The sequence below is a fragment of the Varanus komodoensis genome, unplaced genomic scaffold (assembly GCF_004798865.1).
Source record: "Varanus komodoensis strain SLA01 unplaced genomic scaffold, ASM479886v1 scaffold20_1, whole genome shotgun sequence".
Taxonomy (NCBI): domain Eukaryota; kingdom Metazoa; phylum Chordata; class Lepidosauria; order Squamata; family Varanidae; genus Varanus; species Varanus komodoensis.
Window position 1 is genome coordinate 4,809,706 of NW_025335587.1, and position 71,928 is coordinate 4,881,633.

The window sequence follows — 71,928 nt, forward strand, 5'->3', positions numbered from 1 at the left end:
GGCCACCTAATGAGAAGGAAGGACTCCCTGAAGAAGAGCCTAATGCTGGGAACGATGGACTACAAAAGAAGACGGGGACGGCAGAGGATGAGGTGCCTAGATGGAGTCACTGAAGCAGTTGGCATGAGCATAAGTGGACTCCGGGGGATGGTGGAGGACAGGAAGGCCTGGAAGAATGTTGTCCATGGGGTCGCGATGGGTCAGACATGACTTCGCGACTAACAACAACAACAACTGGAGTTCACCAAAAGAATTTTAGAAAAACAATCTATGCTTTATGGACTACAGCAGAGCCTTTGACTGTGTGGATCCAGAGATGTTATGGATGGTTCTGAACAAAATGGGGGTGCCTCAGCCTCTGATTGTCTTGATGTGTACCCTGTATCATGGACAGTTAAGCTAATGTCAGGACAATATGGAGAAACAGAATGGTTTCCCATAAGCAAAGCTGTCAGACAAAGGTGTATTTTATCCCCCTATCTATTCTATCTGTACACAGAACATTATCTTAAGGAAAGCTGGATTAGAATCCGAGGAAGGAGTGAAAATTGGTGGAAGACATACCAGTAATTTAAGATATGTAGATGACAGCATACTATGGGCAGAAAGCAGCAATGATTTGAAATGACTCTAGATGAAAATGAAAGAAGAAAGTGCAAAAGTAGAATGGCAGCTGAGAAAACAAAGTGAGCAAAAACGTTAAAAAAACATACATCCTGACTACCAAAAACAAACAAACAAACCCCAGACCTTTACTGTTAATAAAGAAAAAAAATGAAACCATGAAAGATTTTACAAACCTCAGCTCAGTCATCAATCCAAATGGAGACTGCAGCCAAGAAATGTGAAGACAACTGAGACTTGGAAGGGCAGCAATGAAGGAAAGACATCAACTGTAAGGACATGTCACTGACGACTAAAGCCAAATTCATCCATATCCTAATCACTATGTATGGGTCTGAAAAGTTGAACAGTGAAGAAAAATGACAAGAAAAAAAATAATACATTTGAAACCTAGTGCTGTAGGAGAGCTTTGAAAATATGTCAGACCCACAAAAAGATGAACAAGTAGGTCCAAGATCAAATCAAGCCAGAGCTTTCTCTAGAAGTAAAAATGACAAAACTGAAGGAGTCATACTTTGGGCACATCATGAGATGGCAAAACTTCCTAGAGAAGACCACCACACTAAGGAAAGTTGAAGGCAGAAGACAAAAGGGAGACAAAATATGAGATGGTTTGACTCCGTTATGGAAGCCATAGCCTTGATTTACAAGAGCTGAGCAGGACTGTCATGGACAGGACATTTGAGAGGGGTTTAATTCACAGGGTCGCCAAAAGTCAGAGATGACTTGATGGCACATAACAACAACACATAAATCACTTAAACAGCAGTAAAATCAAAGGTTGACCTGAAAAAGAATGTTCGAATTTCATCAAAACACAAGCAAAACAATCTAACCTCCCAAGGCAATGAGTAGCGGATATGGGGTGCAGACAAGGCCTTCTCACCCCTTGCCAGCAAAATCAGAAGGAAATTACATGTGCAAAAGCTGCATCAGCTTATCTTAAAAAAGAGGATTTTAAAGAAACCTCAGTATTCATTTACAGTACCTTTTGCTAGCTGGAAGAATCAAAAGATGTTGAATTATGTGCTAAATCACTAAGATCAGAAAATCGGTATGGTGTGAAACACCATGTTTGAGTGATGAAAAGCGTGTTAAGATACCACAACTTTTTCCATCTTATCATTCTCCAGATATATTGGACTGTAACTCCCAGCATCCCCTAATCAGCACAGCTGCCAGGGAGTGCTGGGAGTTGAGAATCCAGCACATCTAGAGGGTATTGGGCTGGGGAAGGCTTTTGCACAGGGTTCTGAAATATCGATAATTAATTTCCATGCTGACAAAAGTTGTTCAAACATGGAAAATAATGGGATACATATGTATCTTTGTGCAGAGCGCTAAGAAGGGGAGATCTGAAACATGACTGCAATCACTGTAAAGCAATACATCTACCTACTTTTGTAAGTAGCGGTGATAAGTGATCCTATCATGTGTTTGTGTGGGGTTGGACCACTGCATGCTGACTGAGGCTGCTCCCCTAACCAGCGAGCACAGGCTGCTTGGGGGCTTCATGAGTTACCATGGTGCAGGCTCTTGACCTGGCATTTCCTTGGCAGTTCTCAGCAAAGGTGCACACTGATGACATTCTTGACTTACTCAGGGTGGTGCTGGCCATGGGATGCAGGTTTACCCTCTCCTCTGCATCTGTCACTAATGGCCACCACTCACTCCTCCCGGCCATTACACATAGCAGCTGGGTGGTACCTCTAATTTCTCCCATCCTCATTTTACACTAGTCTCAGGGCAAATTGGAAAAATTCCCACAGCAACTTGTGGATATGGCTTCAGTGGATCCATACAGTGTTTGTGATTTGCTGTAATGAGCCAAAACCCTATTTCATCAGAAACCCATAGCTCAGAAGTGCATAAAGACCCAGGTTTGATTGCTGGCATTGCTTGGTTAGGCAGGAAAAACTGCTGGTCTGTGCTGATGATACTTGGCTAGATGGACCAACAGCAGCTTATCTTCCTATGTAACCCTACTAGGAAATCCACCCGCATCGAATGCACCACTGCTAAATCCAGTTTCAGAAATACTGATATGTCTGGCAAAACATGCAACTGCTCCTACACATCTCAAATGTGGCACAACTCCAAGTCTGGGCTTGTGAACTAGACCTTAGTTTGTCCTTTGAAACATGTATACAGTAGGTGTTTCTTGCTGTGACACTCATCCTGCAGAACTAATCTGTTCTAACACTCTCCTTTCCTAGTCAACTTGACTCAGATGGCGACATGAACATGCAAAGGCACATTGATACTAGAGGGGCCTGACTGCTATAGCATTCACCTGTTTCCTAAATGATCTAGCACCTTGGCATTTAGCTTCCAGATTGGGGCCAACAGCAAAAGTAAATCAAGATACCAGGTTTACATTAAATGTCCATCAAAAACGAGCAGATAATGGTAGTTGCTTAAAACACATGAATCAGCTCTGCTCCTTCCTCTTACATATGTCTCCAACTAGGAATAATATAGGAATTGTGATTAATTGCCTTTTAACAATCAATTTTGGCCAGCTCAAGTATTAGTGATTTCATCCTGTGTTATAAAATCTGCCACCTCATTTTTGCCCTATTTTTTTTTTTTTCTAATGCACCGGGCATGCAACAACAGGATTCCTGCCCTGTCCTTCCTGCCCGCTCCACCTTTTAAGTCTTGTACTCATTCTATTTGTCTGGTTTTTCTTCATTCCTTCTGGCTTGTTTCAAGTCTCCAGTTTTTGCCATTTGCCGCACACAATGGATACAATGGTTTTGCTCTGCCAGGAGGGGGGGCATAAGGACTGCGCAGAGGCGCCAGCTGTGACCTGAGCCCAGGAGACATCGTATTTCAGCCTTGTGACACGTTTCACCCTTTCATGACCTGGTGCCTGCACTGCACAAGCTGTGCCTTAAAAACAGAATTGCTATTTGTCAGTCAAACGATGGAGGGGGTGCGGCAGGAAAGGGGGGAAGTGCAAGAGCTCCCTTGTGAGGAATTATGTACTTCAGTGTCTACATCTTAGTGGAATAAAAAAATTACCAAAACAGGGAAGGCAGACACTAACTTTTGAAGGTGATTTTATTCTCCTTTTAAAAAAAGAAAATATCAAGACCTAGCCATATCCTCCCCACCTGTTCTCAAGAAAAAGAAATGTTTTAAAATACATCTAATCCTACTGCATCTATGCAATTGTCCAGGAGGCACCTGAAAGCTCTGAATAATCTGCACTTCTTTAATGAATAATGTTCTGGATAGTTATTTGTAAACAGTAAAACTTCCGATGCCTAAGAATAGCAATAGAAGTTGAAAAAGTTGGCATCAATTATCAATACCCATTGACCATCCATGCTAATACTGCAATTGCTAACCATTTGCAATAGCTTTTAGGAAGCATGTACTTGGATGTGTCATAAGGATCCACAAATCTCTCCCATATTCGCTTTCATACTTCCAAAGATTCCTGAAGGAGGGCATCCTGCAGTTTAAAGGAGGATTGGTTTTTTAAAATAAGAATTTTCCAAAATTTGCAAATGTTTCTATAAACAGGATAAAGAAATTGAGTTTAAAATAATCTGAATGTGAAAGAAAGCAAAACAATTCATTTAGCTCTTAGTGGTCTGTGCTTGAATTCCTGTGCATTCAACCATGCCTGCAGACTGACTTTGGGTTGCCGTTTCTTTTCTGATAAGCTCTTTTACAGCTACATGGGAGGTAAGTACAATATGGTCCTTTCCATGCTGGGAAAAGCTATGCCTATTGAATTTGACTGGTACAGGTGGGTGGAAATTTCATTATGTGTTCAGAATTTACCAAAATTCACAAATCTCTTCATTAACAGGAAAGCACTTGAGATGAAAAACAAAAACAAAAAAACAAAACCAAAAACAAGAAAGGAAGGGAAGGGAAGGGAAGGGGGAAAGGATCTGGGAAGAGCAAAGAGCAAAACTAATTTAAAGAGGATGGTAATTCAAGGAATTAGTGTATGCCTATTAGAGGGAAATTGCTAGAGTCTTCCTGGCTTCTGCTATCCCTCTGGTGCTACAGCTTTTTCATGACTTCTCTTCTTGACCATGAGAGCCAGTGTAGCCTAATGCTTAGAGTGCTGGAGTGAGAATTAAATTTCTGAGTTCTTGTCCCACCTTGCCATGAACCTCACTAGCATCCTTGAAACATACTGTTTCTTCTCTTTTCAGCTCACCATATAAGAGCCAATTGTCTGGCTATGGCTCACATAGAGTGCCTTTTCTGTGTACAATTGCTATGACTAGTTATAGACCCTTTGGGACTTCAGACTTTTCTCTTAAAGCCAATTCTTGCTGTCTTCCTAAAAGGGTTGCCTCTTTTTGTGCCCACACAAAGTAGTCTACAAATATGTATCATCAGTCAGTGATGACTATATGAGCAAACCCAATATGAATATGAGCAAAGTTTAAAAAAAAAATCCAGGAACTAAAGTTGTTGTACGATGCCTCTACCAGGCATATCAAGAGAATTCTCTCAAAATTTATGCAGGAAAAAAGAATGTAGGCTGTGTCAAAGCCTAACTAGGCAAAATGACAGACACCTGTGAGTGGATCGTCCATCTTTTTAAATGTTATCAAAACTCAACCATGGAAGGAGGGCAGATTAGAATACGAGTGGGGGACAAAAAGAACAACAACAACCAGGAAGTGTCTTCTGGAGGGCTGACCCCTTGTAGTGCAGGCTTCTCCCACTAGGTGAGTGTTCTAGGAAACCACCTGCATCAGTGGGTTGTTGTAAGAGGCTCCACTCAGCTTCAGTGAGGGTTTTTTTTTGGGGGGGTTGAGATTCTTTCAATGCCTTTGCTTATTTTGTGATGGCTGATTTACACAATGTGCAATGGTGAAATATTGTTCAGCTGAGTGTTCAGCAGTTTTTTTACCAAAAATGGCATGACCCTTGGGGCCCACCCTCCATATTCACCCAATCTCACCCCAAGTGACTGTTTGTTTGTTTCCCCCGATGAAAAAAGTCCTCAAAGGGGAATGTTTTGCCAATGTGGAAAAGGTGAAACAAAAAATGGCAGAAGCATTAAAAGGCATCAAAATTGAGTTCAAAACCTGTTTTGAGCAGTGGAAAAAAGTCTCAGTAGGTGTATTGCATCAAATGGAGAGTACTTTAATGGTGACTGAAGTTTGAATATGCAAAAATGAATACACAATTTTTATAAATTAATTCCTTTTGGGGGGGAGTCCCCGTTGTAGGTTCAATTGCTGTAAGTGAAAAGATTTAATTATTTCCCCTCAGCCACTTTCACATTAATAATGTCCTAATCTGAAATATATTTTTCCCTGGTAGGATAAGCTATATATGTAAGTCCACCTCAGTATGTTCTTCTACATATTCAATATACCTTCAGATACTAGTAATTCAGTTTTAATTTTCCTCTCTTTTGTGTCTACGGAGGTCCTTTTGGTGGGTGGTTCGGGTTTTCAGGTAAGTGATTTTGGTCCTGTCCTGGACGGAGTTGCAGTCCCTTTAAAGGACAGGGTCCACAGCCTAGGAGTGCTCCTTGACCCAGAGCTGTCCCTGGAGGCCCAGGTGATGGTGGTGGCAAGGAGCACCTTCCTTCAGCTGATCAAACAGCTGCGTCCGTACCTGGATAAGCACTGCCTAGCAACGTTGACACACGTGCTGGTAACCTCCTGGTTGGATTATGGTAACGCACTCTATGTGGGGCAGCCCTTGAAAATGGTTTGGGTACTTCAATTGGTACAAAATAGAGCTGCCAGGTTACTGACGGGGGCCAGCCATTAGTCTCATATAATGCCAGTCCTCTACCAGCTACACTGGCTGCCAATTGAAGTCCGAGCCCAATTCAAGGTGTTGGCACTAACCTATAAAGCCCAAAACAGCTTGGGACCAGGATACCTGAAGGAACATCTTTCCCTGCGTGCCCTCACGCCCCTTAAGATTGGCAGGGGAGGCCTTGCTCTGGGAGCCCTCTTTGAAGGAGGTACAGAGGGTATCTGCTCAGAGGAGGGCTTTCTCTGCAGTGGTGCCCAGACTATGGAACATGCTCCCCAGAGGGGTCTGCCTGGCACCAACTATATTCTTTCCGGCACCAGGAAAAGAACTTTTTATTTACCCATCATTTTAATAATTGAATGTATAATTTTAATAAATTAATAATTTTATACAGTCACATTTTCCCTTCTTTTTCTCTTTAGTTTTGAATTGTTATCATTGTTATTTCTGAGTTGTTACTAGTGGATGTTTTGAGTTGTTATTATTGAATGTTATTATTGAATGTTTTAATTGTATTTTATATAATTTTTTGTAAGCTGTTCTGACAAAGGATGGGGTAGAAATGTTTTAATTATATTAAATTTTAAAAAAATACATCAATGTAACCCTGTTGAAATCACACCCTGCTGCTTTATTACCCAGGCTTCTGAGGCTACTTAGATAAATTGAGTTATATAGTATGAAATTTTCACATATTACTGATACATTTTAAATCATAACAGAAGTATGCTACATTTCTCAGCACTGTGTAGTTTTGTCATGATTTTTAATATGAATAGCTTTGACTAGCTTAAATATTTGACTACAAATACTTTCCAGACTAAACTATAGAGAGTTTTTGAATGGAGAGCAAATCAAAAAGTATTATGCCCTCTTTAACAGTCTTTTCTTGTAAGAAAAAGGGAAGCAGTGGTGGAAAAATGCAGGAGGGTTACAAATGTGGTTGTAAAATTCAGCACTAGGGATACCTGCAGGATGACAGCCTTGTGTGGAAGCATCCATAGTTTCATATAGTGATCTACACCCATGGACATGAAGTTGCATTGTACTGAGGCAGACGACTGGTCTAGCTTTTCTGTGAAAAAGCCACATGCCGGAAATGGGAATTCAAACCATGTGAACAAAGTTTTACAGATTTGCTTGTTTTATGCTGAGAAAAAAAGCTCATGGAGCTTCTGTAACAAAACCAGATTCAATGTTGCTTTCCATTTTAGGTAATAATTGTATCGGACTAAAGTTTCAGATTTTCTTGGTCTATAGATCAATACTCCTCCTCCTGAAATAGATTAAATGTAGGTCTTATGTTATAAAATCAAGGTTTTTTCTATCCTTTACTGCACTGCACATTCTACTATCTGAATTTGAACGGTGGCAAATGGATACTGGCCACAATTCAGCTAAAGTCTAAATTCTATATGGTAGCTCTCAATGGGATTTAGTAATGCTAGTCTTTTTCTGGATTGTGTCGTCATTTAAAACACACTTGATCAACCATTGTAGCAGCCATTATGACTTCAGAAACCTAAGCTATACACATAAAATGCAGCTTTGTTCTTTTTTCTTTACAGCTTTATTTAGCTGTAACATAGAAATGCTATAATAATAATAATAACAACAATAACAGTTACTGCATTGTTAAAAATAACATCCAACAAGAGTCAGAATTTTCTTATACCTTTATGACTGAAATATAATTTCAATGTAAGAAATCACACAGTGGTTAAAAGGATCTGATACTCAATTAGGTGCAATTAATATATGGCTTCCAAATCTTATGCAGTCCCAAAGCTACTTATGTGAGAATCCTAGACATCATGAAAAAAGAAACTGAGATTCTATTGTACTGGAAAAAAACCAAACAAGTACTGTTGAGTTCTCATATGGATTAAAAGCTTAGAAACAAAATGACTTGTTCCTTTGTTTTTTCAAATGCTGTCAAGTATCATTTCTTATTTTTGGTAGTCTGACACAAGAATACTTAAATATGGCTTGAAACAAAAATGAGGGTGCCACCACAGAGGACAAGGCTCTGAAGAAGAAACAAGCTTCCCACCATGAAGGCTATGGCTATTGTTTAAAATTCTAGTGTTGGAAGGCTGGTGTCAAGGCTACTGCAAGCAACAATATTTTTAGGGGGAGTACTGCAATCATGGGAAATCCACAGCATGTACTGAAGGATCTTGCACTATGTTACTGAGAATGTTAGTAGAACACAACTCTATGTAAAGCTACACTCCAGAGGATTTGGCTTATGTTTATCTATGACATGGCAAGAAATCCTGTTCTGGAGTGCATCTTTTGGGGCATACAGTTCAGTTGCTTCACATATAAAAATGTTGTGGGTCAGCCCTGACTGGTATTACCTACTGGAAATCCCAGAGAACCAATTATAATACCAAGTGCCAACCTGGTGACTTGGATGACTATCTCCTCAGAGGATAGTGAATTATGTCAAGGATAACTTTCTGCAATTGGCATTAGACTGACATCATTACTTGTGGTCTCTGTAATTTTATGCTATTCTTCAGAAAACTCACAGTACTTAGAATCTACAAATTTGGATGGATTATCATAACAGAGTATGTTTCAAAATTCAGCCTGATCAAATATGAATTACTTGTAACAAAGATATTATTCATTAAAAAAACTTTAAAATACAAAATATGACTCTTCTCCAAGACCAATGGCCTTCAAGTGTCTTTCCATATCTTCACTAAATGTCACTGAGCCACAAATCAACACAAAAGGCTGCTTCCTACATGTGTCCATCATGCTCCTAATCATGTTTTCATTTATTCGACCAATGTGTGTATTCCCTTGAAAGCTCCATGGCAGATTTTCAAGTGAACGTTCCTGAAAAGACAAAAGGCATAAGACAATGGCAAAACATTTGTGTGCGTGCGCATGTGCTCTCAAGGGTCTAATATACTAAATTTATCAAGGGTCAAGATCTGATGCCTGTGAAGACTTCAACTCAAATTTTATTATGAGGAATACACTCATATTCATCCATCACTCAATTATTTGATTTAAAGTGGATTTTTTAAAAAGAAAGGATGCTTTAGGATACCACATGAATGTAATTCTTTGTGCCACAAAAACTAAATGGCCAAAGCCCACTAAAATGAGTCACAAACAGCTATAGCTGGAGTGAGGCCAATGTTTTTAACTCCTTTTAGATTGAGTTTATCAAACCTCTTACAAATGGAGAACTCACATCCATTTCAGAAAAGCTGTCAGGGGCCATACTTTAGTGGTGGGTGGGGCTGAAGACAAAAATGAGTGGGTCCAAAAAATACCAGATATTTTAGCATAGTTAGCTGTTAAGACTTAGACATTACAAACTTTTAGAACAGAAAAAATTGTAAAAGCCAGTAAACCACCAACATGTGTTGGGAGACAAGCAGAGTGTGGTTGTCTGAAAGAGTCTGGAGCACCAGATTTGGGACCTCAGGAAAACTGGGTTTGGCCCAGAGGCCTGAGGTCTCATACTTTATTTTAGAGCAGTGGTGGAGAAACTAGAGAGAAAGTTCTGTTTTCTTGGCTAATTCTCCATGAATAGATGTAAATGTGCAGAACACACATTTATACAAGAAAATTAGAAGTTCTGTGGGTTTAATTCTTAAAGTTTAATTCTGCCTCAAGACTATCAGATCACAGTATCAACTTGCTCATCTTGGTATCTCTGTCAAACAATCATTTGGGAAGCTCACTTCAAAAGTAAAAAGCAAGTTCTGTGATCACTGAATGAGTAGTCAGAATTGACAAACAGTCTATTCATGGTGTAGGGTATGCATAATTTTATATGTCCATAGGTAGACATGGTGGGGTAGAGATTAAATGTGTTAGAGTAAACATGATACAAAACCATATCCTCAGACAAAAGCAGTGAAATCAAATGGCTCCCAAGAAGAAGATGTATTTTTGGTTCCTTGACCCCAGAAGCTAGTGCTGACTCTGACCCTGTGATGTGGCTTTGTCATCAAATAAGATTCTGAGCTGTCCCTGTGCTTTCCAAAACTACATGAGCAAGCCGCTTTTGTGCTTGCTTAAGTTGAACATTGGGCAGTAGGCAGTCCTTTCTTTCTGCCAAACCTGACTTCAAGTCTGCAGAAAAAGCAGTGAACAGACTTGTACCCTTAGCATTTGCATTAAGATAGATATCTTCAGGATTTGTTGATTCCTTGTAGGCAGGCTCTTTATGCACCACATCATATGGAATCTAGCTTGCAGTAGACAAACTCAGACAACAAACTCTGCAAAATGGACATTTACCCACTGACTGGGATCATACAACACAATAGGTCATAGTTGCTTATAAGGCGGGGTGGCTTGTCGAGTTGTTTGAATCCAGAAGCATCACATCATGAATTAAAAGCCACCATGGCTTATTGTGTTGCACAAACCCATTCACTGGTTTGCTCATCAGCATTTCTCCTGGCAAGGGAATAACAGGAAACTGCCTTATACTGAGTGAGACTACGGGTCACATCAAAAGCAGGGTTGCTGTCACAGACTTGCAGCAGCTTTCCAGGTTTCCAGACAGGGCTACTTTCCAATCCTGATTGGAGATGCAGGATATTGAATCCGTGACCATCTGTACATAAAACATATGTTGTGCCACTGAGCTATGCCCCTAAGCTACAATTTTGATGATGCTTGTCAAGTTAGAGCCATTGCACATAATATGAAAGTTCACACTAAGTTCATACTAACAAGTCCTAATAATAGATTTTTTGTTACAGTGCCACAAAAAGGAGGGATGAACACATAAAATTCCCTATTAGAATATTACCTGACTTAGTACATAAAATGTTCTTATGTTCCAGAATCGGGCCTGTTCTTGAAGAAGAGATTTCATGTAAATATTTTCAAAAGTCTTGAAGCAGCCCACTAGGGTTACAAATGTTTCATCATCCTCGTTTCCTGTTATATACTGAATGATGGGAAGCATTGGTGCTAGACCAGTACCAGAAGCAAGCATGAACAGTTCTCCATACTAAAAAAAAAAAAGGAAAAAAGAGAAAAAAAATTAAGCAGAATAGCAAATGTGTTTTAGTAAATGGAAAACAGCAATACACTGAATCTATCACACTAGTTTACAATTTTTAACATATAAATACTTTAACAGCTTGGCCTCTGCATAACTCAAGGACTGACTTTTCTTCTTAATCAATTACATACATTAAGCTGAAAGAGCTAGTGCAGTATAGGGCCTATTTTATGGCAATAACTGGCAAAATATCAATATTTTGTCACTTCTATCACATCTTCACAATGCTATCCAGTTGAACTTTTCTGAGTGGTTTGGGGTCTCCTGCACACTGGAACATTTAGTGAGATTACTGAATCCTCAGTGATTCACTGTGATGAATTTGCTGACCACTTGGAAGACAAAATCATTCAGATATGCCATGATTTGGACTCCGTTGTTTCAGTCCCATTGAGAGCACCATCTTGTCTGACTTTGATGGAAGAGTTTCAATTATTGTGGCTTAAGGATGTGGACAAGGTGCTTGGTTCTGTTCATGCCAACATCTGCTCACTTGATCCTTGCTGAGTGGCTGAGCAGCTTCAGGCACTCTTGGATGAAATGGATATCTTGGTCCATTTCAATCAAGTTTAAGGCTGGGATCTGGAACAGACTGCCTTGGTCGCCCTGTGGGATGACCTTTGCCAGGAGAGGGACAAGGGGGAGTGTGACCTTGTTGGTTCTCCTGGACCTTTCAGCAGCTTTCAAAACCATTGACCATGGTGTCCTTCGGGACAGCCTGGATGTGTTGGGAGTTGGTGGCACTGTTCTACAGTGGTTCCATTCCTACCTGGCCAACTGTGTCCAGATGGTGATCCTGGGGGACAGTTGTTCTGCCCCATGGTGATTACACTATGGGGTTCCTCAGGGCTCTCTACTGTTCCCCATGCTGTTCAACATATACATGAAAACGCTGGGAGAACTTATTTGGAGGTGGGGGCTGATGACACTTAGCTGATGACACCTAGCTTTACATTTCCTTTTCATCTAACTCAGGTGAGGCAGTTTCTGTTCTGAATTGTTGCCTGAGCTTGATAGTGGACTGGATGCGAGCCAACAAAATGAAGCTCAAGTCAGATAAGACATAGGTGCTGTTGGTGGACAGTCCATCTGCCCAAAGGGTGGGCATTCTACCAGTCCTGGGTGGGGTTGCACTCTCCCTGAAGGATAGGGTTCATAGCTTGGGGGTGCTCCTCTATCACTTGAATCTCAGGCGGACTTGGTGGCCAGGATTGTCTTTTTTCACCTGCAATGGATTTATCAACTACAGCCCTACCTGGACAGTCAGAGCCTAGCCACAGTCACCCATGCTCTGCTAACCTCTCAACTGGACTACTGTAATGTACTCTATCTTGGGGCTGCCCTTGAAGAGGGTTCGGAAACTTCAACTGGTAAAGAAAAGGGTGGCACAGCTGCTGGTACAAGGACCACATGTCCATGTGACACCAATACTTTATCATCTTCACTGATTATCAGTTGAGCTCCAGGCTCAATTCAAGGTGCTGGTTTTAACATATAAAGCCAAAAACATCTTGGGACCAGGGTACCTGAAGAACCACCTGGTCTCACACTTACCTACCGGGCCCCTAAGTTCCATTCTGGAGGCCCTTCTGAAAGAGCCACCCTCTAAGCAGGTAAGGAGGATGGCTAAAAGAAGAGGTGCCTTCTCAGTAGTTGCACCCCCCTTGTGGAATAACCTCCCAGAAGCAGTTCGCCTGGTGCCTTCATTAGAATATTTTCAGAGTCAGGCAAAAGTAGTTCTATTCTCTGGGCATTTTAATAATTGATTTTATTTGGATAATTTTAAGTTGTTGATATGGTTTTAAATTAATGTGCCCTTAGCTGTGCAGTTTTGTTTTATTGTTTCTGTATATTGTATTTTTAATTATAGTTTTTATTGTTATTATATGTTTTATGGATTGTAATCTGCTTAGAGGGCCTTTGGGATGATTCAGTGGATAATAAGTCAATAAAGAAATAAATACAAATTAGTAACTATATTTTTAACCCAATATGTACTGTGGCTAAGTGAACAAAAGCACACACACACAAAATGAACCTTTGTATTTTTTCTTGTTTCATGCTTATGTTGACTTCAACAATGTATAGGATAGTACTGTAGTTGATTTTAATATGAATGTTAACCTTGACAATGAAAAAAAACAATTTAAGCAATATTTTATTTATTTATTTATTAAAACATTTTTATGCCACCCCGTTCGCCGAAGCCTCGGGGCGGCTTACAACAATAAGTTAAAATAATTATAAATCAAAAATATAAACATTAAATTAAAAATACAAAAATACAGTATAAAATAAGCCGCCCTGGCCAGATAAAATCCAATAATATTAACAGTTAAAATGCCGCCTGAATAAAAAGGTCTTTGCCTGGCGCCGAAAAACAAATAACGACGGCGCCAGGCGGACCTCTCTGGGGAGCGCGTTCCATAACTTAGGCGCCACCGCAGAGAAAGCCCTCCTCCGAGTACCCACCCTCCTAATTTCTTTCACGGAGTGTTCCCGGAGAAGGGCCTCCCCCGCCGATCTCAAGGGGCGGCTGGGCATATATGGATGCAAGCGCTCCTTCAGGTAACCAGGACCCAAGCCGTTTAGGGCTTTATAGGTCATCACCAACACCTTGAATTGGGCCCGGACTTCAATGGGAAGCCAGTGAAGCTGACGAAGGACTGAAGTCATGTGAACATAACGCCCAGTCCCCGTTAGCAGCCTGGCAGATCTATTTTGAACCAATTGAAGTATCCGGACCGTCTTCGAGGGTAGCCCCATGTAGAGCGCGTTACAGAAGTCAAGACGGGAAGTCACCAGTGCATGTGTCACTGTCGCGAGGCAGTCGTACGCCAGATAGGGGCGCAGCTGGTGAATCAGCCGAAGCTGGAGGAAAGCGCTCCTCGCCGCTGCTGTCACCTGAGCTTCTAGTGAAAGCTCCGGGTCGAGGAGCACTCCCAAGCTGTGGACCTTGTCCCTAGGAGGGAGTGCAACCCCATTCAGAACAAGGTTCAGTTCACCCTCTCCGAAGCCCGAACCACCAACCAACAGGACCTCCGTCTTGTCTGGATTGAGCTTCAGTTTATTGGCCCTCATCCAGCCCATTACCTCGGCCAGGCACCGGTTCAGCGCAGCCACTGCCTCACCTGGATTGGTGGAAAACGAGAGGCAGAGCTGGGTATCATCAGCGTACTGATGGTTCCGCAGCCCACACCTCCTGATGACCTCTCCCAGCGGTTTCATGTAGATGTTGAACAGTAACGGGGACAAAATGGACCCCTGTGGTACTCCATGGCATAACTGCCATGGCGCAGAGCCACAGTCCCCCAACACCACCTTCTGGAACCGGCCATTGAGATAGGAGCAGAACCACTGCAAAGCAGTGCCTCCGACCCCCAATCCCGCAAGTCTATCCAGAAGGATACCATGGTCGATGGTATCGAAAGCCGCTCAGAGGTCCAGAAGAACCAACAGGGACGCACTCCCCCTGTCTTTCTCCCTGCACAGGTCATCGTACAGGGCGACCAAGGCAGATTCAGTACCATACCCGGGTCTGAAGCCGGACTGAAATGGGTCCAGATAATCAGTTTCATCCAAGAGTGCTTGGAGTTGTCCCGCCACCACTCGCTCTAACACCTTGCCCAGAAACGGGATGTTGGCCACTGGTCTATAATTAGTGGCCATCTCTGGATCCAGTGACGCCTTCTTCAGGACCGGTCGGACTACCACCTCCTTTAAAGGGGCAGGCACCCGACCCTCCCTCAGAGAAGCGTTAATCACTTCCAAGATCCAGGTCCCAATCCCGTGCTTGGAATTATTTATTAAACAAGACGGGCAAGGGTCCAATAGGCAAGTGGTGGGACGTACTCGTCCAAGCACCTTGTCCACATCATTGGGCCGCAATAACTGAAATTCATCCAATAATTCTGGACCAGATGGTGGCATTGGCTACTCCCTTAAAACCTTTGAATCAATAGTGGAATCCAGCTCGTGACGAATCTGAGCAATTTTCTCCCTGAAATGCCTGGCAAAGTCGTCACAGCGGGCCTTTGAGGGTGGAACCAGGTCTTCTTTCGGACCTGGACAAACCAGGCCCTGCACCACTCGAAAAAGCTCTGCCGGACGGCATTGTGAGGAGGCAATGGAAGCGGAAAAAAATCTCTTTTTCGCCACCATCACTGCCACAGCATAGGCCCGATAGTGGGCTCTCAAGTGTATTTGGTCAGATTCATCATGTGATTTCCTCCACCTACGCTCTAGCCGTCTCCCAACCTGCTTCATCGCCCTCAATTCAGGAGTATAGCTGAATATTAGCTGATAATTTTGCCTTGTTTTTAGTTGTTTCCATATGCTTTGGAGTAACAAAATGCAATAATAATTATGCATGCTTATATTTACATCTAGATGTGTTAGATCTGGAGTTATATCAAATAACCAGAATGATATATGTGCATTTTTTTCTGTGGCTTCTGAAGAGGGAAATCTTCAATTTTGAAACATGGAAGGCAATTATAAGACCTTTTTCACTTTTATGCAGGATGTGTTCCTGCATCACTTTCTCCTACATCAACTGAGTGAAAACTTTTAATCAACTGAAAATTTATGCTTAGTTGGGTAGCAGATGTTAGATAATCACAATATAATACAAGAACTTTGTACAACTGTAGATAGCAAGACCCATCTTAAAAGATAGATTCTCTGTTTTCTTTAGGAAATACTGGTCTGACTCAACTAACATGACAACTCAGCATGGGTGATCAGCCACGGTAGGTTGTCATGTCACCCAAACCTAGAGTGTTTTCTGCAGCATGGTTTCTTTTTCTCAAACAAATCACCTTTATAACTCATGTCTTTTTTTAGGTAGTTCATACTCATGGTGGCATAATGCGTTTTTCAGACCCAAAGCAGGATGATTTCATCATGAGTGGTTAAAAATGGTCATGGAGTCACTTGATAAGAGAAACCTAAAATCGTGTTGTTCCTTGTGAGTGATCTCACTTGTCAAACTCTGCCTAGCAATAGACCATTTTGCTGCAGTCCCTGTCCTCCCTCCTTCGTCAGCATTCTCCTCTCACCATCTGATGTAACTTCGCCGCTCCACCTGTAAGCAAGCCTTTCTTTTTCTTGCGTGTAATCTGCCCAGCAACTTTAAAGGAGCCTACAATTCTGCCAAGGTTAGTTTTGTTTCTATTGGCTCTGCCTGCAAGACCCCTACATCAAAGTTTCTGAAAGGATCCTGAAGAAGTCGTTCTTTTTTGAAACTGAAGTAACTTCGGCAGTCCTTGGACCCTTCTTCACACCCAGTCCATCAGGAAGATCTAGTGTGCAACCTCTGCCCTGGTTTTGAAGTCTTCCCTTCATTGCTTGCTTATTTCTCCTAGAAAATAGGGCCCAAATCTATCCTCCCCTACAATGCCTGGTACAGCTTACAAGAGAAGCACTGGGGGGAAATATATATAGGTTTTACAAGGAACTGAATGAATAGAAAAATGGAAGAGCCAGTAAACATTTAGTCTGCATCTGGTCAACTCAGACCAAAGCTAACAGTATCTGTTCTTTAGGGAAATATGTGCATGAAGACAAGGAGGCCATAAACCTTCATCAGACAATGAGGGAAGAAACTGTCACCCTCGAAAGGTAGACAGATATCCAAATGTTGGCAAAAGCCTTGAAAACATCTGTGCATGGCCAACAAGCACACTCTTCATGCCACCTGTAAGCTTACAGAGTTCTGCAGCAGTATCCCTCCCTCTCTCCCTCTCCAACAGAGCCAGTACTTCCGCTGTCTCAACAACCTGGCCTGCATCCACCTCAATATCCACCTTGACAACCAGACGTTCCTGTAGGGCCTACAGCAGATTGTTTGATTGCATTATACCATGGCCTCAAGCCAACTGAACATCCACTTGCACCACTGCTTGAGTACATGGAAGCAGAGCAACTGGTTCAAAGACGCCTGTGAAGCAGTTGACACCAACCACGTTTTTTCAAACAGGCTGGCATGGAAGATGTATGGCACCAGGGCAATGGTGCTGATGTTCAAAAGATTTTCTCTTTCACACTAACTCAACACATACCTACTCTTCCCTTTTGCTATATACTTTGCTGTTCTGTTTTATGCCATCCTTCCTGTATCAAAAATAAAAAATAAAATAATCAAAATAAGACTGCCTCAATGTGCTTTCAAAGACATTTTCAGCCTGTAATCTGCAACAATGCTGTGCAGTTAGGCTAGGAATTTCACTAGTGCAAAAGAGGTGGTGTTTCATTTCTGAACCAGGGGATGTGGATTGCTAATTTAAAACATGGGATCACCTCTCTGTGATATAGAAACCTTTGCCTTAGGAACAAGTGTTATTGATAAAGAAATTGTTCATATTAACCACAGTTTTTGATTCAGACAAAATTGAAAGCAGAAAAAATGCTTCTACCTTTTAGAAAAATATCCTCCCTGTGGCCAGACTGGAGGAGAAGAGGGGAGCAGAGGAGCACAGAAGTCCAACATGCACTACAGTTTGTTTGCACTATAGTAAATTATGGTTTACTAGGATGTGCAAATGTGGCCTTTAAATGGAGCTTTTCAATGTGAATGAAAAAAGCCCCCAATCTCACCCTTTCTCAAACCTGAATATGAATATTCTGCCTAGAAAACATAGGCATTTTGTCTTCACTTGATAAAAATAAATGATTTTATTTAACAGTAACAGTAATGATTTTAACAGTAACTATTAGACTGTGTATTGAACAATTAATTATGGGAATTTTATTTTTGTTTGCTGCTTTACTTTTGTAGAAGTGGGGATGGGTGAAAGCTGAGGGAAGCAGAAAGGAACAGCACTAAGAAGACAACTACACTGTGCCGTGTGAAGGTTCCTATATTCTCATACTCAACTCACGAAATATCATGACTGTTTTCCCAGCATGGGAGTATTTTCAAGATTCCCTCTACAGGTTTTTTTTAAAAAGAAATTGTGGAATATTTAGATGGTGCAACAAATGGATGCGAGGCCAGGTTGCAAGATGAACTAGTGTAAAGTAAGTACTTAATTTCCTTTAAAAACAAAGAAAGTAAACTTCTTGCTTCAAAACCATTTTTACTTATTTGCAGATTTACAGTGCAATACTAATCAGTCTGTCAAGAAGTAAGTCAAACTGAATGCCTAGGCAATCCAGTAGCCATGCTCCTGCTCTGGAGAAGTTACATTCAGCTTTTGGTGGCCAGTCCAATAAAGTGGCAGTTTTTATCCCAGCATATTAACACTTGGGATACAGGAAAACAGTATCTTCTGTTCAACACATCTGTCAACAATTCACAGTTCTTTAGAAAGCACATCCCCAGTTCACCTATGAGTTTGATGCATGAAACTTGCCCATATACATGGATATTACATATAATCTATGCATATGAAATATATTAAGTTAGTTGTGGCCGTCATTCAAGTTATATTTCCAAGAAGGCCCTCTATGCTGAATGTATTGCTACAGTTTAATAATACATCTTTATTTTCAGTCAAATAACCTATGATGATTCTTGTTAATTCAATCAAGGGGTTGAATTACTTTATTCTACAAACAAAAATATACTGAACAATGTTTCTATCAGGGGAAAGTCATAATACAGAGAACACAATAAAATCAGTATAACATAAATAATCAAGAACATAAATAAAATCAGTAGAACATAAATCATTGCAATCATAAATAAAATCAGCAAATTAACAAAATGCATTATTGCATCCAACCCATTACATGACTTGCATTAATTTCCCTCTGCAGTTTCTCCCTCGTTGGATTCATTTGCAAGATGCAAACACATCACAATGATATATTGTGAGCTACAGCATGTTCCAGGTACAATTTGCATAATCACTCCCCAGTTATTCCTTGTTGTGTCAGCTGAACCCAGGCAGCATGGCTTGTTAGACAATTAAACTACTCTAAAATAACCTTACAATAGCCTGTGGCTTGTTTAAGGACTGTTTATCCCTCCTACAAAGTATGCTGCATGAGTCTGAATAATACAACGACCAGCAGCCAGGCAGTGATTATGCAAACTGTGCCTGGCATCCACTGCGGCTCACAAAAGGCCACCATGGCTTGTTCTGATCATGCAAACTGGGTCATTACCCTAGTCAATGTCAGCAGCAGCGCAGGAACTGAAAATCTACTCTGACACACATATTTCTTTGTAAAGAATATTTTATGTCAGTATTGGATGTAAGCCTTCATTTAAATCTTGCAAATGTAAGCACTGTATTTTAGTACACTTTAAAACTGTTTAGATGTGAAAATCCATTCTTGGGAGTCTTGATACAAATACTACTTGACTTTGTACTATTCCACTTTCAGGAACTGTGAGATAAAGATACATCCTCAACATTTGTAGGAACGGGGTGAGGAAGCTGTAGCCCTCTAGATGTCTGACTCCAGTTCCCATCAACACCCATCAGTATGATCAGTGATCAGTGATAAAGGGAGCAGAAGTCCAACACTGTCTGGAGAACCATAGTTTTCCCCAGACCTGTTGTAAGCTGGGACTGAAAAAAAACTACATTCCAATTAAAACTCCAAAGTCACAGAAGGACGATGGTCCTGGTTCAAGAATGGAGAGAATTACATACTGTGATGACAGATGCTGAGCTTCAAACACTAACAGCACAGTGCTCTGTATCTCTACTCAGAAGGAAATCTCACTGGGTTCAATGGGGCTTACTTCCAGATAAGAATCCATAGGGCTGCAGCCTCATTTACCAAATCCTGAGAAGGGTTATACTGATTGGTATTTTTGATCACCTGCTGTATTTTCACCTTCATTTAATAAATTGCACTGTATATAGAACCTTTTCAAAACTCTAGAAGTTTAATCCAACAGCTTATAACAGGAAATCTGCCTAAAGATCTTTCCTTCTCCCTAAAAAGAGAAGACCATTCCCTTGGCTACTCACAATCTACTATAGGTCTTACCTGGTTTGCTGTGTAAGGAAAGCCTCCAAATGGTCCTCTCCAAAACACTTTGTCTCCTTCTTTCCAGGTTTTTACATACTGTGACATTCGTCCAGTTTCATAACACTTGTAAAGAAGAATTAATTAAATACATAAATAAATACTTTAGCAGAGAAGACTTGTATTTAAAATCAACAGCTCACATTCATACAGCTAGGATGGAGAAACATCTGTATATTTCAAAAAATAATTTGAAAAAAATATACACCAGATCACAACAAAAGTGCACAAACGTCTTCAATAAAGGTGATTGTTAAAAGCTTTTGTATGAAGTAGGAATGAAGTGGGATAGCTATAGCTAAGATTGCCAAGTTCTAGAAAGGCAGCTGTTACAAACAGGAATCTCCATCTCTAACCTTGTCAAGTAGACTAAGCAGCATGACATTTTTACTGTTTATTATATTTCCTTCCTTCCTTCCTTCCTTCCTTCCTTCCTTCCTTCCTTCCAAGAAACTCAGAGTGGCTTACATAATTCTTCTCTTCTCCATCTTGTCTTTACAACAACCCTCCTTGGAGATAGGTTGGACTGAGAGTCTGTGACTGGACTAAAGTCCTCCAGTAAGCTCCATGGCTGAATGGGAACTAGAACCAGATCATCTGAGTCCCACTCCCACAATCTTAACCACTGCACCACACTAGTTTGATGGGTCTTTATTGCACTACCCACATACTTAATAATATTAGCCAAGGATCATAGGAATCCCATGAAGAATAGGTCCACTGTCTCTGGAAGATAGGTTCATTTCCCCTTGTTCTTTGTGAAAATGTTAAAATGTAACCAAGTAGTCTAACATGGGAGTGAGACCAACCTCAGGTTAGGCAGAAGAATTGAATACATTCTAGTTTCCAAGTCAGTGAGCTGATTCAAGAACCAGGGAGAGGTGAGGTAAGATCAGAAATGGCCAAGAACTTCAAAATAAAATGAAACATTAAGAGTAACACACCAAATAAGTTTGCAGGTGGGGGCAGAGGAGAATAGTTTTATATTGACTCTTTGTAAGGAGGTCAAATGCAAAGAAAACCTCACAAATTACAGTATTTCTCTGGAGGGTGGAGTGCCCATAGAGAGGTTGGGAATACAAACTGATCAAGGAGTAATGCAAATTTTGGTACCTACAGATGCTTGAGTATATCCTTTGTTCTGAGGCATATTCTACCATGATGAAGGATTTGTCACAGCAGCTATGTCAAGCTGCTGCAGCAAAACCAGCTAAGAATTTTATAGCATCCTAAAGATGAACAAACATAGTATTTTCAGGACCCAAAATGACCTGATGCATTTTACATAGAAATTAAGCATATATCTTGATGCCAAGAGATCTTGCAGCTGCTTGTTTGAATGTTGGTAAAGATATAGAAACACCATTACATTAAGGTTGGCAACTCTAGCCACAATTAGAGGAGGCATATGCTAATAATAAATTAAGGGTGTAGAGAATCACACCTGAGTTACTATGTTTCCCATGCAGTGGAATATTGGTTACAAAGGAGAGACAATGCATTTAGAACTGATTGTATAGAGTTCTCTTTCTAATAGAGAAATGGTTTATACAAACTGGTTTATAATGAATTCTTGTAAAAGAAGAAACTCCTGGAGGGAAAACCTCTATGGCAAGTTTTATACCAAAAACACCATAACATTATAGAATCACTCAAAGGGAGGGTTAAGCACAGAAAATCGCCACTCACTTGCACTTAACTGTAGTATCACAAATTCAGTGCTGTAATCATGGGACACAGGGGTGTCTGAACAGCACTTGGATTGCATAGTAATAATAATAATACGGTACTTCCAAAAATTGCCTGAATAGTGAGAAATACACTACAATCTACAAAGCAAGTTATACAAATGGGTGCTTTGCAATGGGTGTTCCATCTCTTTTGTTACTGCTGGAGAATAACTATAGTTCCCTTTGGGATGAAAGGTTCTATATAAAGGGAAGGTGTTATTACAATCATTACTACTATTATTGAAATGCAAAACTTGTGTGTAATAAGCAAGCATATATGGAAGTTCACAGTCACCCTATAAAGGTAACATATTAATACAGCTCAAATGTAGCATTTCCCCCTTCCAATTGCCATAATAATGATGACATGATCCACCCACAAGTGTCTTATAAAAGCTATACACACCTCAAAAGGAGTATAATCCTTGCTCAAACTATCACACAATCAGTGATAAAACTCAGTAAAGCACTCCTGAAGGTGAGCAAAGGGCAAAATTATTGTTCTCTGTGACCTGGCTAGATCTAGTGGTAGAGGTTTTAGTTACAGAGAACTATGTCTTCCACTGGGAGATGTAAATACAGATTTAAAAGATATCCTTGAATTTGATATTCCTAGGGTCAGAATTTGAGTCAATCCTTAAATTAAAGTGTAGCCAACATTCTTTTTCAACCTAAGTACTCAAAGGCTACAAAATCAATTAACTCTACAGAAATGCTTTACAGACTGATTGATATGGATCCTAAAACTGCATGAAATGACTTCCACTCCTTTACCAGAATTGCTGCCTGTGTAGTAGGTCCATCTGCCTGTTGAAAGAGTAACAGGTTACTTTTATGCGCACACAGGTTCTGCCAGGCAAGATGGCCCTCTGTTGTCCAAAATTTACAAAATTGTCTTTATAATTTATTTATTTCGTATTTCTATCCTGCCTTTCTTCCTTGCAATAAACTCAAGATAGCTTACATAATTCTCCTCCTCCTCTCAATCTTATCCTTGCAGCAACAACCCTCTGAGGTAGGCTGGACTGAGAGACTGTGACTGGTCCAAAGTCATCCAGTGACCTCCATGGTTGAGTGGAAACTAGAACCCAGACTGCCTGAGTTCCAGTCCCAAAGCCTTAACCACAATACCACACTAGCTCTCTTTATATGCAGTATACTGGTCCTCATCGCTTATCATTCACCATTCTTATCTCTGAAGTAAATATAGAAAGCCACATCAATGAGCAGGGAGAAAAGAAAGGAAGGAAGAACCACACCAGGCAATCGTGAATATTATAGCTCCGTAGGTTTCATAGAAAGCCTTCTCTAAGGGCAACTCAGCTTTCTCAGTTTGGTCATAAGGTAATGCCAGTAATATCTGGACTGAGTTACATGTGTTGTTGCAATGTAGTGGAATGTGGTGATAGAGTCCCAAGAATATAAGAGGAATAGGATAATTTAGACTGCAGGAAGGTATTCTCATTTTTAAAATGCTCCTCTATGTCCAAAGCTCACTACATATGCTAAATAGTACATCTGAAAGAAAGCTTTCATATAGTCAGATTCTCATGTGCTAGTCTTTATTTTCAGGGTTGGGTTTCTGCTTTAACATCAAAGAACAGCCTAAAAGGCATATGCTCTCTCTGAAGTGGTACAATCATGACTTCTGTTATGCCATGTCTACCAGCTCATCCTGCTGCATGTGCAGACCAGGCCTTCGTGTTAGGAAAGGGATTGCGCGCGAATGCGTGTGTGTAGAATTTCATATATTGATTAGGACTAACAAGCCAAATCTTTGACTGCAGGCCTTTAGTTATTAAAGTACAAAGCTAAGCACTCAGCTGGCATAGATGATGACACAGTTCCTACGTCAAGCTGTTAATCTATAGAACAAAGACAGCTATTTACCTTTATTAAAACTTCAAAGTACCCTTCAGTATTCACAGGAGTAATTGGAGTGTAGGCTCTCTGAACCTCCAAACCATTCACTAGTCCTCTGAGGAAGAAAAAAAGAGCAAGAGCGAGAGAGGGGAAAAAGGGGTGGGGGGGGGGGAATGATTTGAATCCCTGACAATTCTTATCAGCAGAGTACTGCTCTCTCAGCAAAGGCTGTGCCTGAAAAGCACTGCAGGTATCCTTCCTCCTTCCCCATGGGCTGTCCTTTGCCAAGCCAGACAAATTCCCTCCCATTTTGCAGTGAAATCACAGAGATCCAAGGCACTAAAATAACCTTAGATTTCTCTCCTGCACACAGCTATACCACCCTCCTTAACAATCCTTCTCTTTCCTGGGGCCAGATGAGCTACAGAGCCAGCCTAGCTATTTTGTGTGATATGCTGCTCACAAAGTAAGGGAAATACTGGAGAAGCTGTGGCAGGAGAGGATGATAAACGGTTTGGGGCAGAAAAGAGATTTTGTCTTGAGTCTTTGCAGTTGTTCAAAAATAAAAAAATAATACATGGAAATAACAACAAAACCCCATGCCTGAAGTCCTGAATTTGAAAGTACTCCCAACTGGATGTAGAAAGAATTTTAAAATTTATCCTACAAATTAGATTTGTCTCATTTATGTTCCTCACAAGTCAATGGGATTATTCCTGAACTTAATCATGAATAAATGGATAGAACATAACAACCAAAGTTTTACCATCAAAGTTCTTGAAGGCTTTATTAAGCTTTTATTTTCTCAGTTATAGCACATCATGGTTGCAATTCCTGAGTTATTTAAACCAGAAACTGAAGGAATGAGTGGAGTATGCAAGCCACATGCTTGATGTTTGTTTTTAAATTAGGAATCCAGGAACACCGTTTCTGGGTTACTTCAAGATGTGCAAATCTGGAAACTGGTTTATCTGTTAAAACAACCCAGAGTTAGTTCAAAAACACAACACAACAGGCATCTATTGAATTAATTGCAGACTGTTTAGTCCATAAACAACCCAGAGTTCTGAGTTCACAAAGCGACTCAGGTAAACCATGTTCCTAGGTTGTCAACTTAAAGCAGAAATGACAAGTGTGCAATATGCACTGCTTTATCTTTGGTAATTCCTGGGTTAAACCACCCAGGAATTTTACCATGATGTGCAAACTAAGCCATTAAACACCACTTCCATTTTATAATTCTCCATAGGTATTCTGAAAATAGTTAGATGAAATGCTTCTTGGTAACATGGAACTGTTCAATCTATTCGGTTTTAGTTGGTTTGGTTTATGCTAGATTATGGTGGTTAAATTATGTGATGTCAGACAAGCAGATGGCTGAGAAGATCCCGAAAGCTTTACATAATTCATATTCTAAGCTCTTAGCTGATATCTATTGCCATTTTTTTGGCTACATCCCTACTTCTTTTTCCAAAATATGGGTAAAGAAACACTGTGTCAGAGACATCACTGAATGGCTGTACTTAATTTACCATACTATAAATAGTGATTTAGGGCACAATCTTATCAAGATGAACTTCCAAACTCAGAGGCTTCCATTCCTCCAATGCAGAGTAGGAACAGAGGTAGAGGTGATAGTTGCCTCCCATTCTTCCTGTAATACATGGCCATTTTCAACTGTCTACTTCGGGTATTTTGAAGAAGAAGGGAAGAAAGGTGGAGTGGCTTCATGATACCTTACATACTGGGTTCTCCAGTTTCTCCCCCTCCCCCTGAAACACCCTCTTTTCTCGTTCTGATGTCACTTTCCTGACCTTACAGAGCAGACTGCCTTTTTTCCATGCCAGCTGCAGAGGGGCAGCCCTATATTCAGTTTCAAAGGCTGACCTCTCAGCTAGGAATCCAAACTATCCTATGGCCCTTACACAATGTCTAAGGACCACAGGATTGTATGTTTAACCCAAAGCTTTTGCCATCGTGGTATGAACAATCACCCAATTTATTGATACTAACTTAACCAAAATAATCTCAAAAGCCAGACAGTGGGTTTGTTCACACAACACAGGCCATCATGGAATAATTTACTTGTGCAAAATTGTGGTGTCTGCCAGCTGTCATCATGAACATGCAAGCCCCAGCTGAGGTTTGCAGTAGCTTGTCACATCATCTAAACCTGGGTGGTGGGATATATTTGAGGAGGGAACAGTCTGTACATATCCTTTGGCTTGTTCATAATGCTATGGTACCCCAAGGATTAACCCATAATGGGCTGTTGGAACCAAGTCTTTAGAAAGACTGTATCATCTAGCTTTTACTATATATCAGTTGCAAAAAAGTTAACAATTCCATTCCATTCGATCCATTCTATTATCCACAAGGATGCTGTGGGAAATGTGAGAATTGAATGGGAAAATGTAACTTATTTTTGATGAGCAGCATGTTGATGTTGTCCAGTCATTTCTGCTGCAAACATGAGTGGCTAAACAAACTATAGATCTTCTCTCCATGTTTATTTAGCATGATGCATTAGCCTGGACCTCTGCCCTGTCTCTCACTCTGCAGGTCAAAGAAACTTCATTCGACTATACTCAGATGACATTTAGATAATGGCTCAGATGACATTTAGATAATCAGTAACTAGGTTGGGCATGCCACCACAGCCCATCATGGTTTATTTAAGCCACAGTGCACTGTTGTGTGTGATGGCCATCATTTTGAATATGGCATGCATATTATTTGCTGTTATGCTTGTTGCTATGTCATGGCATGTTATGTCATGCAACTTGAGTGGTGTGAGTCATGCAAGAGTTAAATATCCTTGGATATAGCTATAGAGAGGATATGTTTTTATGTTTCTTCCAAGTTCTTTTGAGGAAGTGTGGAATACAAAGGCAATAAATATCTAAATTATTAGAGCATTGGCTCTGTATTCCAATATGTTTAACTGCCTAAAGGTAGAAAGAAAAGTTAATATATTGTCCATGTGACATAGATTTTTTTCATTTTTTTCCTTTGTGTAAATTGGCTTTCTTACCCATTTCTAATTCTTCCTCCAACACAACTAAAATCAGAGGAAAAAGTAACAATAGGGTAGCATATACCATAATATTAACAAGGTGAGTTACCTCAATGAGCTCACGAGTTCTTTCAGCAGAATTGGTTTGAAAGCAGAAATTATGATTTACTTGGCATGAAGTCTTTGTAAATCAACAAAAATGGCAAATTAAATCACATACTGTGGCCTGTTTAACTAGAGACTTTGTACACTACCTTAGCACAATGTGTTGCCCTAAACTCAACCCCAGGCTGCTATTTCCAGGCAATTCAAATGTATACTGGTAGGAGTCCTCTGTCAGCTGATTCACAGAGCTTATGATGAAAGCTGTAAATGTTTCTGGAGTTAGCTCTGAATTACTACTCTGCAAGAGCAACAATAAATAATTAGTATTTTAAACAATGCTCCCCATTTATTTATTTATTTACAACATGTGAGTGAATTCAGCATGGGTGGAACATGATACGCCACCTCCTTCCCCACCAAAAGGTTTTAAAGCCCAAATGCATTCAGTAAGTTCTTTGTGGAATCTTGGTTAAATCAAGAAACTGTTTGTATTTGTATAATTATTGCTTTTACAAACCATTTGCTGATAGGGCTTTGGAGGATGAAAAAAAACCTAAAGGTCTATCCACTTGAAAGCAGTAAAAACTCATTTTAAGTACCCAAATACATCACAAAAGATAATGGAATGCAAGATAGGAGGCAATTTTCTAACTGTTCTACCTTTCTTCCTCCTTACTTTGCTATCTCTTTTGAAAGCAATTTTGTTTCCCTATTCCATCTTATCTCTGGGCAGAGCTCTGTGTTTTCAATAGCCCCATGACAGAAAGAATTACACTGGTGAAGCTTCTTGCAACAGGAAGATGCAGTGGTGGAAAATGTTTACTTTTGGACTGTTATGCAGCTTTTGAAAACATAGATTCCTTTTCCATCACCAAAAGGTGCCAACACTATCTTACCTTCTTCAAGGGGTGCAAACTGTGGTGGGGTTCTTAAACATGTTTTTAGTCCCAGAACTTCCGTTTCAGAGTAAATGAATAATCAAAAAAGTACCTTTGTATATGTACCCCACCGTATCGCCACCCTGCCACATCAAGGGCCAAAAGAACTAACTTCCTAGCTTATGCCTCAGCCTCTTTCAAAATAAAAAGCACTTATTTTGCCACCTTCATTTCCCCTATTTTTCTCAAATTTTCTTCTAGAATTAGAAATTCACACAATCCAGTGCAAGTTTACTCAAAAGTAAGTCCATTACCTTCAAAAGACTCAGTCCTTAGTAAACCTGTTTAAGCTTGCAGCTGAACACAACAGTAGGCATGGAGAGTTAACATGCCTGGGGCTTGGGTCACAGTAACTGTGTATGGCACTGCAGCTGCAGTCCTCAGCATCCCTTCTGAGGTAGGCAATCCTGTATAATTAAGAGGTGTGTGCTTGCCCTCCAATTCTTGAGTGCTTGAGTGATCTGACAGAATATTACAAACCCAAGAATGCAAGGTGGGAGAAAATGAAAACTAAGAAATCTGTTCTTCAATATGAGGAATGGTTGAAAGGCGATTCCCTGATGTGAATTAGTAATTTCCTGCACTTAAATCTTTTAATAAAAATACTTAACCAGTGTTATTGGGATGCAAACATGGCAGCAACTTAAAATTATTTTAAAAAATCAAGGCATGGGACATCTGATCCCTCTGTTACCAGATTTTTTAAGTCTCTTTACAGTCTACTGAGGCAGGAGGCATTCTAAGTCATAAACTTTATGAATCAAGCAAATTTATGAGAAGCTGCTAAATAAAGATATAAGTGACAAAAAGGTATTTTTGAAAGAACCAGCAAAATACAAAATAATTTTGCTGAAGTTTGCTGTTACTTTCTGTAACACTCTTATACACTGAGTTATGGAAAGCATTTTCTCTTATTACTCTGTGCATGCTTGCTTACGACATGTTGCTTTCCACTTTTTACTTCAGCTTTGTAACAGCTGCCAAAAATCTGTTATATAAACAAATACAACACAGGCATCACCGCTAAGGAAATGTGCTTAGAAACAGACTTCATTGAATTGAATGGGATTTACTTCCAAGTTTTTCTTTTAAGAAAATGGTTAAGGTCAGGATGAAACAGTGCTAGTTAAACAATTTAAAGATTTCTACTTGCTGCTTCTTCCTGTTCAGGAGGCTTCTGTCTTTTTTAGCTTTCGCCTCTTCCCATTTCTCCAGCTCCTTCTGATATATGTCATAGATGCAGGGTTTGCAGCCACTGCCACAACACTGAGATGGCAATGGTTCACTGGGCTTGAGAGATAGCCAGACATCTTCACTATCCATTATCTACAAAACACAATCCCATGCCATTCAGTTCAAAACTGCTGGACTTAGATTGTTTGTACCTACCATACACAAACACAGAATTTATTTTTAGTGCCTTACTGATGCTGTCCTTGCTTAGAAGCAAGCTCTACTGAAATCAACAGAAACATATTTCTAAATAAGCACATGGCCAGGATTAGGTGCAAGAACGTTAGGCTTCACCTCTGCCTCAGATGAAGCTTCATGTCTTATCTTCATTTGCTTCTATCCCCTTTCCTCCTACCCTTCATAACAGTGTTGCTCAATGTTAATTAAACTGAAGCTAACTATTATTAACTATTCTGAAACAAGTTTCCCAAGTTTTTATATATTATTTAATCTATGCATTAAATAAAATATAAATTTAATATATTAATGAATTCTCATGCTAATTTTTTAAAATACATGTACATTAGATTTTTAGTTCCTAATCCAAGTCTATTCCTAATGTGCATTTTTAGATACCATTTTGCAGCTGCAGAAGGCAAAAACCTGACTTTCATGCTCCCTTACCTTTATGCAGAGTTGCTTAGGTACAGCACTAGGAAGTAGTGAAACAAGCTCATTATAGAGCTGCAGAACAAAGGACACAGGAGAATGACCTGGGTTCTTCATCAAGGACTGATAGGAATCCATCCACAGATCAATGACTGAAAACTGCTTAACTCACCTGCCCTGCCTGCCTCCTAATGCCATGTAATCAAACTCCCCTTATTAGGAGAGTATATTCATGCTATACAATTAAACTGATTTAACAGCAATTTCCAAAGGAGTCCTGGGAGTTGTAGTTCTGTGAAGCAAGTAAGTAGGTATCTCTATAGCCCAAAAAGATAATTCTAGAATTCTTTTAAGAAATCCATGACAAGCATGTATAAAAGCTATACATTTATTTATTTATTTATTTACAACTCTTATAAAGCACATTATATCTAAAATAGATTCTAAAACAATGAGCAATAGAGGAAGGGAAAATATAAATAATGCTTAAAATCCAGAGAAAATAAAATTATGACTGGTAATTCAGGAAAAGCCTATGCACTTTTTTAAACACACACAAACAAAAGTTAATGCTTGCTTGACATCAAATGGCAAGGAATTCTGCAGCGAAAGAGATACTACAGTAAATCCTCTGCTATGAATGGCCTCTATATACATCACAGGCCAATGTGGGACTCCAGGAACCCATCATACACTAATCTCAGTGATGGTCAAGGGTTGATAAAGGAAAAGGCACTGTTTCATATATCCTGGTCCCAAGCTGTTTAAAGTTTTATGTAAAAACCACAAAACTTTAAATTGACATTGGGAGCAAATAAGTAATCAGTGCTGTTCCCTCTGCAAAGATTTTACATGCTGAAAAGGGACAGGCCTTGACAAAGCCTGAGCAGTTGTATTCTGAACTAGCTGCAGCTTCTGAACCAAGCTGGATGACAGCCCCACATAGAACATTTTAAAGCAATTCAATCTTGAGGTTATTAGAATATGTACTACTGTGCCTAAGCTATCCCTGTCCATATAGATGGTGTACTAGTCAAAGTTGATAGAAGGCACTCCCAGGAACTATGCCACATGGGTCTCTGAAAATGAGATGGATCTAGGAGTACCCACTGACCTGTTCATTCAGAGGGGATGAAACTTCATCCAGAACTTGCAATAAGCCCAGGAACCCTCAAGATAAGGTTGCATGTGTAACAGGGTGCCGCTGGTGGCACAACTTGTCCAACCTCAGTCAGTGCCTCCAATGCAAACCCATGGAGCCAATCCAGTAGTCTGCTGACCAAAGAAAGAGCAATAGCAACAGAGTTGCACTGTCCCTCTCCTGTCAATCAGAGGAAGTAAGATTGTTTCAGTACTGTAACTAAGCTGGAAGCCAGCGTGAAACAGCCCAGTGATCAGTATTGTTCAAATATGAAGAAAACGTGATTTGGAAAAATATTCTTGGGTGGGGTTGCTTTTAATTAATTGATGAGTCTAGCTAAACTATGTGTACAGTTAAGGATGCAATTTGAAAAAGTAAGTCCTACATGGTGGTTGGGGCATACTAGGAATTGTAGGATTTTTTTCTGTCTAGACATGCAAATGACTGCACCCTCAAATGTTTATATTCAACAGAGCAGATCCAAGAATACAGATATAACAGGAATATTCTGAAAGGGATAGACTACCAGCTATCAACAAAGACAGTTATATCAGTTATATAAAAGTTGCATATATTTTAGATTCAACACCTGGCATTTCCAGGTAAATCTGGGAAAGACTCCTACCTAAAACTTCCAAGAACTGCTTCCAGATGATGCAGACATGACTGCCCTAGACAACCCAAGGATCTGATTCTCTCTCAGGCAGCTTCCTATGTCCTTATCTACATCTGTGAAATGACAGGAAACTACCTTTTAACTAAACTATAGGTGACTAGTCTGGGGTGTCATCATGTAACAGATCAGTAACAAGAAAGCTTGGAGGGGCAGGCTCACACCTTTGCTTATCATTCTGGGCTTGCACTCGTCTCTGTCCTGTCTTAGTAGGCCAGAGGCCAAGCTACCCTAAATTTTGGTTTTAGCATAGCTAAAACTGAGACTGTGCAATTCAAAGTACAGGGAGATCAGGAACAGTCAGGTCCGCTCAACCATGAAGCTCCTTGCGTGTTCATAGCCCCACCATTTTCTTGCCTTCACTTACTTCAGAGAGTCGACATGAGGCTAGCATGAGAGGACACGCTACAAGTGCTGCCTTCCAGGAGTGAGCCTGATACCGCAGCCTTCCCAACTTGGCGCCCTCCCCGATGTATGGCGTTAGCTGGAAGAACCGGTGCAACCAGTGCAACGAAAGAGTGCCCTGCCGCAGTGTCCACCGAGGTGGCACCACTAACCTCATCCCTGGGGCAAACTTATCTAGCGCCGGCTGGTCGACTTAGTCACGGGCCTCGGCGGCCCCGGACCTTCCGCGCGAGAAGGCCGGCCAGCGCCAGGCTTCCTCTCAGACCCCGTGTCCTCGGCGAGCTGGGGAGGCCTGAGAGAACTCGAGGAGGCAGCTGCGCCAGCCGCGCCGCAGCTCACGAGCCGGCGGCCACTTTCCCTCCCACCCGGCAGCCGCCGAAGCCAAAGACGGCGAGGCCAGCGGGCGCAGGGAGGGGGAAAGGCCTCCCCCGGCCAATCACAAGACGGCCCCGCCTCCAGTCTTACCCGGCGTGCCTTGCGCGGGCGGAGGGGAAATGGCTGCGAGATGCTGCTCCTACGGAGGGTTGTCGGTGCTGCGGGAGGACGCGAGGATGCTGGCGCTACGCTGGCTCGCCAGGCGAGGGAAACGCTGGGCGCCCTGTGAACAACGCCGCACCAAATTCACCTACGGGCCGAAATTCCACCGCGGCCCGCTGCCTCGCACTCCCTGGACTGTCAGCGGGCCGCCGCCGGGTGTGCCGTTACCTTGGTACTTGCAGAAGGTGCCGTCGGTGCGAGAGCAGCTGCCTGAGCTTGACGTGGTGACGTATGAGGGGAAGCTGCACTACGTGCCATGGTTGGCCAAGCCGAATTTCCCGAAGTGGGAGCGAGGATGGCACGATCCCCGTCACAGTCGCGCCCCTCCCCCCGAGGAGATGCCTGCCTACAAGCAGCGGCCTTGCTACACATGTCACAAGCGGACTCGCCTGCTGGAAGGTGCTAGTGGCGCACGGGCTGATTCGACCGAGTAGTGGGCGTGACCTTGTCATACTTGTACATCCGTGTCCAGCTACACCAGCTTTTTCCAATCTGGTGGCCTCCAGATGCTTTGGTGTAGAACTCCCAGCTTTCTTGACCATTGAGCATGTTTGCTGGGGCTGATGGGAGGGTACCAGACTGGGGAATGCTGACCTAAACGTTAGCCAAATGGGTTGATGGGGAAGAAACTAAACTGATCAGGGTATGCCAATCCAATTACCCTAGTTAGGGTAGAAAAACAGAATTGGCCAGAGGTGAATTGAAGCCATGTGAAGAAATACGGTGAACTTCAGTTATTCACAACTGCCAATTTTAGATCCAATATTCATGGGTCATTGCTTTTTAAAAAAACAAATCTTTGGAAAATAACTATTCCATAAGTGTTGATAGTTATAACACTATTATATGCAGATAGATGTATAAAATGGATTTGTATGTTTGGGCATGTAGTGGCATATCTGCACTCATCAAAGTTGTGTGAATTAGTTATGCTCTGTGGAATAACTGTGGAACTTCCTTGTATTTCTTGTGGCATTTGCTAGGTATTCTTGGTCTTATGCAGTGGGGGTTTTTTGTCTCGAAATTGTTTCCTTCTCATTTTTCCTACTCCAGATTCTAACAGTATTATGGGAAATTATACTCTGTATAATTTTGCTCCATAGTAAAACAAATCATAATACAAAATATAATATGGAAAATATGCTCGAGTTTTATATTTTATTGACTTCTAGGTGTAAAGCAAGCATTGTGGCTAACCAAGACAAAGCTAATTGAAGGTTTACCACCCCAAATCCTTAGCATAATGAATGACACAGCTTATCAGTTGGAAGATCAGGATGAAAGAGTTCAAAATGCAATTCATCATGCATATTTCTGGGTTAACACTGATGCAGCTGTTGCAGAAGAAACCTACAGGTAAATATTTGACTTTTTCTTCTAGTTGGCTTCATCGTTGCTGGGGTCATGCTTTTTGTTTGTTATAATAGATGTGACTATAATTGGATGATAAAATTGTGGTTTTAAGTTGGTAATTTCCAACAGTGTATGTTTGAGAGAAATGAAATAAGGAATAGCAGAAGCAATCCTGCGGCCCCTAGACATTGTCTGAAAGATCATAGGATAGTTTGGCTTCCCAGCTCTGAAGCTAGAGACAGTGCTCTTGACTATAGAGTTGGTCAGAGCTCCAAACCCCTTGCAGCTTGCATGGAAAGAAATGTGCTGGTGGTTGTTCAAGGCTGGAAGTTGGCTAAAGCAGGTTTTGTGTTGAGAATAAGAGATTGGAGTGACTAGGTTACAAAGATAGCCTGAAGCCATTGCAGCCTCTTTCTCTTATAAAATGGTGTTGCTAGACAGCTGAAAATGGTCATCTAACAGAAATGTAAACTGGTAACATTGCCTCCATATGTCTCCTGCTCTTCATGGGAAGAATATGAGCTCCAAGTTGGAGGCACATGCTTATCTTCACAGGATAGTGCCCTAAAGTGTTCCAGGAGCCTGATGTACTTACCTGCAGAAGGAGCTGTCAATATCTGCTGTTGCTTCTTTCCAGTTGACAGTCCTGGATAGTGAGACAGGGCATTCTGCCTCACCTGTGTCTCCTGTGATCTGAGTGTCCAGTCATCCCTGATACAGAGAAGCAGCAGAATCACTCGCACTCAGATGACATTGCCTGTTGGGTTTGTCAGCCTGACTTTCTGTTTGTAGGGATTCAGTCATTGTGTCCTTACACAGTCACCTAAAAGTAAACCTTTTAATAAAAGTAACAATGAGTATGCATTCAGTGTTTTGTTTTTATGAAAGTAGCTTTTCTGTGATTTGGGAGAATTATTCTCATATTTTCAAGTGGAATGCTTTTTACTGTTGACCTGTTATGCCTGGCTTAAGGAGCTAAACTAGGAATTTGCTCCAAAATCCATAGTTTAATACGGTTATGAAGCTAACCAAAAGATCACCAAAAATGTGTGTTTTCGCATCTGGCATCTTTGAAAGCTCATAGCTTTTCTTGATCATATCATTGGCCCCATAAAGGTATCATGCTGATGTGGATTTTGGTATTGTCTTTCTGGGCACCTTACTTTTGCAGGCACTTGCTGCCATTAATAACTGTACTGTCAATGTGCATATGGTACAAAAGATATTTTCTGCTGCAAGGAGCATACAGTGTTAAATGTGAATGGGAAAAATTGGACATGGGAAACAAGGAAGGAAGGAGGCAGGGTAAACAGGAAGAAAGTATGGTTAACTTTAGTTATGCATACTTAGTTTGCACTACAGTTGAGCATGAGTGTTATAAGGTTATGCTGAAGCCTTCATGAAAAATTAGTTTGGAAGGTGGAATGTGGGGATTTTAGATAGAAATTCTTGTACCTTTTTTCCTAAATATAAACTAATAGAATAAGTCATGGACAGGGCTGTGTTCATTCTGTAATTCCATATAAGCGCAGAATGTAGTATTCTCCCCTGTAACCAAAAATAAAAGAATAAATCAAGTAAACACCCATGAATTATGCTTGTGATAGGATCTTGGTATCCTTGGTATGGAATCTTCGTGGCATAACACTGCTTGTGTATTGATACTGTATAGTAACTGTTGATGCTGTTAACACTTATGGGCTTAATAGTGGGTGCCTGGCATATCACTCATCTATGCTAAGTAACTGTCATCTTAACTTGTGTTTTTCCTTTGTAGATGCTATGATCATCCTTCCTCACATTGATGCCCATCAAATGTTTTCAACAACTCTCTTCAGCTCCAATAATGAGGAATGTTTGAGAGTTGTAGCCTAAAACATGTGAAGGGGACCAAACTGGGGAAAATAGCTATAAAGAATACATACAAATAAATATCCAGAAAATCTTGCTACATTGGAGCTTCTGGTTTGTGCCATTAGATCTAATTAAATTCTTGTTCTGAAGCCCTGTGCTGCTGGAAGACTTGCTTCACTTGTGCAGGTCCATGGCTGCTAAATATCCTTCACTTGCCAAAAGAATGATGGCTCAAGACTGCAACGTCACAGCATCATGGGAACGAGGTTAGTTAGCACTTTGTAGGCCTCTTTGTCTCTGCAGAATTGTTTTATGGCATGTTGGGTTGGGTTATAAGGAAGGTTCTGCAAAAGAATTAGAAGTCTAGAGATCTGTATCTTGAAATTCGTAATGCCACTAATGTAAAGTCACAATGTTTTCCATGTTGTGAGCAGTTTATTCTCTAAAGACTGTAGATTTGGAATAAGTAACAGAGGAGGAAATTGCATGGAGCAAATATAAATTGCCTTTTATCTGAAGAAAAAAATTACTGCACTTCAACCGCTCATGCGGCTATCAGGCATTGGAGCGGACTGTCCTTTACTATAATCCACTGTTCATAACGCAATATGTGTATATTGGATACCAATGCATGTATATTTAGCAGGACATTAATGTAATATACTTCTCAATAATTCATGTTCTTAAAATATTTGGGGAACATAAATATTAAATGAGATTTTTAAAAGCCCTTACTAAAAATAATACTGGGGTTTGATTAATGGATACAGGGTGTTTTGGCCATGATCCTCTGGATGAGAAGGAAAGTTGTGAATTGAAGTTTGAGTTCAGGGTGTTTTTTACTTTGTTTTGGTTCATCTTAATTCTTAGAAAAGCTGGGGAAAGTAGCGCTAGGGAAATTAGCTAATATTTCAGTGGTTCTTTTGTGTCACTTAGTGTTTTCTTTGATACCAGTTATTCCCAAAATAAAAGGACAGTTTCTCAGTTCTTTATATGCAGTTTGGAAGGTAATTTTCATGGGAACGGCTACTAGAAATATTGCTGTACCACTGTATGTGAGGGGTTCTGTATTGAATTGTGGCTTCTAACAAGTACATTAGCATGCAGGAAGGGTGAATTCTCATTTACCTAAGACATGAAGGAGTACCAGCATTTATTATTCAGCAGAGGTGGTGAATCCAGTACTGGTGGTTTACAAGCCCCTGCTACAGCATAGTTCTACTGAAAACAGCACCTGTTGGTTGGGAGTTTTGTATGCTACCGCATAACAAAGTTGTCTGCATAGCTTACAATAACATAACTTACTTGCTTTCCTTTCTAGAATCTGTTCTTCTTCAGGTTTGTGGCCCAGGTGGGAAGCTTGTGAATGCAAAGACTCCTCTACCACCTATAGCCTCCAAAGATGAGGTACTCGCCACTGAGAATCACATTTTAGAAACCTTTCATCCTATTTCGCCTCTGATTGACCTTCAAGAGGTTAATGTATATGAGACAAAAAACGATACAGGTAAATTTCAGGGAAATTACAGGATATAAGCAGGAACTTGCTATGTACTTCATAAATTATTATTATGGGTGAGATGGTTCCATGTGAGAGAAGAGTTGACTGACTAAAGCTGATTGAATTGAGTATTGACTACTGAAGTATCAGGAATCTCAGTTGTGGTTCAGAAATATGATCATGTTTCAGTTGTCTTATTTCTTTAGCAATGAGCAATGAAACAGTGCTAAATTATCACCTGATTTATACCTTAGGTTTTCAAGAAGGTTACCCATATCCTTATGCTCACACTATATACTTTCCTGGGTCTGGTAAAATACCTAGAATGCGACCTGAACAGCTCCGGGCCAATATGATGATGTTTGCCTTTGGGAGTGCACTGGCCAAGGCTAAGAGACTGTATGGGGTAAGACATATTAAGATTAAAAACATGACTTAAATTATCCTAGAATCAGGAGGTGGTGGTCACTTTCTTCCAAACATGTCATTAACACAGTGGTTCCAAGTTTGGAAGGAAAAAATTCTTTTTGCTTTCTAGTTCTCTGTGAACACATCCCACATGGAAGTTGTTTATGCCTCTGGCTTGGTGCTTTGGCATGAAAAGTAGAAAGATGAGAGGTAACACTTTTGAAATGTGCTGTGAGCTGCACAGCCCCTACTGTACCTACATTTTTTTGGTCAGCTTTGCTGGTTGTAGCAAATAAAGTGATATTGAATAGCAAATTCATGCTGTTAACTTATGCTGTCATTGTGATCCTGAGCAGGCATGAGCTTCATAAACACTCAAAGATACTCTTCAAATGTGATAGGACATAGAATAATTACTTTTGTATACTTAGGATCCTTGAACACCATAGGCGGAAACCCTATTTGCAGTTAATTGAAATTTCAGGTTATTCCTTGGAGATGACAAGGGTCCTTTTTCAATCCCTGTAGCTATTGTAGAGATTGGGTTTGGCCTTTGACTAATCCTGAGTAGGTCCTGCATCCCTAAAGTCATATTAGACTTCAGCTATCAAAACAGTGACACAGCACTTGTGTTGGGATGAATGCAAGTGGTAGGATGAATAACTGTCCATATCCAGCATGCTGGCCTATCAGAATACTTCCCTGGCAGCAGCTTGTGGCCACATGTCTGCACTAATTTCAAATCATTCCAGTTTCTTTTTTTATGTTTTTGTATCCTGTTCTCCCACCTGTGCCCCCCCCCCCCGGCTGTCCACATAGACAGACCATGGAAGCAAATAGTAGTATACAATCTTAATGTATTTAAGTGCAATAGATATTATATGACAGAGCTTGAAATTTCATTTGGTACAATCATGTAAGCGACAGGGGCATAGACATGCCTTTCATCTATATTATGGTAAAATATAAACAAAATTGATCTAATTCAATTCATTCAGTTTTATCTGTTTTTATACTGCATGATGTGTCTGTCTTGATCAAAGGTAACATTCAGTTTGTCATGTAGCTTTTACCTTTCTATTCTCTTCCTTGCTTGTTACTAGGATGAACCCATGGTCTTGGAGAAACCCATTGTTGTTCAGAGTATTGGTTCAGATGGCCTGTGTTTTCAGTTCATGATCTTCCAGTTGAATACAACGGATCTAAATCCTAGCATTGGTGTTAAAAACCTAGTCTGGATTGATGCAGATCAGTTTCTGTATGAGGATTACCTGACTGAGCCAGAAACCAAGCATAACGTTGTCGTGGTATGTTCCTTAAAGTGAAATTGCTTGTTGATCAAGTAACCACCCATAGAACATAAGCTCTGGCTTGACAGATAAGTTGAAAAACTTATTTATGAGGATGATACGAGTAAACTTGAATTGAAAGTGAGAATATATATTTCTTTTAAACAAGAAGCCCTAGAAGTCATGAGTTTAAATTCTTAACAGTGCTAGAGTGCTAACTATCCGGCATCAAACTATATTAGCCCACATATTTCATTATACCGCATTTCACCCAGAAGTGAGCAGGACACACCTTGAATTTCACATTCCACCTAGGTGCTTTAAAGCAAGATGTTTGGAATCATGACTCCTATAACTCCTGACCATGCTGGAGTTGTAGTCTAAAACACTTGTAGGACACCTGTTGTGATTGGTTGAAGCCTGGCTCTGACAGCACAACTCCAAGATATCCAGTTGAAAAAAAAAGATGTAACATACCCTCCCCTGAAACAAAAGAAACCCTTGTTTCTTGAATGGCAAGCGTAACAGTAGACCATTAAGACAGTGTATTTTTACTTGCTCTATATGCCAGACATTGAAAATCCAGATCTTCTCTTTACAGGTTCCTGCTGGAGTGTATCACTATCATCCAGATACATTCAAGAAGTTCCTGGCATTCTACTTACATGGTGTTGTATGATCAGGCCTTTCAAGGAATATGAATTTAATCTGCATTTGCCATCTTTTCCATAATAATACGCTTACAGTATAGTTAAGTGTTAGAGGCTATTTAATTTTCTAAAATAAACTTTCTTTTTAAAAATACATGTAATAGTATTTTAGCCTCTTGTCTCTAAATACTGACTGTCTTTAAATAACTAGCATGAGCACTACCATTCATTGCAAGATAAGTTGCTTGAGAAGAAAGGGTGCAAAGGTGCACCTCTTGCTGGGCTTGGGGCTAAACATAGTGGGACTAATAGTTTTCTTTTAAATAGTTAACTCCCTTTCCTCTCGTATGGTCTCTTGGTCTAGTGTTCTAAATATAACTAGAGTTGATAATGGTCAAGCAAACCTCTTCATTAGCATTTGCTTAATTTTGAATCCTTGGGTATAGGTAAAAATTCAAGATCTTTGAGAAAGCCAGGCTGTTTTTGTTTTTACCATATTCTCAAGAAAATGCAGTTGTGGAGTAGGGGACATTTCTAAAAGATGATGCTGGGGGAGGGGGGAAGATTAATTTAAAAACAATGCAGGAGTTTCAAATTAAGAATGTCAGATGGGAAGTTGCAATTCTTACAACAATATATAATTGGTTTCTAAAATTGCCATTTAGCTACTTTTAAACCCTTCAGTTCAATGTAAACACCCATTTTCAAAAGGCTGGGGTGGAGAAATCTAAACATCACAAAGCACAATTGTATATATTATCCAGCACACAGAAGAACAAATCTTGCTGAAACACAATCAACATGGCTTAAGCAATTGGAATCATCCACAAGTAAACCTAGCAGGCATGGGATAAGAGGACAGGTGAATAGTAAGAAAGCTAAGCTTACCCATGACACCAATTAGTGAAGATGTAAAAACAAAAGCTGACTATGAAGAGCTCCGAAAGGGTGTCTCCAGACTCTGACTTTGATTTAGTGTAAGGTATCTGTTTCAGATATTTCTTACATACACACTCTTTAGAGCTGAAGAAGTGTAACTCATGGGAAGAGAGATCATAAGTTATGGTAGATGACTACCAAAAACACTTATGTGAGCGTGAGAAGGGCAAATTAAGAAAGTGTTGGAAAATAAATTGGTAGTATTGCAGCGCCTGCATATGAAGTTACAATGCTTGGAATAGAATAACACCCCAACTGAAAAAGAATATTGGAGTGTTTGGGCACTGCAGGAAAGGGCATTCATGGTAAGAACTGGAGCCAAGCACCTCTTGTTATAAGGACAAACTTGCTAATATAGAAAAGAGTAATGAGATATTTATTAAATTCCTATCCTACCTATTAGCCAAATTGACTCTCTGGGCCAGATAGAAATAGGTGGAATAAATAGGAATTCATGAAATTTTGCATGGCTTGGACAATGTTAATAATTTTTGTTTCATCATACTAGACTTGGGGTTACCCAATGCAATTAACAAATAGCAAGTTCAGGACAACTTGCTGACAAGATATGATGGCCACTAGATTACATGGGTTTAAAAATTAAACAGAATTATGTCAATGGCTACTAGTAATCATGTTTGTGCTCTCTAGGTGATGCTTTCCCAACCTGGTGCCCACCAGATGTCTTGACTCCATTCTCATTGGCCCTAGCAACAGTGATTAGAAATGCTGTAGTCTGAAACCTCTGGAGGGCACCAGGTTGAAGAAAGCTCTCTCTGCTGAAATGACTCTGAGGTCATCCAATATAGGGAACAAAACCAGGAAAGAGCTAATTCATTTATGTCCTGCTTATATTATAGGCTTCCCAAAGGAAGCTGGTTGGGCACTATATGCTACCATCTGGCAGAGTAGATCTTTTGGTGTAATCTAATAATGCTCTCAGATGACAGAGCAGAAAGAATCTCCAGAATTCTGTGGCTTGCTACATCACTGTGCTGTTGCTTCTAGAACAGACTTCCCCAGTTGCTTTCCAGCTGCTTTGAACTTTCTCCCAGCAGCCTCTGCCAACATAGAAATGTTCAGGAATGTTGAGAGCTGTTAATACATCCAGAGAACATCCAGTTGGGCTAGGCTATTCTAGAGCAATCTCCGTTTAGTAGTCGAAACCTGCAAAGAAAAGCATGCATCTGAAAAGTGAGAGAACCCCTAAGGTGATTCTTTGTTATAAGTTGATCCACATTCCTACAGCATGCTTTTGGTCTAAGAAAGTGGAAGCAAACTATTGGCAAAACCAATTCTGAGATGCTACTGAAGCCTTCCTCAAACTTCAGGTCCACGAGATGTATTAGACCGGAACACTCATAATTCCCAGCCATGGTCCATGCTAGCTGGGAAACGAGAGCTGCACCTTCAACACACCAGGAAGGCACCATGTTCAGTAAGTGGTTTACTGAAAAACTATGTACCAGAAAACACATTTCCAATTGAAATGTGCTTTTACATAAATGATACCATGTGTTTGTCCAAAATAGATAATCCATTTAGGCATTGTTGAATTTGTGGTATTCGTATGTAGCTGGAAAACAGCTTGCTTTACCACCTCTTGTAGCTAATATAGTAGATACAGGAGACTTCCAATATGCTAGTGGTAGAGTTTCACTTAGGGCTGCCAACAGCAACTGCTTGTTGAAGCTGGGTACGCAATTTCAGCACACCACAGGCCTTCACAACCGGCATGCTTCAGCCTGCAGGACTGGGTGGATTTTAACAAATGTAAAACTGCTTCATGATACAGCTAGGGCACCTGGGAGATTTTAAGCTTGCATGATGGCAGCACTTGCCAAGCCCTCAGTGGTAGCTAGAAAGCTAGCAGACAATTGATACATAAGCTGTACTGCTATACAAGGGAGACCTGGCTGAGCTGTTTGTGTCTTCTAGATATGAAAAGAAACACATCAACAAAACCACCAGGAACCATCTGTATTCTCAACACGCCTCTCCACCCTCTTGTTTCCCTCTGTTATGAGCACAGACAAATACTCTCTCCTCCTACAGTTTCTATACTATGGTGACAATTCTAAGGCTAGGCCCCAGGGACCTGCCAGAGTGTTTGTGATAGGCTTTTGAAGCTGCTCCCACTGGTTGATCTCTTTGTCTGAACTGCGGCAACAGGTATGCACGGCTCAGATAAAATACTGTGCATGATGAAGTCTTTATGCAGTTCAAGGGGAGAATTGTTTCTTAAACAGCAGGTTTTCTTGATGTGAGGCTAGTATGAAATCAAATGCTACAGGCTGTGCTAATAGCTCTACCAGGGGTTTGCATGTGCCCACAGACAACTCAGTCTCCAGTTGCACACATTCTGCTTGCATTTAAACTGGCAGAAAAAGGATAATCTAGTTCAATATGCATTCATTTATTACAACAGAATTAGTCTGTCATTCTCATCTAGTTTAAGATTGGCTTGGGTCAGGCTCTTGATTACTTATCATATATAGGCTCAGAGCTAGGCAGGGCAATGAAATAAAATGAACATATGCCAACAGTGGCTGATGCTGAGAGAGGTAATTCTAGCACCCAGTTCCAGGTTTCTCTTGCCCATGTTTCATTTTGTCTTTTTCTAAATCCACCTCAGAATATTACTAGTGGGATTACCTTAAATTACTAGTGGGATTGGCTGGTGCCAGCATGACTGACATCAAACTTAGTTCTTTTGCATCTTCTTGGGCCGCATATAAACACAATTCAGTAGCTTTCTCTACTGCAAACTTTCAGTTCCTTGCATATGAAAACTATATTCCAGCAGGCACCTTCACTGCAAAGCCTCTTACCATCAGCACCTAACCCAAAATTTTGTGGCAAAACATCTTACAGAATTCTGGAAATCATATAGTAGGGAATAAATACAGAGCTCTGATTTCTTAGATATTTTTCTGGTGAGATGTAGCCATTATAATTTTGGGGAGTGCTTATGACGATGATAAATTATTCTCCCTTTGGTCATTAATACACTGGCGTGAACTGAACATAATTAGGAATCTCAAAAATATTTCAAAAGCAAGAGGAGTACCAACTACACCACACAGGCTTGGCCACAGGGGCCCTGCTAAACATCTGGCCAGCGGAAATTCCAACAGCTGCATGCTGGCTGGCACAAGAGAGAGATTGCATGCTGGTGTGCATGAGAGAAAGACTGGCTGTAGAAGCAGTGGTTTCAGTGACTCACTCCCCTGTGGCCATTAAACTTGTGGTCTAGGATTAAAAGATTATGAGAATGGAATCTGAGCATGTCCTTTAGGATTCAGAGAAAACACCTGCAACTGCATTTAGCCTCTACAAGTAGACCAAGGGCTGAGGCAGGGCTTAGGCCTTGTCAACAGCTCTAAAAATGAAAAGCATCTGTACATACTGCACATCAACGGTCTTTGGCTGCTGCTAATTGTTGCTTATAAGTGGATGACCAGGTGTTTAAGCAATACATTGCTTAGGAAGAGAAACGGAATTGCAAAGCTTGCATCTTCAAAGCATATGATTCCAAGATTGATAATTACATCTAATACTAATAAATATTAAGTAGCAATAATTCCCCATTGTGCTTACAAAAAGGGACAGAATGCTTGGAACTAAAAGCTCAAAATCACAAGCATTTAAGGCCATCTGGCTTTCTATCTAGATATGAGTAGCATACAATGTTAGTTTTACCTAAGAGAAAACCTATTGAAATGAATGAGATTTAAGTTTGATTTATATCATTAACAACCCTATGAAGTAGTTGGATTGTTACAAAGATACTGCTTTATTTGTTTGCTGTGGGAATGGGGGTGTTAATGATAACTACAAATCAGGAGTTAAGTAATTACCTGACATACCAAAAGGAGGAAATTGGAAGTCAGTATTCTATAACACATCATTAGCTATTTGATAAGTGACTTATGTACATGAATATACCAATTCTTATCCATAAAGTGCAAGAAAAGTATAAGTCAATTGTATAAAGAATGCAGGCATACCTTTCTGAAGAATCCCAAACCACGTATGATTTTTAGCAAGTTCCTGTCACATTGTCTTTGGAGAAAGTTTATTTTCAATGCCATAACCAATCACAGTGGAACACACTGGGCTGATTCACTTAATCAAACAAGCCATGGCTTGCTTGAGCGTTGTTTCCTCTCAAGCCATGCCATCCAAGCCTGGACAGTACAAGCTGAACCCTGGCTGCTAATTAGGGAAATGGCAGCTGGCACACACTTATCTGACCACGCAAGCAGAGTCACTGTGATTGTTTCTTCATCATGCGTGTACACAGTCCTTTAGACTGGAGTGGATCTTATGAAACTCCACAGATTCCTGATAGGCAGACATGGCCTGGTTTCGTAAGAAATTACAGCTGATAGAAGTTACAGTAGGTGTCCTCTTTTACAGCTTGAAGGATTGTCCTGTTCAATTGCAGTTTAAAAAAATGCAGGATAAAGGTTGGGTCTCCAACCTTTTGAATTGGTGGGCACATTTTGAATGTTGACGGTGTCATATGGCTGTTCTCATAAAATAGCCAGCATGGAGGGGACCTGCTCATTAATAAAATGGCTATGCAGGACCTGGCTGATCACAAAACACTCATTTCCTAGAAGGTAAACTAGTTACACAAAAAGTAACCATGTAGAAGACAGAGTGAGCTTTAAAATGCAAAGCCACTCTTTTCAACCCAAATAAAGATGGCGCTAAGGTAGACATTTGGTGTTTTCCTGGCTGTTGTGCAGTTTTTCCCCCTTCTAAAATGTCTGAAGTGCCTCTCTGAAGGCTTAGTTACTAGTGCTTTAAGCTAAAATATGCTGACATTTTGAAGCTGCTTCTTTTGCCTTCACTCCCAACCACCATTGGAATGTCACCCCCAATAGCTTCTCTGAAGTGTTCAACAAGGTTGCACAAGGTTCAACACTCCTTATTTAGCTACAGATACCCTCCCCTCCTGATGCATTTGCATCACTCAGGGTGGCTTACAATTAAAACAAAACCTGATACAATAAATAGCAGCATAAAAAACAGGAACAGGCTCTCAAAGAAACTATTATATGATGAGGGTTTACCATGTAAAAGGTATCTACCCTGCAAGACAAGTGGTTGCTAAAACTGGAACATCTTAATTAGTTGGTGAAAAATAGCAAGAGATGTGTCAAACAGATCTCACAAGTTAGGCATCCCATGATCAACCTTTTACAAAGGCTACCTTCCTTTTTTTCCTTGACCGATTGTTCTCACCTATGGGTGGCACATAGAGATTAACATAGGAAAAGACTGCTCCTTGGGTACCAGGACTTGAGACATTTATGGCTCTAAGGGAAACACCTTTACATTGAAAGATAGAATATAAAGCAGTAAGTAAATTTTTAAAAGACATTCCTACAGCATCAGGTCAGAATGGTGGAAAATCCATCCACAAAAGTCAAGCTGATTGCGATGTCAAAGAACTCCCCACCCTACCCCACATTCCAACCAGCAAGGCAGACCTGGCAGCCAAATTGCTAGCATGTGCAAACTGTATGGAAGTCAGGCTCACAATGCTAAAAAGTGCTGCAGCAGTATGACTGCTCCTTTTACATTACTTCTTTCTTCACACTTGGGCCCATCATTTGGGGAATGCCAAAACTAACCTGTTCAATACCTTTGAAAAATACTGTATCATAAACACATACACCTCTTAAAATGTTTAGGAAGCTTTACATGTGGATATAAGGACAGAAATAGTGTTAATTGAACATGAAGTGGGATTTTTAACTTGACTGCTAACTATACAAGAAAATAATTTCACTTTCGTTGCTCCAAAGAAATGGAAACGTTTTTCTTTGCAAGGTTGCATATGTGCAATAGCACTAGCATGTACAGCAGAGGTGCAGAACCTCTTTCAGTTTGTGGGCCGCATACCAACAATGGTCAGGATGAAAATTTAAAAAGGGGCAGGGCTAAACCACTAAGCAGGTCAGCTTATTTTAATTTAATGTTTGTGGCAAGTAACTAAGCCTTAGGGGAGGCATGCTGATGTTTTAGAATTAGGTGAAACTACACAGAAGCTGGGAAATCATCAATATGATTATGATTGATAGGTGGGGGGGATAGGAGTGTGGTCCTCTAGGGAATCCCTGGGGTTTACTGAAAGATTTAAGTGGAGGGTAGCTCAAGATTTGACTATAGCAATATTCATAAATGATTGATGCTTTTAATATCCAAGTGAGATTTAGGTTTTATATAAATGGACTTAGACAATGTGCAATAAATTTATATTTTCCTTTTAATTTTTATGTCTTTTCTGAACCATCTTGTTGTAACGCATGCAGAAAAGTAACTTTAATGACTATGACTTTGGCAACCAAAATAAAATAAATAGCAACTTCTATAAATGTCACACAGCCCTTGGCCTGCACTGGGGGTGGTGTTGGTGAGAGGACTCACAAACTGGGGATAAATCAGATTGAAATCATGTGAATTTTACTGTATATACCATGTGGCCTTATGGGACTGGTCTGATTCTAAAAGTACCCATCAGATTTTCTCCATCTGTTGTAATCAGGGTATGCCTATTACACAAGTCTGCAATTTTATCAATACTAATACAGGATTTGGAACAGACAATAATATTTAATGTTTTCAGAATGTCAGGTGGAGGATATGTTAAGCTCACTTAAATTAGAAATAAGGGATTAAAAATGTGCATGGCAAATGGGAAGAAGGGTTTGAAATCCTGACCTGTAGAAACTGAACTGTTGCACTAGCATTTGTCAGCTGGTTTGCTCCCTAACCGTTGTCTGGATTCACTTGTGCATGTAGGCCATTTGCCTTTCTACATGTAAAGGAATCAACATGTATGCAACATGACCTGTAGACAAAACCCTGTGTGTAAAAATACTTTGGACAGTTGGTCAGATCTGGGGGTCCTCTTGGTAGAGAGCCAGAAGGCTTCCTGAGGAGTACCAATTTGCTTGGGAATCATATTGTGGGCCTGTTTTTGTGTTGGCTAGCAAACTGCTGTTTAGAATAGATTCTAGCACTGAAAAGCAAGTGTAGTATTTTTATTCCATACATTTGGCAACTTCTCACACTGCTGGATGTAGAAGGACCAAGACCATTGCAAAATTTTTAAAAAGCACAGCATATCAGACTTGATCTTTGGGATTCTTTCCTCCTATGACAAGGCCAGTAGCCGAGTATCCCAGTTTTAAGATTATTCATCACCATCATCGGGAAACATTTCCACACCACAGAAAAGCTGCTGCTGAGAAGTAATCACCATGGGAGCACCAGCTGTTGCCCTGGATCAACTCCAAAAGAGCAGCCTCCAAAGACATCATTATTATGTAACACCCTTCCTCATCCCAGCATCTTTCCGACGGTTTGGACTTCAGCTCCCAGGATACCTGACCTCTAACTATGCTTCCTTGGAATTATAGAAAATTCAGTCCAATATACTGGTGGACACCATGTTAGGGAAGGTTGCTCTAGCAGCAACCTGCACAGAACTGCACACAACTGCACAATTGGCCAGCTTGTTCCAAAATTACTGCCAACTGACAGCCATGCCTCTTGTGCACTGGAAGAGAGTCACAAAATAACTACCAAGTGTAGGCATATAGGATTAGCAACTTTCATATATACCTTTGCAAGTCTGCTCATCTGTATACATTCATTAGATAACGTATTTTGCATGTGAATTCCTGGCTCAACAGGACTATTTTGGACTCCCCCCCGACAAAACAAACAGTGATTATATTTCTTTGAGCAGCATATTCCCATGCCATGTCACAAGCTACTTGTGAAACTCCCTTTAAATTTCAAGAAGGGCTAGGAAAAGGAGAAGTGTAGTTTGAAGACAAGATCGAAGTTCTCTCAAGCTACACTGAATTAATTACATGGTCCATTGAATCCAACCTGCAGAATTAGAAATACTAGAGGATCCGAGGTTACAGTACCCTTGGATTAAAATACCCTTTCTTCACAAGCATTAAGGTGCCACCATGGATACACTGGTCATCCAAATTTTACATGAATGTAATGACCTTATTGCAACAATGCCACAAAGATTGCAAAACAGTTAGTTTATACAGTTATATGTATTTTATATTGTTATTTATGTATTTTATTTATTTGTAAGCCACCCCGAGGCTTCGGTGAATGGGGCGGCCTAGAAATTTTCTAAATAAATAAATAAATAAATAATAAAACTACAGGTTATTGTCCTCCTTGGCCAAGTGGTATTAATCTCTATTTCACAGTATGTTGTATTCCTGCTCCTCTTGAATATCTAATAGAAAGGTACACTGAAGTTTTTACTTCTTAAAGAACATAGGTGCTCTGTCTGGAGGTCTGAAGATATGTAAAGATGTAATAACGAGAATTACAAGCACCTATTTCTAGGAGAAGAATTAGAAACACTTAAAATTGCTGCCACAATCTTGCCCTACAGAGAGATTCTTTTACTGACAAATATTATACAGTTCAAGTTACCCTTTCTTTTTGCCTTCAGTAGCAAGGAAGCGATGTGCTTAAATCTGTGGAAAGGAATGTGAGGCTGGACTCTAAAATTCAACAAACCTATTAGGTCTGTAAGGGGCAGTAAGCTGTGTCTTCAGAATGAGAATGTGATCAAGGGCCATATGCTCTCTGTGCCAGGGCTTCTGAACTCACTGCAGTCATGAGAAGCAGACGACAGCTCCTACGGCAAATCACCAGTAACAAGCAGCAAGGGACTGAAATCAAATGTTTATATTTATTACAGCATGATGGGAAGAGAGAGTCGAGGGGGTCTTGATTCATTTTTTAAAAACCATCCCAAACCAATGAAGACAATAATTTAGCTATCATTTTAATACAATGAAATCTGTCAGTCATCCCTTAAAAAACCCAAAACAAACAAAAATCCAGTAAGGGTGCTGCATTAGCAATGGGACAACTCTTGTGTTGATGGCTGGTCTTTTAAAAATATTATCCTGACTGTAACTGTGAAACTGATCATTTGCCCCCACCCCCCATCTTTCTACAGAGAAAACAAAATTAAAATGCCTTAGAAAAGGCAAACATTAAAAAATCATTGTACTATTAAAATAGTTCATATAATATCACATGGTTTTCATTTTCAGTCAGAATAAAAACAAGCCAATCCCCCCCCACAAAAAATTCACAAAACAAAACAAAACAAAACCAAACAAAAACAAAAAAAACAAAAAAACATTTCATTAAGGGGTGCGGAAAAAAGACATCCCTTTAATAAAACATTATCAACAAATATCGTACACAAACTACAATGTATAATAATTACTTTTCTTTTCCCTCGCTTCATTTTAGAACCAGACTACAAGGTAAGAAAAAACACTGAAACAAGATACAATGTTCTCAAGAATCCGCACAAAGGTAGGTAAATCCAGGGGAAGATAATATTTTACATAATATGAAATACATAGATCAGAAGTGAAGTTTTTCTTCTTTTTATATAAAACAAAGACCAGCTACAAGGGAGTGTAATGTACAGAGATCCCAGGACTTGCGAGTTTCACTATACATGATGCTTTTCTGTAGTCACCTCTACCATGAGATGGTAAGGGGTTTTTTTTAATTATTTTGTTTATAATTACAGAGTTGTGGGGGAGGGAGAGAGAGCCTACAGAATAGCAAGTATACATTTTAACAACAATAATTACTTAAAAATATCTCCATCCAGTTCCAGAGCATATACAGTGAAACCCTAATAAGATCACATCGTTTCATTAAAAAACAAAACAAAACAAAAAACCAAAACAGATGTTAAGCTTGCGCTCACAGTTTTCGAGTCCTAGATCAAGTTTTTAAACGCCTTTTCTTTTTATTTCTGGTGGACTAAAACCTCCCCAAGATTTGAAAAAAAATCCCAAGTACCCTAACCCTCCACACCCTATCCCCAGGAATTTTGACACTTTTAGTTTTGCAAAAGGGTAATTCATAACATTTCTTTGTAACTCTGGGAGGAGGACGAGGGAAAGGGCTAATACAGTGCATGCCACAGTCACAGATATCAAGATCACAATTAAACTTTTGGAGGATGTGATCCTACAAGGGGGCCAGCTGCATTACAACTTAGAAGGAGGCAGAGGAAATATTTTCCACTTGAATCTTCTTGCTGGAGAAAGTGTGCTGCAAAACACCAAACTGAAAAAACCAACCAAACTAAAAATGGGTGGGGGGAGAGGGGAGGCCTTCTGAACAAAACCCACCAATTTATAAAAACTGTCCAGTTTTATTATTATTTTTAAATGGCTACAGAGACAACATGAGATTTCATATCTAGACTAGCTTCCTTGCGTAGCACAGCACAAACATACAACAGATTTAAAAGAATAATCAAGCAAAGGAGGTTGTAATTGGGTGCTAGAGGCTTTCATTTGTTTCCAAAAAAAATCAACAGCAAAAAGTGTCATGTACATAGAATAAATCCTTCCACAGAAGAAGGATCTTGTCATGTCTTGAAATATTTTAAAGATTTGTCCTTCATTGTTTTATGGAATAAAAAGTTCAGCCTTTTTATTGCATGAAACTAAAAATCAGGGGTGGGTCCCCGGCTCTGTACGTCTCCCTGCCAAACACACACCTAGCTTCTCTTCTTGCATAATTTCTTGAGATCCTCCAAATGGCAGCTGACTTTTTCTTTATCCTGGAGAAGAGGATGTGGGGTGAGGGAGGAGGGAAATCACACACTCATCGTCATGCTGGGAGAATACTGCATGAGGAGGGGAAGGGCAGTGGGGGAGAAAAAGAGAATCACAGAGTAAGAACGAGGAAGAACAAGACCAAAATGTAAATGCTGCGGAAGCTGAGAAAATGGCACATGAACGAAATGTGGGCTTATGAAAATGATAAAGAAGCATAATTGGCTTCAATAAATCAGAGAGCTAGAATATGTTACAGACTAATTTATTGTGACATAATCATTCCCATTCCAGAATTATCCTGTAGCCAAGAGTGTGAGTGTGTGCACACACATGTGAAAGGGAGTGTAAAAAGTTCAGCCAGGCTGAAGTATAAGAGACATGTTTTTTAAAAAGGTAAAATTACACATCTATATAATATTGTCAGGAAAAGGACAACACTCCCTATTCTTACAGGGTCTTCTATAATATGCATACTTTGCTGATCTCAAAGTGCCACTTATGATTAAGTATCACTCGGTCATGTAGCCACCACTGACAGAACAAATTCTACTAAAGTACATACACCCACTGATATATCACAAGGGGTGATTAGGTCATCTTCTATGGACACAGTAAAATACAGTTGGTGTTACTAGTTCCCTACCCCTTCTCTCTGTTCTCATCTAAATTTTGACTGCAAGTTCTTCAAGACGGGGACCTGATTTGGTTTATGCTGTTCTGTAAAACACCACATATATGGATGGAAAAAGAAGACAAACAAGATGGCCTCAATACATTGCGCTTTTCCTATATGAAAACTCCTGTGTAGAAAACATCATGTACTTACATGTAGCTTGTCCAGTGTTCTCTTCTGTCCACACCTAAGTTCTGTTGTATGTTCAAGTGCTAGGAAACCACACACATTTCTATGCTGCTTGCCATCTGCCTCCAATATCATTTCAAAGTGGTAACCCAATTGCCTGCATTTGCCTCCAAATAGACTCAGTTTCTTTTACTTACATCATCTTGGTTTGGCACTATTTGCCCTCTTCTTGTTTGAAAGGTATGTCCAGACTGCAGTATTTTATCAAACACCCAAGTCTTTTTCCCTCTGCAGTTCTATTAGCTCCAGGAATGTACTTTCTCTATATGTATTTTTCCCATAGCACCATCTCCCACTTCATGACTATTCTTCACTCATATCAGTGATTCTTCCTCAGAAATGAATTAAAAGAGGCTTAACAAGCTTTGTTGCTCAAACCCTGTCAGCATAAAGAGCTGGTGTAAGAATGACTCACGTTGTCATTTTGGAAGGAATGGAGGAAGTTCCCTCCCAATTCACCATCATCTCGTGGAGTGCCCGGGGGATTGCTAATGCCACTTATGTTGTTTGGAGAATTCTATGGACAAAACAGACCACATACACAGAGAGAGAAGTGAGAGGATGTCTTTCCGTTGTGCTGCAGAGAAGCAACTGCAACAAAACACATTGTTCCACAGTGAGAACAAATCAAAACAGTTAAACTGAAGCTTCAGTCTAGGAGGAAATCTAGGCCCTCACAAGAGCAGACAGCAAAAATGTCCTACTCTGGTGACTCAAGGATGGAAAACCATGGAAACTTTTCTGACAAAGCCTTGTCTTGCCACCCTAATACACCCAGTGTGGTTGGGTCTTGGCACTCCTCCCTGCCTTGTAGTATCCCTGGCATTCTGTCCATTGAAGCAAGAACAAGAAGTAGTCCCAGCCTAATTACAGCTAACAAAATGCAGACTTACTTTTGGAAGTCCATCTATGTCTCCTGACCCTTGTGAAAGAAGACCAAAAGGGGAAAAAAGTAGGCTGTTAGTGGGAAGAATTACATTTCTTTGCTCACAATCAGTGCTTCCTCATCCAGCCTATCCATTTGGTACTGCAGTGTTTAGTCCCTGAACTATCATCCAGAAATCAGATGCTGCTGCAGGAAGGTATTGCTGGGCCTTCCGGGAAGCAGCTGGCAGTACATTAGTGAGCTGCAGGTCACAGCTGGGCTAATGCAAACCTCTTAACATTTGCCTCCAGAAAGGGACATACTGGGGAAGCCTCAGCTGCCATTCCTTTGCACACAGAACTCCTGGGAGCAGAGCCCAGCTCACCTTCCTGTACAGCACTAGAGAAATGGCCTAATCGAGTTGCTACGGCCGCGGCTCCCTCCCATGAGCTTCATGACACTGATCAAGATGGAGTACAGCACCTCCACTTCAGCAAGATGTATAAGGCAAGCATAGGAGGTTAATGGGTCTTTCTGCTGCTTTAATTAAAACACAGACACCACAGTTAGGTTCATGACGCTTCTTCCCCTTTATCCATCAACAGCAGTCTGGCAAGCCTAGGAGTCTGACTAGCAGTCCTTGGGCCCAGGCTACTCTTCTATGCGGTGAGTGTTTGGAATGGCAAGGACATCCAAGGATTGGGGCCTGTGGATTCCTTACACAGAACAAGTCACAAGCCTCTGGGAACAAAGAGGATTCACAACACAGAGGACAAAACCACACACCGACAGAACCCTGTAGCTTATGAGGTCAGAAAACACCTGCTGCAGAATTTTGCACAGTACTAGGCTGAACGAACTTCCACTGTCTTGAAAAGATCCACACATGGCATCTTCAGGCAACAGCTGAGCACAGCAGGGCCATTACTTATGCCTGTGATGAAACCCTTCCATGGTTCCCCCCTTCCCAATGTTTAATGCTGGGCAGCCACTGTCTTAATTTCCTGTATCACCCCAAAGCAGGGCATAAAGCATTGATGGAGATTACAGTGGCAGCTGTCTGGTGTAAGACTGGCCAGGAGTGAGGGCAAAGCACACTGGGCTGAGGAACAAAGGAAGCAGCCTGTCAGTGGGAGGGAGTGCAGGAGGAAGGGGAGAAGGAGGAGGTAAATCAGAGGGCCTCTTGGAAAGGTTCCCTGGGTCCGCAGACAATGTGCCCCAATGTGTAACCTCCTGCTAGATTCCCCAAGGCACTCTGAACCTGGACATAAGAATACCTTAAACAACTGCTCAACTGCTTATGTGTTGATTTTCCTATAAAAATGGCATTCTGCACTAACTTAAAGCAATGTTTCCTACAAAATACCAAAAAGTAAAATTTAATAGCTATTTATGATCAAACTTTCTATGCAATTAAATCACAAACTGTGTAACAAGAATTTCTTTAATCACTGAAGAATTTGGATGTCTTTCATGCAGATGTTCCTAACTAGAATTAAACACAATAATCTTCCATTCATCTTACTGACAACATTTTCTGCTGTCTTACCTAATGAGCCATTCATGTGATGGGGCTCCATCCCACCCATGCCTCCCATTGGGCCATCTGATCCAGGTCCCATTGGGAACTGAGAAAGGAAAAATAACACTTTCGTCACTCATGTTAATTAATATTGACATTTGGTAGATTTACCTTGTATACTGGCAACCATAAGCTTTGGAACTTGGATGTCACCAATAGCTTGCAAACAAACTTTCTGAATTCTACATTTAAAAAAAAAATGCTTCAAGATCTTACAGGTTCTTCATTGTTCTACTGCACTTATCAACTGTGCTAGAGGTTGCAAGCGTTTTGCTGTCATGTCTACCTCAGTCCTTTGTATGTGGCATCTTGGTTCCGACCACCACAAACAGCTCTGCTCAATACAACTGCACATTCTCCAATTTGCTGAGAGAAAAAGCTAAAAACCAGAGAGTGCAAGTATGAACAGCTTTACAAATCCTCAGCCTCTCAAATTCCATCTGCCAAAACATTTCAAAAGCCAGTCGCGATCCCTTTTGGCCCTATGCCATTTATTTGTATTCCTGCATTTCTTCCAGGAAAACACACACTGGGTTCCTTGATGGTCTTCTATGAGGTATGGGCCAGGACTAGATTTCTTTAGTTTTTAGGGACCGAACTACAGCAGCAATCTTCAGACCATTTTCTGGCCGTTTCACTTATTTGTTCCCTGGGATCATCCACCCACTTCTGCAAGCTTCTGCATCTACACTGCTTTGAAGGAGGTCATCTCAGAAACAGAGAGAATGCTCTTTTAGCAGTTATCCAGCTAGCAGCATTTACTGTGGTTCACCTTGAGACAGGATCATTGTAAAAGCTCAATTCAGAATCTGATGGTGATATTCAGTCATGGCCAAAGAGGCAGGAGAAACCTTGAAAGGCATACACTAGCGCTCCAAGTTTGGCTGATTTGGAGAAGCCAGGTTTAGATTCTTGGCCATCTGCTGAGCCCCACTGTACTGCAGTGGGCCTGCTGACAATCCTGGAACCTCTCATCTTCTCGTTACTACTCTTTACAGTCACTGCCTGCTTGCCTCCCTTCCTGAGCAAGTGAACAGGTAGGGAGAAGAGAAGCAAAAGCAGCAGCCACCACTCACCATGTCCCCTTCATCTGGGCAGTAGCATGGACTGAGCCCAGAGGGACAAGGCAAGCAATTGGGCAGTAGGAACAGCAGGGAGTAGGAGATGGGGCTCCACAGGGAGGGCATCCCCTTAGTGCCTTATGCCCAAGCCCTCCCCACCTCCCAATGGGGAGCAAGCAGTGTTGCAAAGAACAAATAAAGTAGCTGCAGATGTTTCCTAAAAACCTGGCAGGAAATATTCAGAACAGCCTTGTGTAATTAGCTTCAGTCAAAGGGGCAAGGAAGACCAGAGCTTAAACTGCATCCCCTTTAAAAAGCCAGCAGTGTGTACGACACAGTCTTGACCAGAGCTGCATGAACGCTACTGTTTTAATAAGCGTAAAAAATTAACAAAGTCGCTGAAGAGTTAATCACTTTTTGATGGTTTGTTTTATTTCTGTTTTGTAACAAATGGCTGAAATCAATTAAACTGCTTTACCCTCAACTGATGAAGTTAATTATGATTTGTTATGGTATCTGATATGTAAATTATTAGAAAGCAGACTTACATTCGACCGACTGCCTCCAGGCGGTACGGGATTAATCATTGTGTAGATGTTGTCACTTGAATTTGTCGAATCTGTAGAACAGTAAAACCCACTAAGTCAGGGTGATTAATTCATTTCTTAATTAAAACAAACTCATGCCACTTGAACTCATTCTTTTGTATTTTATCACCTAAAATTCTCTCTAAGTACCACCATTTTCTGGCTAATTTGTATTTAATGAAGATTCACAAAGTTTTTAATCACAGAAATTCAACTGTGAAAAGAATCCTGCTACTAACCAAGGATATTGAGACTTTCTTGCCAGGAGAGATGTAGAACGGTAATTTTCTGCCATGTGTCACTTAACACCTCAAAATTAGCCAATGCAATTATCTTACTATAGCATCATATTTCTTTTCTTAAAAACATACACCCATGGATGATATTTAGCCACGTAATTTTTAAAAAGCAGGAGTCTAGATCAGTCATTAATGCTGGAAGCAATAGGAGATGTACAATGTTTAAATCAAGCTGCATAATGTGAATGCACACAGAAATTACAGGGAGGCTACAGTGTTAGAACAAAAAAAAGAAGGGGGAGAGACCTCTGTCTACATTAACATATGGATTGTTTTATTATGACCTAGTCTGAAATGTAGGTCAGAGTTCTCATAAAAATTCAGGAGCAGGAAGGCAGTGGTAATATTCCATTGTAGCTCCACCCCTGCAGCTGTGGTACACCACCGTTACATGCAGCATGGCTACCTCCCCAAAGCCTCCCCACCCCCTTTCTTTTTACCACTGACACATACAGTGTGTAGTAAATCACCCTTGCAGGCCTGTCAGGAAAATTCACCAGCCCTGACATTGACTCTCTCTCTCTCTCTTCTCCTCCTACTTTACAGTGAAGAAAATAGGAGGCAGGGAGCAGATTCTACATGGCCTTCTGGGGAGGTAGATGGAGGAGGAGGAGAGTGCTTGGTGAGCACCTCTGCAAAATGGTACTGAGAAACCACCTTGCATGTCAACATAATGAATTTAGCAGCATCCCAACCTCAGTGGCTGACAACAGAAAGAGCAGTCCCTTGGCTTTCCTACATGTAACACTGGATAATTTAAAAGGAGTAAGAGTAGAACAGCCCTAACTTTGATCTGAGGAGCGGGGGGGGGGGGGGGATGGTGAATTTGTTTGTTTTAAAGTTTTCATTTAATTCCTTTTCGATACTGAGAGAGCAAGAGGAGAGGTTCAAGTTAGTTTCTACAAATAACCAACATCAAGATTTTTTCCTTGTCTACCAGCATGAAAACAGGATTTTTAAAAAGTACACCTATATCAACGTGTCAAATTTCACAAGAATTATTTGTCAAGGGAAGCAGCAGCATCTTTCACATTGCTTATTAAAAGCTCAAGGCTGAAATCTGATGCAAGCTGCCTTCAACCAGTCCAGAAAGGCTGATGGCATGGATGAATCTTTCTCTAACCCCATTTCTCACACCCTTACTGGGAAGCTTCCCCATATTTTAAGCTCTGATAGAATGCAAGCCATCAGCACAGGGCTGGGAGTGAAGGGGGGGGGTGTACTGATGATAAAACCACTACCTCTCAAAGCAGTGTTATGGTCATTGAATGTGTGCATCCATGTGACAGTGCCTCCGTGGAATGCAAATTGTGACAGGGCTACTTCAGATCAAAAGCAACAGAAGACACAAGCCACCCATCATTAAACTCTCAGTTTCTTTTCAAGTGAGAAAAAATTTAGTACTGCTTCCTCCCACCCCTCGTACCTGCTGGGCTAGGCATGATGGGTGTTCCAGGAGGACCTCCGCCACCAGGGGGCCCCTGTTGACAAGATTAAATACACATCAGGAACCACTGTGATAACATAGCCTGCAATAGGTCAGCTAGATCCTGCTGCTGTCAGCAACCATGTCTCACCTTGGTATTCAGCCAAGCATTAATCTCCTGCTAAAACCTTTGATGCACTCTTGTAGCCAAAGTGCAATTTCTTTGTTTAAGCCTCAGGAAAAATGAAGGCTTTACTGAGAGGTAGCAGGGGCACATATCTTTGAGAAGTACATGTAGGATCTTCTGCCAGGGGAGTAATGGGGGGCATTTTTTGTAACCTTCACATCTGCAGAAGATGCAAGCAAAACATGCAGCCCAGAATGCTGCAATGTACTTCTTAGATGCGTAGGACCACATCATGTTTCTATGATCTATTATCACCAATGCACCATGAACACACAACAACAGTCAAGAGTGGTGGTGTACTAATCTGACAAGGTTTATTCATGCTGCCTGGGAAAAAAGAAGGAGCTTCCTTAGTAACTAGTCAGACACTGCAAGCATTTTTGCATTACCCCAGAAGCACATCCATGTGTCAAGGAACAAAGCTATGCTGTGAGCATTTGTGACCCGAGCATAATCTGTGAATTTGTGCACACAAACAAAAGGTTTAATCATCTTATGCACTGGCACATCATGAACTTACCACGTATGTACCAGGTGATGAAGAAGAGTATGGAATCTGTAAACAGATGAGAGTACAGGCATTAGACTTTGAAGAAGATCTATTTCATGCAAAATAAATCCTACAGATCATGAGTTTTGCCCAAGAACCCAAAGAAATACATGCTAAATGTCAGTGAGTCAATGACTATTACCTGTATCCAGGAGACCAAGGCAATGCATGTAACTCACACATTGCATTTCCCAGACCTATTGTTTTTAAATATCTTCAGAGAACCAGGACAGGAGCACAAAGGGGCAATGGGGCATGTTCCACCATGCCTCTCCTGCAGGATGAGTTCCACTGGGAAAGTAGTAAAGGGTAAGCAGCCCATTTAAAGGTTAAAGTGATTAAAGCAGTATAGGAAAAATAAGTGTTTCAGATCAAGTGATTGAAATGAAGTGTCCCCCACCCCAAATGACACTTACTGAGTTAGCACTGTTGGGATTGGGCCATGGTCTACCAGCTCCTGGACCCCTAGAGATTAAGAGAAGACCAGCCATTAGCATGCATGCATTGGAATCAAATGTAAAACTGTGGAACTGAATTTATTTCCATATCTTGCATCAGAAGGACATTAATCACAAGCCAGCAATATGGAAGGTGCCTTACATGTTAATCCCAGGCATGCCAGGCCCTAGGGAGTTGGGTGGAGGTCTCATTCCGCCGCCATAGTTCTGCAATGATAACCAAGGATCAGTCTACCATAACGAGAAGGGAAACCGGAGAAGAAAAGAGAAAGGAAAAAAAACAAACAAAAACGAGAGGGTTAGTTTGTGAAAATGAACTTTAATTAAAAAAAAAGATGATAATGAACATACAGGCAAAATTAGCAACTTCAAGGAATAAAAACAGGGTGGTGGCAATTTGCTCTTTGGCAGAACAAGATTTAAAAAAAAAAAATTTGAGGCCACCAGGTTCTCCTCTCATGGTAGAAATATACTAGGAATGCCCAATGGGCAAGGACTTCTGGTAATGGCCAACGTATATCACTAAGGGAGTAACCGCACCTGGAGAGTATGCAAAATCGTTGTCTTGAAAAGTAATAGAAACAAACCAAGCAAATAAAGCAAAAAAATCAAAAATAGTCTCTCTCCTGCTACATGAAACCGACAAATAGTAGACAAAGTAGATTACTTGCACGGGAAGAAGCAGAAAAAAATGGTGAGAAACTTGAGTGGGAGAGATAGTAAGAAAGATATAAGGAATACAGCAATCAGCAAGTGATGTGATGTGCGGAAGAAGAGATGCTGACAGCAAAAAGAGTTGCAACAGCTTTCTAAAGAAAGTATTTAGTTCTCCAAAAAGTCTATGGTCATCAATGAAAAACCAAAATGCTGGTCTAAGACAGTCAAAGAAATGCAAATTTTTATTTTATTTTTTTAAACACACATATATAAAGAGAGAAAGGCCAAAAATTGAAATTGCTTCTCCATGTATTTTCTAATGCAGGCTAAAGTTTGAGCACATCATGTGCATTCACTTTTATGGAATTAATCTTCACTATATATCCAAGAGATTCAGTATAAATTAATCAGTATAGGACTAGGTCTCACATTTCACAAAGAAAAATCTAAATGAGGAAAGCTCGCTAAAAGGAAGAGCCAATCCATCATGCTTGTGAATCCCATGTTATGCTACTGTTTAAGGGTCAGAAATGAAATTATAGTTTATTGTGAAAAAGTAAACCTGCGAGCACTTGCTCAAACACCTGAAGAAGTTTCTATCCCCCCTCCCTTTCCCCCTGTTGAGGCTGTAAATCTAGATCTCAAGCCAACAACTATGGATTCTGGGGTTTTCTTGGTTCCTGAAAGACAGCAGAGACTTTGGCTGCCTTGCTGGCTCCAATCCCAAACACTTCTCCTCTGTAATCTAAGGGTTCAATTTTGTTGCACCAAGCAATGCTTCTGTCCTGAGGGGTAGTTAAAAGTTCCGACAATAGTTTAAATAATAAACACAGTAAGCTTAAATGCTGCTAGTGGAATCATGTTCCCCTGTATGAAGAGAACTCTGCTGTGATTTTGTGGCATAGGTTTCTTAGGAACCCACATTATTGAATGAAGCACTTCTGTCTAATTGCCCTGATAGAGTTTAGACACAACAAATATGCTCAATATTAGGAGTTCAGTTCAGCCATACCTCTGGCAAGCATACTACTTGGCGGAATGCTTACCCATCTTGGATTATCACAATCTCAGTTTTTTTTTAAATAATCATAAAAATATCTTCCACCAAAGATTCAGCAGTCTCCATAGCTTAAATGGAGTAGAGGGCAGGACAAGGGGAACTAGTTTTTCCTCAGCATTGCTGACATGTTTCAACTCTCCATCTTATTGACTGGGAACAGGGACCCACCCTGTTTAGTAACAGGGGCACCTGCAACAGGGATGAAGGTGATCTTCTCCCAATCCCTCACCTACAGCAAGGTGAGCAAAAGCAATTTCAACGGGAAGCATGGCACACACAAAAGGTTCTTCTCTGTAACTTCCATATGTGGCTTTATTAGGACATTGTTCAGTCACACTCATAATGGCTGCAGCTTCCACCATTGCAAATCTTACAGGTCTACAACTTGGAAATCTTAATTCCATATGGCTTGTAACTATTTCAAGTATGCAGTTTGGTTAGGGTGGCAAGTACCTGTTTTGTTCAATATTTACAGCACATCCAGAACTTCTGAGGCATTTTTTGGCTAATGCAACTGTAACAGATGCAAGCTGTTGTAATAATACATGGGGGACTATTGAGAGCTTTGTACCATCACTAACAGTGCCAGACCATTAAAATAGATAACAAAGCTTGTGCAGTCTAGGCTTGCCTGTAATTGTTATGATGTAGACCAATTTTTCTTTCCTGGAGGTACCCTGCTTCAACGGAGTCTTAATGGACATGTTTTTACTTTGCAACAGTATGAAGTTCTGTTTTACTTCATTTTCTTCACATGATAGACTCCAGAAACTAGTCTGAAACGCTATGCTATTACAATCAGCATTCATTTATGTAAATAGGATTTAGAAACCTAAAGGTAAGCACATGGTGCATCTATTCTAATTCTTTTCTTGGGAATTATGCAATCACAGCTTTAACAAGATCATGAAATAAAGTTGTCCATAACAATAGATCCTTTGTAACTTTGTCTTTACCAGTCTACTTCCCCCAAATCTAGGTCCCATCCTGCAATTGCTTATACCTTCTTTCTAGTCTTCATCAGCACATCCTGAAACGGCTGCCCCAGTTAGTGACCCTCTAAAACTGAGGTTAACCTGTTAGCAGCAGCAGTACCAAGACTGCAGGGCCAGCATGTATTCCCAGGTAGCTCTAGGAAAGGACTTTGTAATGATCAGTACTTTTGCTGCAGCAACAGTTCCAAGGTATTTAATGGGAGATTTTCAGTACAAGATCATTGCAAAGTAGGCAACCAAATAAACAGTTTATCTTTTTCCTTCTTAAAATGACAACCTTGTGGGGATTTGTCAAATGTTTTCAAAAAGGCATTAGCCACAGGAATTCATGGCCTAGTATGGTGATAGTTCATGATCTCTCTTTTTGGGAGGGACTCTGTGAGTTGGGACATTTGCAGAAGAGCATAAAATGTTAAGGAATGCATCCAATTTGTTTTTGACTTACTATAGTATTGTTTAAAATATATGACAGAGGCAGTCCAAGTGTTCCAAACCATGGCTTGGAGGACCACGAGTATGCTACACATTTTCACACTCCTTTTCCCCTTTGCTCTATTTCCAGGTTGCTTCATCCATAATTTAATGTGATGCTTAAACTAAGCAAATGATGTTTACCACCAAGCTCCAAACTATAGTTTGTACCCATACTTCAAACCATGATTACGAATCATTGCTACTGTTAATCATAGTTTGCCAAATTCCAGTGAGACAATAAACCATTGTTAGAGGAACCTGAAAAAATAGAAAGGCACTGGAGTATTGGAGGGGACAAGGGGTCATGCAACATGCAGAAAATTCAAGATCCTCCATATCATGGTTTGAAAGATTGCCTGAATTATATATTGTGTAAAAAACTGAGCCCAGAAGATCTGTAATGTTTCATACACATGACCTTCACTAATAGTGACAACAGGTAATTATTTATCCTTTTTTAAAACTGTGGTGCACATATAACTATGCAGGGAAGCTGCACATATCCAACACGCAACAATGCAGGGAAGAGGATTTTAGCATGTCTCTGTCACTGGGTGAAAATTGGGGTAGGGGCATAGGAATGTTTACATTCTTGTGTAATATGTAATATAAAGTTTTTATAACCATATGGCTGGATGCTACAGGAGGTGTTCACTATAAATTCTTACTAATGAGTAGTTCCCAATATGACTACATGCACCATACAGGAAGGGACCTTGAGTTAAATTATCACTAGTAGTCATCCTAAGTCAAGGAAAAACATGCCTGAACTTCCATAAGGTTTAATGTGACAAGGTAAAGACAGGTATTTCAGCTTGTCAGGTTTCAGGAAGGAGCATGCCAAGAGAGACAAAGAGAGAGCAGAATTGCAAGGGAGGGTCCATGGAGAAGCGAAGAGCAAGCCTGTGAAAGAAGAGATGCATATTCCTTGGTACCATCAGCACTACAATAAGTAAATTAACATATTCCACCTCAACCTGATACAACCAAGATGCAAACAAAAAGTTAATTGGGTGAGATGTCAAAAGAGGATCTTTCACCTCTTGTCACTAAATGAACTTTGGAATTGTGCTTTACAATATTTTGAACAGCTGGCCTGGAGAATTAAGTCCTAGCAGAATACTGGATCCTCAAACAGAAATAATTGATCAGTTTCTCATGTCACACTGCACTTCATCATGGCTGTGGAAGCCAGTTTTCATATCCAACCTCCAGTTGGTCATTGTCATGTTGTGTAAATGTGGTAAGCATGGTTTCTGTGAGGGTTAAACAACTGTTACATAACCCTAAAACAAGACCATGGATTATGCAAAGGTTGCTTAAGTTTTGCATAACCCACACTCCTTGCATGACACAGTACATGTGCAGCTGAATATGCAGGCTGCATATGCCCTATACTGCTGCAGCCTCACTGTGAGTTAACCCACAGTGGCTCTTATGTTGTGCAAACAAGACTAGATATTCACAATCAAGGGCTCTTCCTTCAAAGCTATCCAGATTTCTCCAATCAAGTCAGAACTGTATAAAGCAGATACTGGCAACAATTGGCCCATGGAATGCATCTGAGAAATGCAAATATCACAACTGTCCTACTCTTATTTATTCCTCCTGAATTACTCCTGTAGCATGTAGTAAAGTATGGAAGCCAAGCACCCCAGAAAACAGCCTCCCCCAACAAATCAACAGTACAGCTGTGCAGTCAAGATGAAAGCCATAGATTATCTGCCCCTCATATAAAGAATGAAACAAATAAAAGCAGAATAGATTGCAGCACATTTAATTATTAAATAATGTGTTTTGAAATACATACAGCATTATACCTGTAATCTCCCCACCCCTTCCTCCCTACTCCTCAAAGGTTATCAAGCTGAGTTGGAAGATTCATTCCTGACAAAAGCCCAATTAAATAAAAGTTTGTGCATTTGGACTAAAGAGCAAAGATGGAAGGTGGGGGTACATGAGCACATGAAGTACGTGACATAAGGATGTTCACTTATGAAGGCATAACTAGGATGTTGGAAGGTGGGATATTTCCAGACACATGTAAACACACTAATGTAAAATGCATTATCACTAATGGTAGGGAGAAAAAGGGTCTGGGAGGATGGAAGTACTCCTAGTTCTTCAAGGCCCCAGAGACTGCTTTTATGATGTTTTGCTCTCTAACATTATAAAGTATCAAGCACATTATTTGGCACTGGACAGGGTATAAATGCTCTGCCCAGGTTTTACCTGTGGACCCGGACCCATGGGTCCCATTCCTCGGGGAGGATTCATCCTTTGCATTGGCCCTCCCATGTTAGGATGCCCTAGTAAGAGAAAAGAGAAGATGCTGCATTATTACAGAAGAGTAAATGTATTACTAAGAGAGCCAAGAGGGAAGAACACCTGCAGTTAAGCGTACCTTGTTGTCGTGTGGGGTCCATTGAGTTGGGCAGCAAGGGCTGTGTACCAGGAACACCCCCTGGAGGCTAGAAAGAAAGAAAAAAAATGGAAAAATTGATATTTGCAAATACACAGAAAGATTACCATAGTTACTTTGCTATATAAGCTTCAGCAACTGGAGTGAGTGAGTGAGTGTGTGTGTGTCAAAAGGTTCTTTCTGTTTGACAACGGAATAGTCAATTTCAGAAGCATCAGTCTTCAAGGAGATTTATTTATTATTGCCTCATAAAATAAATTCTCTAGGCATGGTAGAGATAGGAGTTAATTTTCCAGAGAGTTTGTATCATTTAAACAAGCCTTTCTTTACCTGGTGTCCTCTAGATGTGATGGACCAAATCTCCCAGACCACAAGTTTTGTCTTATAAAACTAAATTTGCAAGCATTTGCAGGGCAGAATTCGTTGGTGGAATGGTGGTGTTTGATCTTTGCCCTGCCAGTGGTTCTTCCCTGAAAATCCCTCCTCCAGGTTGCTCTAAGTACACCTCCCTCCAAGTCAATAGCAGAAACAGACATAGATGCAGGGCTGGGGGTGGAAAGAAAATAAAACAAAGCAGAGAAGCTTGCTTTTTCACTTGTTTCTTACCCTTTAAATGCCCTTTACCCCCCAGATTACCTTAGTGAATGAGGATTTGCTGAAGCAATAGCTAATCTCATATGCTCCCACCTACTCTGGATAACAAGCCTTCCTTTTATACAGTCCACGAGTGCTTCCAGAAATCATGCTTTTCATGCTGTAAAGCAGCCTTCAACCAGCACAGTTGTTGGAATTATGGGAGCTAACTCTAACGTATTTGGAGAGCACCAGGATAGGGCAAGCCGTTTTACTGTGAGTTTACAGCAGCTTAGAGAGTTTCTCTGGGATAGGCAATTGGCTGTGCCAACTGTCTGAATACTCCTTGGATATTATCAATTCTTATTTTGATTGCCAACATTTGGGAAGGGTTATTTGCCAATTATAATCTTCCCTGAAATTGCACAATGCATACGTTAAAGAACAGTAAAACAAATTTACTCTTTTTTTCTTTTAACAATTTTTCCATTACTTCATAAATAATTGACAGAACAGAATTTGAAAATGTGGTAAAGCAACAATTGCTACAAAATGCATGGTGCAGGTATTTGCTGTACTGATAGGAAAAAAGAAGTTAAAAAAGAAAAATTGAGGCATCTGAAAAATACAGAAATATTTCAAGATGAATGCTTTGAACTTCAAGTAGCTGAAGTGCAAAGCAGCAGGAAACACCGGGTTGGGGAAGACTACTGTAAAACAGAGGAGAATCACAGTGCCCGGCCACAGGTGCAGCATTTCAGTGGGTGATGTCTGAAAAGCACCATCAGAAAGTTATCTAGCTTGGCAAAGGATACTTTCCTGCCATGATTTATATTAATTCATATTATGATCCTAATTACAAACTATGTAACAGAAGACTATGTAAGAGAAATTGTTACTCTTACTGCATGTTGGACCATGGAGATTTGTCTAATCCAAACTATGCTTATAGTGACACTGGTAAACAGCATGCATTTAAGACAAAAGGACTGCCCCGTTGTTGTATATCTGAAAAGTGAGGATGTGGGGTTGAAATCAGCCCTTGTTACTTAAGAGTAGTTCCATTAGTTTCAGTTGGCCTACTTTGAGTACGACTAAGTCTGGGTCCAATCCATTTTTTTAATCTTTTTGCAGAGGGGAGGACTCAAAGGTTGCATTACAAAACCATTCTTGTCCTGCTATGGGTCTCTGGTCAAACCAGTTATGTGACACTCTGAGTGCTCCAAAAACCTGCAAAACTTGCTTGACCAGACTTCTGCAACAGGAGAGAAAAACAAATGCATATATTTGCTGGCAACAATGGCTCTACCATGCTTTTCATGCATGTCTCATATCTTCTAGTTTCTGGAAAAGTTATCATTTGTTCATAGCCTGAGTCTCAGAATGAAGATGCTTGAATGAAATGTTAGTGATGCTAATATAATTCTAAGGTATATACTTGGAAAATGTGTTGTGTAACTATATTAGAATTGTTTATTTGCCAATGGAATAGACATTCCATCAACAAGTTCACTAGGTTTCTATTTTACTAAACAGACACAGTATTAAACAGTATTAAAATGTTTATTTTCTAGAATTCTTAATTTTCCTTTTCTTTCAAGTTCATCATATCCCTTCTACCATATCGATAGCACAGGGGAGAAAACAGATACATTTCCCTTGAAGAGACAAATTGTAGGCAAGCGTTCAATATCCACCATTTTCTTAATTTGAAAAAAAAAATAGATCTCTTTGTTCAACTAGGAGACAACATCACTGTTCAAGATGGGAGTAGTTGGTAACCTTAGATACTGAAGAAATTGTAAGAAGGTCAAAATTTTCAATATGTCCACTGATAGCAGTTGACCACCATAGGCAGTAACCTATATTGTGCTCCTGTTTATTCCATGACTCCAATGAGAGCCACCTCTACCAAAATCAAGAGTTCACCCTTTCTAAAGGAAGCCTAGAAATTAAAGAAAATGGTTATTTTCAGACTGAGAGAGGTTTTTCCAGACACTCTGCTGCCACATTCCAAATACACATTTCTTTTAGTTTCTTAGTATTTTAAAAACCACTAACTCTTCCTACCTCTAATGGCCAGTCCCACCAGTGCACAGGCAGATATGGTACTGCCCCATATCATAAAGTTTGCTTGTTTTAACATTTTTACATCTGTGCTTGGAGCAGCACATACTCTTTCCCAGCAAGCATTCTCATGCTTTACCTTTTTCATAGAATCATAGAATAGTAGGGTTGGAATGGGTCAAGGTGGTCATTGGGTCCAACCCCCTGCTATTGCAGGTTACCAATTTATACCATCCCACTCAGATGATTGTCCAGTTTCTTTTGAATGTTTCTAGTGTGAGAGAGCCCACAGCCTCTCAAGGCAACTGGCTCCACTGTCATATTGCTCTGACAGTGAGGAAACTTTTCCCAGTATCTAGACTGAATCTGGGTTGTCGAAACTTGAGTTCCTTATTCCGTGTCCTACATTCTCAGCAAAGAAAGATCTTGACTTTCCTCTTTGTGACAGCTTCTGAGGTACTTATAGAGAGATATCATGTCCCCACTCAGTCTTCTCAAGGCCAAATATGCCTAGTTCTCTCAGTATCCCCTTATAGGGCAGTTTCCAAACCCTAGATCATTTTTGTTGTCCTCTTCTGGACCCTTTCTAATTTTTCTGCATCTATCTTAATTCTTGGTGTCCATAACTGGACACAGTATTCCAGATGAGGTCTGAGTGAGGAGTATAGGGGAACTACTACTTCTTGTAATTTGGAAGTAATACTTCTATTACGGTAGCCCAAAATAGCATTTGTCCTTTTTTGCAGTTGCATCACATTGTAGGCTCATATTTAGCCTGTTGTTCACAATAACTCCTTTTTCAGCTCTGTTGACCCATGTATTCCCCATCTACTATTGATGTATTTGGTTTCTTTTTCTTACGTGGAAGACTTGGCACTTGTCCTTGAATCTCATTTTGCTACTTTCAACCTAGCATTCAAGTTTATCATGATCACCCTGGATCTTCATTCTGTCCTTCTAGGGTTTTCACTATTCCACCCAGTATTGTATTATCTGCAAATATGATTACTTTTCCTTGAACCTCCTCATCTAAATCATTAATAAAGATGTTGAAAAGCACTAGGCCTAGGGCTGAACCCTGTGACCCCCTACTAGTTACCTCCATCTAATTTGAGAAGGTGCCATTGATGAGCACTCTGTGTCTGATTTAGCAGCAAATCTTGGATCCACCTACTGTATTTTTCGCTCTATAAGATGCACTTTTTTCCCCCTCAAAAGTAAGGGGAAATGTCTGTACGTCTTATAGAGCAAATGTGTGTGTGCCCGACACCCAGGATGCTGCCGGCCCGCCTGCACCACGTGGCACCACCTGGCCGGCACGTGCTTGGCGTGCTCTGCTCCGCTGCCCCCCCCCCCGGCACAGGTGAGAGCTGTGCCGCTCAGGGGGAGGGGTGCGGAGGAGGAGGGCTTTAACCCGCCGGCCGTACGAAGAGACGGACTGCTCACCCCCACCGCCTGGGAAGACCTGCCGCTGCGCGGAAGACCACCGCCAGCATGCTGCCGGCCCCACGTGGCACCACCTGGCCGGCACGCGTTCGGCGCGCCCTGCTCCACCCCCCTCCTCCGGCGCAGGTGAGAGCTGTTAATCACAGGTCAGTGTGTGTTTTCAAATGGCAACCCGTCTCTTAATGAAGCCCATGGGGAAGTGATGGGGAATGTGCATGTGTTTATCAGGAAGCTTTCCATGGATCAGTTCTCTGTTAGTTGATCAGACACATTTTTTTTAGGATCAGTGGATATTTGAACAGCATTACCTTCGTGTATGAAGTTTATTCTTCAAAGGCTACTTAGTTCGCTGCGTGTTTGATTTACCGTACAATATCTCATTTTTTGTCAGAAGTTTTTTTCTATTATTTACTAGTAGGGCAGCGTGGACATTACTGGCTTTTTTAGATTTGTTATTAAATTGTCTGCAGCAGCTCTTGTATAACTGGTGTAGATTGTGGATTCCTTCAATAATTCCACTACTGACTAAGAAAGTGATGTCAGTGATTGTGAGCAACAGAGCTTCATAAATTCTGACTCTAGTGATGATGAGTTCTATGGGTTCCACGAAAACTAGAAGAGTACTCAAACTTCGATTTCGATTTATATCCTGCCTTTTTCCTCAAAGGACTCAAGGCAGCTTACATCATTCTCTTCCTCCATCTTATCCCCACAACAACAACCCTGTGAGGTAGGGTTTAAAGTCTCTCTTTTGTTAATGACAGTGATGATGGTTCTTAATGCCACTGTTGACTGCTGTTCACTTTACAAGGTTGAAATACGGTATTACTGTATTCTGTTATAGTTTATTAAATAGTTTAGTAAACCATTTGATTTAGAATATTTTTTTCTTGTTTTCCTCCTCTAAAAACTAGGTGCGTCTTATGGTCAGGTGCATCTTATAGAGCGAAAAATATGGTACTAGATTTTCCATCTAGTCCAGTTTTTGCTAATTTGCTTATCAGAATGTTGTGGGGCACTATGTGGAAAGCTTTGCTAAAGTCAAGGTAGATTATGTTCACAGTGTTTCCTCTGTTTGGGTAGTTACCCAGTAAAAAATTAGATTAAATTAGTCTGACAGGATTTATTTTTGATGAATCCATGTTGGCTTTTATTAATCATTTCATTTTCTTTGATGTGATTGCAGACTGATTTTTAAATAATTTGCTCCAGAATTTTTCTAGGGATTAATGTCACACTATGTGGTCTCTAGTTCCCAGGTTCATCTTTTCCCTCACTTTTGAAGATGGGGATGACATTAGCCCTTCTCCAGTCATGTGGCACTTTTTTCCAGGATTTATTGAAGATAATAGCCAGCGGTTCTTAGAGTTTCTCTGCTAGTTCTTTTATGACCCTGGAATGGAGTTCATTGGGCCCTGGAGAGTCGAATGTGTTGATTCCATCTAGATATTCCTTGACCATTTTTCTGTCAATCTTGGGCTGCCATCTCTCACTTTCAGCTTGTACTTCCTCTTTGTTGTAGACTTTCTTGTAGAAGACTGAGACAAAGTAGGAATTGAGCACCTCCACCTTTTCCTTGTTGTTTTGTATCACTCTGCCACCCACTTTAAGTTGCTGGACACCTTTCTCTTTCACACATCTTTTGGTATGGATGTATCTGAAGAAAGCTTTTTTGTTGTTCTTAGCATCCCTTGCTATTCTTAGTTCATTTCCTGCTTTAGCCTTCCTGATGCAATTCCTGCAGTTCCTTGCTATTTGTTTATATACTTCCTTCGTGGCCTGGCCCTGTTTCCACCTCCTTCCTTTTTCTTTCTTTTAGGTTGTCACTCAACTTTTTGTAGACCAGGGGTCTCAAACTCAACTTACCTGGGGGCCGCTGGAAGTAGAGTCTGGGTGAGGTTGGGCCGCATCAAGTATTTCACTACCACGGTGGTGGTGGGCCGCTCATCCCATGTTGCTCCTGGAGGCTGGCCTTGGCGCCGCTGGCGCTTTGAAGGCCGCAGGGCCCCTCCCAAGTGCCCCACCCGTCCTGGCAATTGGCCCGCGGGCCGCGAGTTTGAGACCCCTGTTGTAGACCCATATGGGCTTCCTCTGTTGTCTTCTACTTTTTTTTTTCTTGTTGGAATTGTTCATAGTTCTGTTTGGAGAATCTTCTTTTTCAAGATTTCCCATCCCTCTTGGACTCCCTTTCCCTAAGAGTGAGTTGCCATGACATCTCACTTATTTTTTTGAGTTAGTTAAATTTGGCTTTCTTGAAGTTTAGGATGTGTGTATGGCTGCATTTACCTTCTGACTCCTTTATAACTGAGAATTCAAGTATCACATGGTCACTTTTCCCCAGTGCTCCCATGGCTGTTATTTTGTCCATCAGGCCACCTCTGTTAGTATTAAAAATTGAGGATTTCTGATCTTCTCATACCTTCCTCTACTTTCTGCTGAAGAAAGTTGTTGGCAATACATGTCAGGAATCTCTTGGAGGGGCCAAGTTTGGCAGTAATTGTCTCCTAGCATATGTTAGGGAAACTGAAGTTCCTCATGATGACTACATCATTCTTCTGGAAATAATTATGTAGAATAGAGCTTACATCCTTAAGATGTCATCAACCTTATGAGCACTTCATGGGTCTACTAAAAGCACCCGTGTTGAAACAAAATGTATGGAAGATTGCTAAAAACCAGGGCAAAAAGTAAACTACAAAACCACCACCAGAAAGCTAGTCTCTCAGGGAATGATTCTAATATGCATGCATGAGACCAAGAAAATCAGAGCCTTTTTCCAGAAAAGAGTCTACAGTTACTCCCTGCATAAGCAACCTCTCATCACAGTGCTTGGCATATTTCTTATGTTTAAAGTTTATGAATGTGTGAAGCTGGGAATGGACCTTTATAGTGATACTGCATGGGTCACAACTGACTTGTGAATTCCCTCTTGTTCATGGACTTATGCTTTCTAGAAGATCAATATAAGGTAGAATCCAATATGTGTATACAGACAGAAAAAGTCCATGTTTAGATGAAAATCCT

General features: G+C 40.6%; 3 protein-coding genes across 18 annotated transcripts in view; 1 reads left to right on the plus strand and 2 right to left on the minus strand.

The window, feature by feature from the left end:
* Positions 1-8,042: 8,042 nt before the first annotated feature.
* LOC123023485 (NADH-cytochrome b5 reductase-like) lies at positions 8,043-32,494 on the minus strand. 11 transcript variants are annotated; one of them, XM_044430291.1, is made up of 8 exons: positions 32,288-32,494; positions 31,031-31,188; positions 29,224-29,400; positions 27,286-27,434; positions 24,043-24,130; positions 20,384-20,488; positions 11,177-11,380; positions 8,043-9,234 (listed from the first exon to the last, which is right to left on the minus strand). In XM_044430291.1, exons 3-8 carry the CDS (start codon positions 29,395-29,397, stop codon positions 9,031-9,033), a joined length of 924 nt encoding a protein of 307 aa, XP_044286226.1. In that variant the 5' UTR covers positions 29,398-29,400; positions 31,031-31,188; positions 32,288-32,494; the 3' UTR covers positions 8,043-9,030. The 11 variants fall into 11 exon arrangements, with proteins under 11 accessions (XP_044286226.1, XP_044286227.1, XP_044286223.1 ...); XM_044430292.1 differs by having other exon boundaries at positions 31,031-31,191; XM_044430288.1 differs by having other exon boundaries at positions 31,031-31,237.
* Positions 32,495-32,604: 110 nt separating this feature from the next.
* MRPL37 (mitochondrial ribosomal protein L37) lies at positions 32,605-39,883 on the plus strand. The gene is made up of 7 exons (XM_044430015.1): positions 32,605-33,071; positions 33,845-34,028; positions 36,030-36,145; positions 37,201-37,386; positions 37,635-37,786; positions 38,892-39,095; positions 39,679-39,883. The coding sequence occupies exons 1-7, from the start codon at positions 32,630-32,632 to the stop codon at positions 39,754-39,756; spliced, it is 1,362 nt and encodes a 453-aa protein (XP_044285950.1). The 5' UTR covers positions 32,605-32,629; the 3' UTR covers positions 39,757-39,883.
* A 9,519-nt stretch (positions 39,884-49,402) lies between these two features.
* Positions 49,403-71,928, minus strand: part of SSBP3 (single stranded DNA binding protein 3) — a 217,085-nt gene continuing 194,559 nt past the window's right edge. For 3 of the 6 annotated variants that reach the window (XM_044430020.1, XM_044430018.1, XM_044430016.1), the window contains 11 exons: positions 64,801-64,867; positions 64,629-64,705; positions 59,353-59,441; positions 59,169-59,217; positions 58,723-58,758; positions 58,016-58,070; positions 56,252-56,322; positions 54,610-54,688; positions 53,089-53,117; positions 52,611-52,712; positions 49,403-51,401 (listed from right to left, as the gene is read on the minus strand). In XM_044430020.1, coding sequence (XP_044285955.1) covers positions 51,372-51,401; positions 52,611-52,712; positions 53,089-53,117; positions 54,610-54,688; positions 56,252-56,322; positions 58,016-58,070; positions 58,723-58,758; positions 59,169-59,217; positions 59,353-59,441; positions 64,629-64,705; positions 64,801-64,867 — 684 coding nt within the window. In that variant the 3' untranslated portion in view covers positions 49,403-51,371. The remainder of the gene's footprint in view (positions 51,402-52,610; positions 52,713-53,088; positions 53,118-54,609; positions 54,689-56,251; positions 56,323-58,015; positions 58,071-58,722; positions 58,759-59,168; positions 59,218-59,352; positions 59,442-64,628; positions 64,706-64,800; positions 64,868-71,928) is intronic. The other 3 variants (XM_044430021.1, XM_044430019.1, XM_044430017.1) reach the window with 1 other exon arrangement.

Coding starts and splice junctions, on each gene's coding strand:
- MRPL37 (XM_044430015.1), top strand. CDS start 32,630: ATGGCTGCGAGATGCTGCTCCTACGGAGGGTTGTCGGTGCTGCGGGAG. Junction 33,072..33,844: donor GCGGACTCGCCTGCTGGAAG/GTGCTAGTGGCG, acceptor ATTGACTTCTAG/GTGTAAAGCAAGCATTGTGG. Junction 37,787..38,891: donor AGGCTAAGAGACTGTATGGG/GTAAGACATATT, acceptor GCTTGTTACTAG/GATGAACCCATGGTCTTGGA.
- LOC123023485 (XM_044430287.1), bottom strand. CDS start 32,292: ATGAGGTTAGTGGTGCCACCTCGGTGGACACTGCGGCAGGGCACTCTT. Junction 29,401..32,097: donor CCTCATGTCGACTCTCTGAA/GTAAGTGAAGGC, acceptor TGTGTTTTGTAG/ATAATGGATAGTGAAGATGT. Junction 27,435..29,223: donor TGAACAGGAAGAAGCAGCAA/GTAGAAATCTTT, acceptor TTGCTCTTGCAG/AGTAGTAATTCAGAGCTAAC.